The sequence below is a fragment of the Barbus barbus genome (genome assembly GCF_936440315.1).
Source record: "Barbus barbus genome assembly, chromosome: 26".
NCBI lineage: Eukaryota > Metazoa > Chordata > Actinopteri > Cypriniformes > Cyprinidae > Barbus > Barbus barbus.
The window spans coordinates 494064-566152 of NC_136754.1; the positions used below are offsets into that span (position 1 = coordinate 494064).

General features: G+C 40.4%; 1 protein-coding gene across 1 annotated transcript; it reads right to left on the reverse strand.

The window, feature by feature from the left end:
- Window positions 1-13763: 13763 nt before the first annotated feature.
- LOC306845756 (interferon-induced very large GTPase 1-like) lies at window positions 13764-28625 on the reverse strand (the record flags this gene model as incomplete). The annotated part of the gene is made up of 6 exons (XM_079378735.1): window positions 13764-15178; window positions 15266-18545; window positions 19945-20009; window positions 20846-21122; window positions 27269-28002; window positions 28121-28625. 6 exons carry the CDS (start codon window positions 28623-28625, stop codon window positions 13764-13766), a joined length of 6276 nt encoding a protein of 2091 aa, XP_079234861.1.
- Between the last annotated feature and the right edge of the window lie 43464 nt (window positions 28626-72089).

Below are 72089 nucleotides of genomic sequence, written 5' to 3' on the forward strand. Positions count from 1 at the left end.
CTTATTGGATTATTGTGATTTGCTGGAACATAATAGTTTCATTCTTTTCCTGGATTTTTCTAAAGCTTTTGATTCAGTTGAACATAAATTTATATTTAAATCAGTGGAAAAATTTGGTTTTGGTGAATATTTTTGCAAGGCGGTAAGAACTCTATATTACAAATGTAGTAGCACAATTAAATTAAAATATGGTACTTCTCCTAGATTTGACTTGTCACGTGGTATTAGGCAAGGGTGTCCATTGTCCCCTTATTTATTTTTACTGGTTTTCCCAGATATTTGCTTCTTATATTTCTAATAGTGGTCTTCATGGTATCTCTATTGCTGACAAACAGATACTCATCAGTCAGCTGCTGATGATAATAATAATAATAATAATAATTCATTACATTTATATAGCGCTTTTCTGCTTCTCTAAGCACTCAAAGCGCTCTACATTGTGAGGGGTGGTGTCTCCTCGTCCACCACCAGTGTGCAGCATCCACCTGGATGATGCGACGGCAGCCTGAGTGCGCCAGAACGCCCACCACACACCAGCTTACTGGTGGAGAGGAGACAGAGTGATGAAGCCAATCAGTGTAAGGGGATGATTAGGAGGCCATGATGGTCAGAGACCAATGGGGAAATTTGGCCAGGATGCCGAGGTCACACCTCTACTCTTTTCGAAAGACATCCTGGGATTTTTAATGACCACAGAGAGTCAGGACCTCGGTTTAACGTCTCATCCGAAAGACGGAACCGATTCCTTTAGCACTAAAGTATATCCAGCAGTTCTCCAAAGCATCAGGCCTGTTCTTGAACCTCTCAAAGTGTGAACTGATGTCCATCAAAGAATGCAATTTGTCAGAAATTTGTAATATTCAAATCAAAGATCAAGTATCTTATTTGGGTGTTATTATTACAAAAAATAAGTTTGTTCCCCCCCAGTTAAAAAATCCCATCTGCGCCCCTGGCTCTCAGTGCATATTTCCACTGTCCCAGCACTGGGATGTTTCAAGGGGTTTCAAGGCGATGCCATAGAGGAACCATTTTTGGTTCCCTGAAGAACCATTTTGTGAAAGGTTCTTTAAAGAACGTTTTTTTTATGGTGCCATAAAGAACCTTTTTTAAAGGACCACTTATGAATATGTTCTTTATGGCCCCATGTCTTCCAGATCAATACCCTCACATTTATCATATTATACATTTTCTTTAACAGTTTATTAAATAGTTTAGGGGGAAAAAAGAATATCCAAAAGTAACAAGACTTGACTTAAGATACGTATATGATTAAAATGTTTGTTGCATTTACTGTATTCATCAATGTAGTATACATCATACCTCAATGTGTGTTTAATAGGGAAGTGCACGAGTACTAGTGTACTCAGACTTGACAGAGATGATTGATCATTTTTTAAAGTCACTGCAATCATTGTTTTCATGATCAGTTGTCACTGACTGGCTGTCAAGTCCGAGTACTCGGTGATCACTGTGACTTTATATATTTCTCTTTTTCTGATTGGTTATGGCAGCATTTTGGGTGGTACCTGAGCTGAGCCTGGTTAGTGTAGTAACAGTAAGTAGTAATCAACAGTAGTTAGTAGTACAGCATGCCGTCCAGACCGTCACAATAAAGACCTATCAGTACTTGAAATGGACAAATTGACAAAAAATGCCCATCCCTAGTGTGTAATATAGTGAATACAGCAGGTTAATGTCAGTACACCCATCATCCACTACTATGCCCATGCCCTTTTTTAATCACATGGAAACTGCTACTGGTGGTTTAAAGAGTTCCCGCTGTCACAGTCCTTCTAATGAATGGTTGATGCTGGGTATATAGGATCCTGTAACAAAAAAGGTACTTTCATTAGTTTTTTAAATTATCATAGTTTTAGCACAGGTATAATGATGCAAAATGAATAAGGTATGTTTTTAAACTTAACAGCAGTAAGAAGAGAATCAAAATCAAAGCAAGTCATAGTGATATCTTGCAAGTTCATCCATCCATATATTCACTCTCCAAACCACGATCCTGCAATCCTCTGTATGATCGTGGGGGCTGAAGCATGTTGGGCCACAAATCCATCTAATTAATGGTATTTAAGCAATAGCACTAGGTAACAATGTTATACAGAACCTGTCAAAAGTTTGGAAACATTCCAATATTTAAAAAAAAAATAAAAAGCTCACTAAGTCTTCATTTATTTAATCAAGAATACAGAGAAAATCGTAATATTGCAAAACATTTTTACAAATTAAAAGAACTGTTATCTATTTTAATATATTGTAAATGTAATGTATTTCTGTGATCTGCAGCTGTATTTTCAGCATCATTACTCCAGTCTTCAGTGTCACATGATCTTCAGAAATCATTCTAATATACTGATTTGCTGCTCAAGTAACATTTCTGATTATTAAAAGAGTTTGTGGAAATGCCTTTCAGGATTCTTTGATGAATAGAAAGTTCAATGAACACCATTTATTAAATTTATTAAATAGAAATCTTTTCCAACATTATAAATGTCTTCGCTGTTACTTCTGATAAATTTAATGCACCCTTGATTAATAAAAGTATTAATTTCTCTCTTTTTTTTTTTATATTACCACAAATGGTGTTGTTTCCATAAAAACAGTTTTCAACATTGATAATAATCAGAAATGTTTGTTGAGCAGTAAATCAGTATATTAGAATGATTTCTGAAGATCATGTGACACTGAAGACTGGAGTAATGATGCTGAAAATACAGCTGCGCATCACAGAAATAAATATTTTTTTTTGGAACTTATTTTTATTTTGAACCACAGCATTGCATGAAATACAGTATTACAATTTGACATGTTAGTCTATCATATTCTAGCAACATTGACAATTATTCAGTCTTTATTAATTATATCAAAAATGTTATGCATAAAATGAAAACGTCCAAGGACACCTAATAAGACCAAAGATGAACAGAAAGGAAAATAAATAAAAAGGGTAAAATAAATAAGATTGATTGAGAAGATGGATGAGTGTGCGTATAACTATATAGCACATTATTGAAATATTAAAGGCATAACAGGGGCCCGCCTCTTTAGAAAAAATGCTTTTTGAAGTCGCAATGCATATGTGATATGTTCCATTCCGTACAACTCCCACACTGTTTGAATCCAGGCATTGTACGATGGAGGTCATGTTTTAACCATCTACATGTAATGCACTTACTGGCTGCGGCAAGTAGAATTTGTAATAAGTATACTTTAGATCTGCCCTCAAAGCGCTCTGGGCATAGACCCAGAAGAGCAACTAAGGGATCTTCAGGGGTTTCCTGATGGAAGATTTCTTTAAGAGCATCAAATACATCTTTCCAATAGGTTGGACATGACCACAGAATATGGGTGTGGTTACCAACATATTGTCCACAGTTTCTCCAACACTTGTCAGAGCAGGAAGATTTCCATTTAGCATTCATCTGTGGGATTCAAAAAAATCTAGTTATGATCTTCCATTTGAATTCCCTCCAGATATTAGAATTGGTCACGAGATGTATTTCACTGCAGACTTCCTCTCACATTTCTAGAGGAATTGTTCTATTAATTTCGACCTCCCATTTCTCCTTAATCTGTAAAGTGTTATTTGACTTCTTAAAGAGAAATAACAGGTATCCCTTAGAGATAATTTGTTTGATCAAATGACCAGTTTGTATTTGTTTAAAAAAGAGCTCTATTCGGGAGGGGTATTTGACCCTTTCAAATTCCTTATGTGTCGTAAGGAAATGTCTCAATTGCAAATATGAAAAAAATTCAGACCTTGGAAGCATAAATTAATTTCTTATTTGTTCAAATGATTGCTATGAAACATTTAATGCAGATAACAGAGTCCATACTGAGACCGCATTTTGAAACCTGCATCTGTATGAGATGGTGTAAAATCATCAAGATAACCAATCCTGGTTGTAGATTAAATTATCTTTGACATGCCAAATGATGTTTGTATAGTTCTCCAACTTTTTAACGTTACTTTAGTCCATGCTCCCATACTGGCATTTTTTAATGATACATTGGAAAAAGGTACTATCCTAAGGGACATCAAACAGAGGCTCTTTTCAATGTTAACCCACCGAGTATGTGTGAGGTCTCTGATCCATGAGATCAGGGGCCTTAGTTGAGCAGCCCAGAAGTCAAACCTGAAATTTGGAAGTCCCAGTCCACCTTTCGTCTTGGATGATTGTAATATTTTAAGCCTAATTCTTGGTCGTTTTCCCTGCCACATGAATTTAGAAATTATTTTATTAAGCAAATCAAATGTAGTTTTTGGAACTTCTATGAGTAACATCTGGAACAAATAGAACATTCATACGAATGGATTCAATGCGGCCAATCAGAGAGAGAGGACGCACTGACCGGCGATCTAGATCTTCACTAATATTTTTAATTACCTATAATTTGTACTATATAATTGGTCCAAGGAGGAAGGAATAAAGACACCCAAGTACATAAATCCATTCTTGGGCCATTTAAACCTGCTTCTAATTTGAGTTTGTTTTGAGATTTGGCCGTTTACATCTATGGCCAGAAATGAATTACATTTTAACATATATTCACATAGAAAACAACTATTTTAAATTGTGATAATATTTTACAATATTGCTGTTTTTACTGTATTTTTATTAAATTAAATGCAGTAGTGGTGAGCAAAAGAGACTTCTTTTAAAAATATAAAAAATCATACCAACCTCTTACTTTCAAAGAGTGGTGCATATTTGAGGTTTTACTTACTAGTCATATGGTTCATAGTGCCTTAGAGATGATGTCTGACAGGAGCTCCGCTCCAACTCTGCTGCTGTCATGGAACAAACAATGGTCTTCTCAATTTTGTCAGTAAAGCTCAAGAAACAGAGTTCCAGATGTCAAAATAAGACTTTATTGAACACAGCAACAAAGCCGAGATGACAACCATAGCATCTGTCCGGGCACCCATACTTATATCATCTTCTTATCAGTCTTTTTAACCAAAAAATGACAATTCGGCCTCTGATTGGTCTAACTACACTAGTTTTGCTACAATTAATTCTTACTGCTCCTGGTTTACTTTCCAATTGTAGACTCATGCTAGTTTGAACAATTTTCCTGATAACTTTTAGTCTCACACTCCCCCTGGATGCAGGTGTCCTCATGGGCCATTCATCATACTTGTTAGTGCCATCCTTGACATATTCTTGGAAGTCACTCATAGTTCACTAGTTCACTCTAGTTCTGTCACGTATCCTGTGGGTGTGCCCTGGTTGGCCACCAGATGTCACTGTCTTGTCTGAGCACATGGGTTTGTGTTGTGATTGTTCCATGTGTTCCCCCGGTTGATTGTTGACCCCGCCCTCCTTGTTATTCCCTAATTGTCTCAGCGTGTACACCTGGTGCCTCCTCGTTTGTCTCCTTTAAATGATCCTGGTGTTTGCAGTCCTGTTCGGCCACGTTGTCATATGTTCTTGGTGCAGTAAGTCATGTCTGTTTTCTAGTCCTCGTTTTTGCATTGCTCTGTCAGTCTGTTTTTCCCCTCGGGGTAATTTATGTTTCTGTTTTGTTTGTTTTTATAATTAAAACCACCATTTCCCTGCACTTGAGTTCTCGCTTCATTTGCACTGCACGTATCATGACAGAACGTGGCCGACATCAGAGAACTCAGCGGGGAATGGATTCTTCCCATCCTCCAGCCCCTAACGTGAGGAACCCCACTTTTTTACGGATCCTCCAGGTCAGGACGCTGCACTCTCTCCGTCAGAGGGGCACTGACGTCAGGATGTTTGCCTGGAAGTTTTGTGAGGCAGCAGAGGGTTTGGGATACAACGAGGTGGCTCTCATGGACTTCTTTAACCTTGCCCTTGATGAGCCCCTCGATGAGGAGTGGATGAGGGAGCTAGACCACTTGACTTTTGGGGAATTGGTGGAGTTTTTGACGCTTCTCCAAGCGGCGGTGCCCGCTCACAGCGCTCCCGAGGCGGCGGTGCCCGCTCACAGCGCTCCCGAGGCGGCGGTGCCCGCTCACAGCGCTCCCGAGGCGGCGGTGCCCGCTCACAGCGCTCCCGAGGCGGCGGTGCCCGCTCACAGCGCTCCCGAGGCGGCGGTGCCCGCTCACAGCGCTCCCGAGGCGGCGGTGCCCGCTCTCAATCCCCTAGTGGTGGCCGAGGATGCCGCAGCGGCGCCCCGCTCCCGGAGACGGAGGAAGAGGCGGAGGAAGGCCTTCTCCGTCCCACAAGGCCAGGAGGCTACCCAGGAGCTCACTGCTGGCCAGGAGGTCGTGCCAGAGCCACCCAAGCTCCTCGCCCTGCCGGCGCCACCCGTGCTCCTCGCCCTGTCGGCGCCACCCAAGCGCCTTGGCCTGCCGGCGCCACCCAAGCGCCTTGCCCTGCCGGCGCCACCCAGACTCCTTGCCCTGCCGGCGCCACCCGAGCGCCTTGCCCTGCCGGCGCCACCCGAGCTCCTCGCCTTGCCGGCTCTACCCGAACTTCTCGCCCTGCCGGCTCCACTCGAGCTCCTTACCCTGCCAGAGGCCGTTCCTGAACTCACTGTCTGCCCTGTTACGGCCACAGAGACCGTTCCTGAGCTCACTGCCTGCCCTGTCACGGCCACAGAGGCCGTTTCTGAACTGACTGTCTGCCCTGTCACGGCCACAGAGGCCGTTCGTAAACTCACTGCCTGGCTTGTCCCTCCGGCCCCACCCTGGCAGTGCGCTGGGGTTCCTGTTGGGCCGGAAACCCCCTGGTCCGTCCCTCCGGATCCGTCCTGGTCTCCTGCTCGGCCTTGGTCTACGGGCCCCCTGCCTCTGCACGGGCCTGGCCCACCATCCCTCCCCCTGATCTGTCTCTTGCCCACCTCCCTTCTTGACATTTTGTATTTTCATTTTTCATGTTTTTGTGTGTTCTTAGTGTTGCAGGTGGAGCATCTGGGAGCTGCTCCTTTGTTGGGGGGTAGTGTCACGTATCCTGTGGGTGTGCCCTGGTTGGCCACCAGATGTCACTGTCTTGTCTGAGCACATGGGTTTGTGTTGTGATTGTTCCATGTGTTCCCCCGGTTGATTGTTGACCCCGCCCTCCTTGTTATTCCCTAATTGTCTCAGCGTGTACACCTGGTGCCTCCTCGTTTGTCTCCTTTAAATGATCCTGGTGTTTGCAGTCCTGTTCGGCCACGTTGTCATATGTTCTTGGTGCAGTAAGTCATGTCTGTTTTCTAGTCCTCGTTTTTGCATTGCTCTGTCAGTCTGTTTTTCCCCTCGGGGTAATTTATGTTTCTGTTTTGTTTGTTTTTATAATTAAAACCACCATTTCCCTGCACTTGAGTTCTCGCTTCATTTGCACTGCACGTATCATGACAAGTTCATTGGTGCTGCCCAATGGAAAGTAGCATACTTGCTCACCAGAGAACGCCCAAGACTCACAGTCTATATTAAGACATTCAGTATTGAAGCAATAATTAAAACAATCACCATATTGATCAGTATATTGATTATGGTTATAACATACCTCATATTTTTGAATAAAATATCACAACACATTCCCCCTCTGAGACTTTATCATGTCTCTAAACCCCTTACCCAGAGTGCAACACCATGAGTCCACCTCTTCCTTTCGTCCATCTATGTGTAACGGGTCCCCGCTCGGCTGCTCCGTGGGAATGAGGTTTACTTGCACAGGACCTACTCGCTGGCCTCCGTTACATATGAACCAATAATGGTCCTTCAGTCCCTCTTAACAAATGGCTTCTTCATGATACCGCACTCTGGAGGAAGTCGGAGACAAACATCTCTCCCCACAGTTGACTAGAGAAGAGTAAAAGACTCCACTTCCCTACCTATACATTCTTGGGGGTCAAAACAATGAATCAAGAATAAATCATCAATGTGTATTAAAGCATGTGCGTGGAATGTCTTAGCCTTGCCCATGGTTGTCATGGTTATGTAGAGTACATGAATGATAAGTCAGATGATTAAACAGATTGTTAAAATCAATATCAATAAAACAAAGAAATGTAATAAATGATGTACTGGTTCATCCCACGGTGCCAGAGGAACTCCAGGCTTTCCCGTTTCCTGGTGATGTTGTCCATCGCTGCCAGAGGAGCTTTCAGGCAGATCGTATTGTCCTCCAGCTCTGTCTGGTGTTGGAGTATAAAGTGTGTTTTAAAACCCTCCAGTTGAGTCTACTCATGCTGCTAAGCACTGAGGTGCTCGTTGATCCTTTCTTCCAGTGTTGATTTTCCCAGTGTAAAAAGACACAAACTATATACTGACAATTAATGTTAAATAATGACTACTTGTCAAATAATAATATTCAATCTTTCTTTGTCTCTGTATTTTATGTTTGTATTATCTCGTAACACAGACAGTGACCTGCTTAAGACCTTCACCATCCCTTGTCATTCCACAAAACAATCACATTTTACATTTAAAAGATTTTCATAATTAAGTATTATAGGATAAATGATTTCAGGAATATATGACTTTAAAAAAAAGTACATGACTACAGGAATAAATGACTTCAGGAAGGGGCATATGCCAAAACAATAAACATAACCCCTTCTAGCTTCCTGCCTACTCTACCCAAATATTCTAATAACTCTACATTATATAAAAAAGAAAATACAATGAAAATACTAACTCCCTTTCTATCAAAATTAACAATACATGATAAAAGTAAAGAATGAAAAATAAAAGGCACCCCTTCCCTACCTCTCCAAAAGAGCTTTTACACAATTTCATCCAGCTCTTCCAGCCCAGGGCACTACTGTATACATGTTGTTACACCCAATGTCAATCCCAGATGGCTTTACTGATACATTAATCATCTGCTTAGTTGCAGCATTGTCCAGCATTGATCTGAGAAAAAGGGACAACACAACAAAACAAATGCAATGACAACAACACCTTCTGCTAAGGTATTTTCATTTTCAGGCTTTCATTAACCCTTCAATTGTCTTTTGGATTTCTTCTTCTGCTTCTGGTTTTAAAGGGTATTGTGGTTTTCTGGGCATTTTAGCTCCAGTCAGGGGCGCCGTAAGGGGGGGTTAGGTTAGGGCGATTCTAAGGATCACCCCCCCCCCACACACACACACACACACACACACCCACCCCTCCGGAACGCGATTTACTGAGGGGAATGCAGAACTCATCTGTACAGGGGGAACACACATAGGGTACTTGGTAATGGTTGCTAGGGCGTAGCTAGGAAGTGGTGATTCATGATTGGCTATTTGTGGCCCGAGTCAAACGAGCCCACCCCATATCTCTATGACACCGTGATCTAAATATATCCCTCTGAGCCTTTTATAATGGCAGTCTATGGGAACTGTTGCTAGGGTGCTGTAAATGGTTGCTAGGGCATGACTTGACAGCTTCACAGTGATACTGAGACTCTGATTGGTTGGCTGAGTAAAATAAGCCTTCCCCCATGTCTCTATGACATTGCAATCCAGAATTATGTTCAATGCAAAATTTCTATGTAAATTACCATAGTAGGAAAAACGTGTGTACAGATGCCGTTTCATGGGGGGTCCCTGACCATAGTATGTCTATGTAAAGTTGGCCGCAATGCAAAGTCTATGGGATTTTTTGCCTCATAGCACACCTCTCCTCAATAAACCAAGGTAATAATAGTGATGCTTTGCTTCCAGTGTTGGTCAGTAACTAGTTACTGGTAATTTAGTTACTGTAATAATTTTACTTTTTGAAGTAACTAGTAGTGTAACTAATAAGATTTCAGTAATAATATTACAGTTACCATCCATAAAACAGCTTAGTTACTTTTGATGCCTCAACCAATCTAATTAAAATCCAACAATCAAATAATTCCTAGATTTATTTTCATAATTTTCACGACTCACACATGCATGTGATGTCCCCAGTGCAGCAGGAAAGCTTGGAATATGGAAAAGCTTACATTCAGCAGATGGAAATATTGCATTATATTGATTTTGTCAAGAAAAAAGATGATCTGAGCACTGTTGTGTAAGTTGTGGCTCTTTACTCTGCCATTACATCCCACCCACATCCCTCTGAGCGAGTGGTACATTATATTACTATAATTAAAAATGAAAATTAAACCGTTTCTTACAAACTTATGTGATTTGATCAAATACATAATGAAATATAATCGTAACTGAGAAATTACAATAGCTTCAAGCTACACATGATAGTTAATGAGATTAATACAGCACTTCTGCTTGAATGTCACTATTAATCACTATTGAGTGTTTGTAATAACTTCCGACTGCGATCCAACGTGGATTTTGGTCAAATGATGAGAAAGAAATGTTATTAGTAACATTCTAGAATAATTTTATTTGGAAGATACACAGTTATACCTTCTGTGGGGTGTGAAGAAACAGTCATGTAACTAGTAGTGTAACTAATTACTGTTGCCAAAAAGTAATAAGTAAAGTAACAATATTACTTTTGAAAGGAGTAACTAGTAGGGATGTGACAAGATCCCGCAAGATCCGACTGGTCTCTCTTGACCAACTTGACCATATCCTCGCAAAACATTTTGCAGTGTTTACATTAGAGCTGCACCATTCATCTTTTAAAAATTGCGATCTTGCTTCAAACACCCACGCGATCTTATTCCTGAATGACAACGATTCAGCTATGTGTATTATGACTGTTTAACATTGCGAGTGTCAGTGGATCGTGAGAAGCATGTTTTGTCGCTTCCCATGTTAATGAATCAGAGGGCCGACCATCATCACGCTTCCGATGTGAATGCTGTTCTTCATTGATATGGTTGGCGACAAAACAGACGCTGCTCACACCTCCACTAACATCAGTTTTACATCATGTCTTAAAGACATCTGCAATCATGCTGCTGCTGGCTGATCCAGAAAGAGCAACACAAATAGTCTTTTCAACCACGCATCATTATTTCTGTTACAGACATTTAAATAACAGAAGTAGGCCTACTGGGATAAAAGTTTATAGTTTGGGTATAAACACGAAAATATCTTCACACTTGTATTTTAACACTTATCTTCCGCCAGGAGGTGGTGACAACCCGTTTAAAAAATGTATTTGATATTGAATCATTGTCAAACTCAATTCCTGGAGGGCAGCAGCCCTGCAGAGTTTTGTTCCAACCCTGCTCCAACACGCATACTATGCAGTTTTCAAAACGTTCACCAGAGTGACGTCGCACTGAACGCTCTTTGTTTGCATGTGTCATTGTTTTCTAATAGAATAAATGAAACGGGACAAAGTTAATCTTGACAAACTATATATCATTCTGAGGGTCTAAGCCTCAAGCATCGACGACAGATCACTGTTTTTCGATGGAAAGCTTATAAGGAATGTATTTGCTACATTTGTGTAAGCAGTACACATCAAAACACGCAGAGTAAAAAAGCCGTACGTACCTTTATCATTGTAATAACGAGCCACAAACGCGTCCACTGCTGAAATCCCAGTTTAGTTAGAGAGGTAAGGGTCCACAGAACAACATACCAGCGAGCACTTTTAGTCCAGCGAAACAATAACGTTGTAATAAGGATGAATATTCCTTTGTTTACGTTTCATTTCTTCCGGAGTTATTGTTCGCGTCTGTTATGGAATAAATTACGCTCAAAAACAGCGTCTTGGTAATAAAAAAAACAACACGGTGCTGTAGCATACAGTTTTACAAACAGAATGAGACCGTCTACGGAAAAAAGTCTCAGAAAAGCGGAATATAGATTATTTGAATTTGGCGCTCCCTCCTGCCAGCTCTGACGCGGGCTATGACACTGTCATCTGAGCGGGGCGTAACTTAGCGATCTGCTTTATCCATAAAAAAATGTTTTTTTTTCTTCTACATTTTTTATATGTGTGTGTGTGTATTGTGTGGGGAATGTGGCCGTATCTGCATGATTATAATATGTATGGACGCACATCAGCGTGTTTATTACCGACTCTATGACGGCTATCATTGTGATTCATTGATCAGCTATTATTGATTATATGGCCCATCTGTATGATCATCATCTGAATGGAAGCACATCAGCGTGTGTTTACTGACTCTATGACCATGTCTGGCAATATCACTTCAGGTCTGGCAATCAGAATACTTCAGTATACATACTATATACAAAGCATTCTTTTTCTATTTTTTTCCCTTTTTTTATTACTCAAATAATTATTTTTGTATTTTTTAGTGCTCAAATAAATCTGTCTATTATTTTATAATTGAAAAACTATGCAGGAACATGTATAATGACTAAAATAGCTTGTATAATTCTGAAATCCATTTGGTGGTTATTTTTCCTCAAACAGGGGGGTGGGGGCACTATAAATAGTTTCAGAAAAAATATTGCAGGAATCTAATTTTTCATGGTATCTTCTTCTATAAATAAATAGAAATATAAACTCATGAGACATGTGGCTTTCGATCCATTACTTTTCTGGATTGCTCCAGGACTTATTTCATGTATTTGTATATGAAATAAAAAAACATTCCGTGTGGAAAAATATTTTTCAAGGCACGTCAGTGTGTATAACTTTTTATCTTTTTGAGCATTATCAACCCTGGATGATGGATAGTAAAGCCGAGAGTGTCTTCTTTCCAAAGATACCTAATTTGTTTGTGTAAGCACACTTTGTCACAAACTGTTACCATTTTAATTCAGGTAGGTTATTTTCACCTATGAGGCCCACAATGGGGCGAAGGTTAACAGGTTAAGCCTGAAGGACTTGATTAGTTGGATCAGGTGGGTTTAATTAGGGTTGCATCTAAACTCTGCAGGGCTCCGGCCCTCCAGGAATTGAGTTTGACACCCGTGATTCAGGAGATTCCAATAGTGAAACAAGCCTTTATGAATACTGACTCCTTCACTGACTTTTTTTTTTTTCAAATGAATGTATATTTTTAAAAGACTTAAGCAATGAACGTTTTTTCAGAACCACTAGTAAATTTCGTTATTTTGTTTAGTTTTCAAAAAAATGAGTTTCAGGAGTTTAGTTTCACGATTGTGAGGGAATCGTGATCTGCCATTTAAAAAAAAATGTGATTCTCAATTTATCCAGAATCGTGCAGCTCTAGTTTACATGTTGTTTATTACTGCATATAATGAATTAAAATAGAAGTTTAATTTCATAAATTAATGCATCTACATTTTTTTCATTTTGTGTTTTTCAGTTGAATAAAATACTTTTTTTAGTCTAAAAATCTTGTCTCGTTCTCGTGAACCCAGTCTCATGTCTCGTCTCGTGGGATAAGTGTCTCGTCACACCCCTAGTAACTAGTAATGAGTAATATATTACATGCTTTGAGTAACTAGCCCAATACTGTTTGCTTCTCAAACACCACTAATAATAAGCTTAAGTAGAAGATCAGTAAGTTGGCTTTCTCAAGCTAATTTAAGGCACACACGTTAATATTTATTAATCCTCCTTCGTGTTAGCACAACAGTCAAAGTGACAAAATAATTATTAATTTACTGTTGTTTTAATTTACTGTTGTTTTACAAGTATTTTGTATACATTTAGAAACTAGTCATTATTGCTAATAACAATGAGATAAGAAAAAGATACTCTTGAAATGTCAAAGAAACAAGTAAAAAAAAAATTCTACTGTTATCAAAAGCAAAAATTCACATCACCAAATTATAAAGTGATTAGTTGCACCTAATAATTAGTAGTAAATACAGTTTATAGCTTTTATAACCTAACCCTAACAGGATTTTCTTCAAAGGTGTTCTTGAACTAAAATATTATTCATAAAGATTTAATTTCAAGAACAAAAAGAATAATTAATTTTCTTCACTCATTCATTATTCATTATGCTTGTTTAGAAGTTTAAACTCTCAATAGCATTCGGTTTGAAGTGGTTTTTCCATTCATCTGGGATCTCACCCCGATCCTGAAATTTTTTATTGTACTTATTTTCCAGCTGTTTCTGAAATCTGCAGACAAACCACTTCCAGTACGACAGCTCAGTGAGGTCAGGGGTGATGCTCCATTCAGCATAAACACCTCCTGCTGATTTGTAATCTTTATATGGAATGGATTCTTTAGATTCATGAGTTGGATAAAATCTCTTAGTACTTGTTACTAGAGTTGTGCAAAAGTCTGCACAAAGATATTGTGTTCCTCTATAATGCCACCCATTCAGTCCGTCGGGTCGATGGAAAGGAACATTGTGAGGTTGTGGTTTATGGTCTTCTGCTGTGTTGGTGCAGATGGCTTTACAGAACGGACACTGAACCCAACAGCATGTACAGAGGTGTTCATTTAGAATCTCATCAGGCTTGTCCTTATATTCCAGCTTCTGTAGAAAAGATTCTGTACTGAATTCCTTGCTCATGTCAGAAACTATAGAAGGAAGTTCTTTTCTTATTACCTCGGCTAGAAGTTTTACATCAACATCATCACGACTCACTCCTTTAAGGTCCTTTTCAGAGAAAATCAGCACATCTGATAAATTCTGCATGAAAATCTTCAACCACAGATCAGCATCTCCACTGTTTTCTTCAACCCCTTTAGATGCTCTCTGCACTGCTTCTATGATCTGATTCTCTTTCTGCCTTAAATCATCATCTAACTTTGGCAGAACACTGATGTTGAAGTTATCATTTATGTACTGATTGACTTCATCTCTGATGAAACTCTTGAAGTGTTCTTTGGGTTTATGAATGTAGGTGATGTACGCCTGAAAATCCTCCTTTTCTGCCAGCCTCTTCAGGATGTGTTTCTCCAGATTAGATCTGTTTCCATTCAGTGATTCACAGTTTGTCTTCATTTTATCTGCCAAATCACGGGCAGTTTTTTTGTAGACACTGTGCTGAATGGGTTCTTTCAGTTTGTTACAGATGATCTCTCCTATAATGGCAGCTGATGTTGCTCCCTGACAGTATTTCTGGAAAATTCTGTAATATTCTTCTCTTTTTTTTTTTAAATAGAGAACAGGGTCATTGGCTTCCTTAAACATTTTGTGTTGTTCAGTGAATGTCTTTTGTTCTTTCTTGCATATGGAAAGTACCAGATCATTGAAGAAGTGTTTCTTGAACATATATTTCTGTTGTCTTTGCTCATAGTCTATTAATTTTGCCTTGATGAGATCAATGAGTTCTTGAATGCAGCTTTTGTTGTAGCCCATCTTTGCAATGTTATGTGATATGATCATTTTGTTTGCTTGTTGAGCAATGTCTGCAAGCAAGTTTCTTATTTGGTTGTCATCCTCTTTAGAATATTCAGTCCTTGTACCTGTAAATACATTTGTAATTTGTTTTGTAATTTTGTTTTTTTTAACCTGTACATAGTCTGAATAGCTTGACAACTCCAAGACATCACATTGTGTGCTTTCTGTCCAGTGTTCTAGTACAGAGGAACTTTCATTGATGTCTCTGAGGAGATCCCTCAGATCTCTTAAAATGTCAATGTGTTCGACTTGAGGTATCTTTTTGATAATCTCTTTCACCCAGTTGTCCCAAAACTCACCAAACCTGTTTTGCAGGATTTTATCATCATTTCCTTTGTCTTCGTCTTTGAGTTTTAAGGCAACTTTAAGAGTTAAGGCAAGATTTTTGGCCTTCTCAAGGAGAGCGTTTTCATTTTGTGTCCTCTGATCATCAATCTTTTTCTTTAGGACTCGCTGCTGAAGCACCTCATTCAGTTTCCTCTGCGTTTCCCTAATAATGTTTTCCTGTATGTGTGAAACTTTTATTTCAAAAGATGTTTGCCACTGAATCAGTATATTGGCATTGGGGTCTTTCTCAAAGAATTCTGACATAGATTTATTAACTTCTGCACTTTTTACATTTAGTTTTCCTTGAAGATGTGTTTCATGAACCTCTTTGATTGCTCCATTTTCTATTTGGTTCTGTAGTTTGTTTTCAGTTTCCAGCATGGCCTTCCTAAGACTCCAGGTCCACTTACTGTATTCTGTCTCCAATCTCCTGTATGCGGCGATCTCCAGGGCATTTTTAAAGCTGAACACAAAGCTTTCATTCAGCAAAGCCTCCCAGAGATTTGTAATGTGACGTTTCATGTCTGTCAGCATTATGACATTTGATTTTGAGACATGAGAGAGAATAGTTTTCTTAAGGTCTTGAATGTTTTCACAATATGAAGGGTTTGGTGGTGCCATGGGTGGGGTGCCTTCCCAGAGCTGAGCAAAATACACCACATCCTTCTGTACATCAAATGCAATGACGTCACTGAAACATTCTGCATTACTGACTTCACCTTCAGCAGCGAGTTTTGTCATCTTATCTAGTGTCTCCTGCAGTCGTCTCCTTCCCTCCATGTTTTTCTCTCCAGCTGTGACGTCTGAAACGTTCTGATGCACAAACACACAGCTGGGATGCAGTCTGACCTCATTCATTCTCATGAAGGCCTGAACCACAATCTGAAGAATGTCCTGCATCTCAGACGGGTTTTCTCCAAAGATGTTGACTAATGTCAGATTTCCAAGACCAACAACAAATGTGGCCAATTCATTGTCATGATGTCTTGTTGAACTTCCAGCCAGTTCTAGAGCACGAAGACCTTCAGTATCAACAACAAGAATATAGTCAAAGTTCATCTGTGTTTTCACCGCATCTGAGACTCTGACCAGCTGCATGAAAGCTCCTCTGGTGCACCTGCCAGCGCTGACCGCAAACTGGAGTCCAAACATTGCATTCAGCATGGTGGATTTCCCAGAGCTCTGAAGCCCTAAAACCGACAGAACAAAGACTCTCTGGTCTCCCAGTTTCTGGATGAGTTTATCCAGAACAGCAGAGATCCAGATCACAGGAACATGAGCAGTATCTCCATCCATCAGCTCCAGTGGAAATCCAGAGATCATCATCTCTGCTGCAACACTCGGGAGAGAAGAGAAGTTAATCTTCAAGTCTTTCATGTTCTCCTTCACAGATGAACATGATTCATAGATCTGACCGATCTCCCTCATGATGTGCTCCAAACCAAATGTTGCATCTTGAAGTTTCTTAGATAATTTCACAAGTTCTGTTTGTTTTGGCAACAGTTCTGCAGATTTATTACTGCTCTTACTTAGTTTTGAGACTTCTGTCCATGTTCTATTATAATTGTGAAGTAGATCAGACAGATCAGCTGAGGTATGTTCATCCAGGAGGATTCTGAGCCATTTAAGAAAAAACATTGACTTATTTGCATCATGTGAGTTCATTTGTTTCATGAATAAATGTATAAACTCACTGATGGGAGCTTTATGCTGCTGTTCACGGATTTTCATCATCTCAATTTTTTTTTTACTAATTTCCATGTCTGGGTTATCTCCCTGAGGTCGATTTAGTTCTTTATTCATCTTACACCACTGATGCCACAGTTCGCCCTGACAGGGCAGAAATAAGTATTTGACTTTTGTCAGCTCTTTTTTCTTTAGTAAACCTATCATTTGCTGTGCTGCCTCCTTTCCTCTCCTGCAGTCATCATCATCTTCCTCATCTACTCTGATTTCTGAGTGTTTGGACACGTCTTCAAGTCTGAAAGTGGAAGATGATTCTGAGAGACAATTTCTAATGGCTTCTCTGAGATCTTCAGATATATTTGCCTGACCTCTGTCTTTCAAACCAATTTTATATTTTCCATTCCTCTGCTCAGTGAGAGCTAAATCATTTTCAGGAAGAAGGCAAATCAGTGGCTTTGGGTCCTTGTAAAGGCTTTGGATTTTTGTCATTCCTTCGTCATTCCTGCTGAGCTGTGGTAAGACGACAACATTGACTGAGGCCTCTTTAGTCATTATATCCAGCTGTTTCTCATGTTCTCCTGCATCACCGTGTAGATTACAGAAGGCAACGCGGTTGGTGAATTTATCATCATGTGTCCCAGAAGGGCAGAACCAGGCGATCTCCACCACTCCGTCCATCAGGACTCTGGTTCTGCTGCTGCCTGGACAGTGTCTGTGGAAGAACGTGTGGTGTCTCTCATTGATCAGACTGTTCATCAGCTGAGACTTGGATGAGGACACAGAGCCAAACCTGAAGAAGAACACCATTGGAGTTGCTGCCTTCCAGACCGGCTCAGTTTTGCTTATGATTTCATTGTTGTTGTTTTTTATCTTCCAGCTCTGGTTAATTTCTCTAAATGTCCAGAGAGGAAACTCAATCTGTTGTGTGAATGGATCAGGAACAAGCAGAGGCAGAGCGTATCGGCACTGAGACAGTTTAGTGACCATCAGCTGCTTCAGGAAGCCATCAGCACAATGAAACACAGCCATCTGAACATCCATCGGGTGAATAGGGTCTGTGTTGCTCTTTCTTTCATCAGACAAAGATGGTTCTTCAAAAAGTTCACTAAACACATCAACAGTGTCTTCAGATGATTGTTTGGCTTTTTGTTGTTTTTCATTGTGATGCTTAGTAGTTTCTGTAACAGTGATACTTCTGGCTTTATAGTTCATCATTAGTAGTCTCTGTAAGAACATGTGAACCAGTTCTTCCTCAGTACAAGACCCATGGGACTGCAATGAATGTGCAGTTATCTGAAGAACATCTGAAGCTGTCAGTTTATAGTTGAACTTGGCTTCAAGTTGAAGTCTGTGAAAAGGTCCCTCTACTTCTTTTTTCAGTTCTTTTCCTCTTGTTCCAAGGTCTTTGGCTGTTTTGGCCTGTAAAATAAACTAACAGTCATTTGTCTAACAGGATATTTTCTGCAAACAGATTTCCAGACACCATATAGCTTTATCCTTCAGTCAGACGTGATCAAGAGCTTACACTTGGATACTTTTATAAAACAATTTAAATTTAGAGGTATAGATGTGCAGCAGTATTGCCTGTACATTTATTTAATTTATTTAATTTAGTCATTTAGCAGACGCTTTTATCCAAAGAGACTTACAAATGAAGAAAACAGAAGCAATCAATTGTAATATTAAAACAACTAAAACAGATCCAACACTAAAAGCTAAAACTTTAAAAATACTATATATGCACATTTAAAAATAAAGAAATTAAATAAAAATGCATACAACTAAATTTCTCAAAACTTAACATTAAATGAAAACAAAAAATAAAGCTAAAAACAATTCAAAATATTAAAGGAACAAAAAGGTATGAGTATAATTATGATTCTAATTATTATTGGAAATATTATTACTAATTATAATTGAAGTACTAAAATAACTCAAATTAAATAAACCTAAAACTTAATTAAAAAAAACCTATACAGACATAAATAAAAAAAAACTAATAAAATGACAAACATTACAACAACTTTAACTAAAATTAAAATAGATAACAAATACAAATCAAACTACATTAGTTTATCAGTAATCCTAAAAAAATAACACTGAGCCAAACACACATGCTAAAAATACAACAACTTACTTACACATAGTAGTAGTAAAGAGGAGAAATAAATATACTATACGATACTTATATCCCTTGCCGGTGTCCCTGTATAGTGGAGTCGCACGGTAGAGTCGATGGTCTTTACACTCTTCGGTCTTCACACGAGTGCTGCCGCGATGGCTGCTGTGGTAAACTAAGCTTTTTTTATACTCGTATAGCAAAATACTAATTGAATTAAACTGAACCAACTTTCCTGTTTATCACAACAAACGGCCAAGCAAGCCACGACACTGACAAGGGACGCGATACAGTACAAGACCAAACGCCATATCAGCACGTCTCCACACAGTAAACAAAACAAGCCTTTCCTAGCAACAACAACTGCTCTAAACGCTAATGAGAAGTAAATACACTTACAAAAACACTGTACATTTTTCTTCCCCTGGGCAATGAATTTGTTCCACTTAGTTTCTCTCATAACTGATTTATATAGTGAGAATAAACTATTTTTGTATGATTCAACAGACTTTTGTATGACCACTATTTTCAACATCTGCACCCTTCATCTCTTTGGCATTATGGGGTATGTACTGTAGATTGATGTGAAGCAAAAGTTTAGCATTAGCTTGCAACTTGCAACAATTAAAAAAAAACATATATATATCCCATATAGCCAAGTGTTTTCAGTGGTTAGTTTACACTTCACACAGAACTTACCCTGTCTCTCTCTTTTTCTTTTGTGGTTGTGTTGTCCATGTTGTCTTCAACAGTTCTGGTTTGATCTTGTAAGAAAAAAGAAAGTAAATGTTAATTCTACATAATTATTGCAGAGTGGGTAGACTTTGTGTTGGTTAGTTTGTAACCACCTAAGTTTTTATCTGCCATTTACTGAGCAATTCATATGGCATAAGGAATATTAAATGATTCCTTTAATGGACAGAATTAATTGACTACTATATCACGAATAACAGCATTAACATAAACACCTGAGTTTCCTCATCTGATATGTGTTACAAAGTGTTGCTGAAGGACAGATAGAATACACAAACGAGAATCCAATAAAGAGTCTTTAAAAATAAAGCACGAGTAACCAGGGGTCCATTCTTCGTACCTTGCTTAATACATCTGAAATGATTTGAAAGATGCCAGATCTTCTAATTGTGATAAATGATCTCTGGTTAATTTGGTTCTTCAAACAAATTTGCAGATTTGATTAAAATGTCTGGATTAAGTTGTCTAAGATTACTGCGTGTTCTCGTGGTCCCCAAAAAGGGCAGATGTATCAATACTCGAAACCACGATCAGCAATGCAGCGATTGGCTGGCTGCAAGACAGCAACGTAATGACATCATATAATTAACACAGACACAAAAAAGTCAATAAATTTCTGGACCTTTATAAGGAAACTGGAGACCGGGAAAGAGGAGACAATGGAATCTTTCATCAAACAACATTTATCAATCCAATCGCTAGAACATAGGAGTCGCAGGAGACACAGAACACAAGGAATGACATATAACAGAACCCTACTACCCCCCCCCCCCCCCCCCCCCCCCCAAAAAAATTAATTGGGGAAAGTAGAGGCTTGATCTGGCTGGCGTTCTGGAAGAGCGGGCACTTGGGAAGCGTAGACTCTTGGGGGCGCTCTGGAAGCGAGGACACTGGAGGAACGGGCTCTGGAGAGGCGGGCACAGGAGGGCGCTGTTGAGGAGCGGGCTATGTAGGGTGCTGTCCGGGCGCTGGCACTGGCCTGGAGGGAGCCGTGAATGACAGGCTTGCTTCATGAACTTGCAGGCTTGCTTGGGAGAGCCGTGGACAACGGCGTTGCTTTCCCCGCGAACGGTGGGCTTGAGAGAGCCGCGGACGGCGGCGTTAATTTCCCTGCAGATGGCGGGCTTGGGAGAGCCGCGGACAGCGGCATTAATTTCCCCGCAGACGGCAGGCTTGGGAGAGCCGCGGATGGCGGCGTTAATTTCCCCGCGGACGGCGGGCTTGAGAGAGCCGCGGATGGCGGCGTTAATTTCCCCGCGGACGGCGGGCTTGAGAGAGCCGCGGACGGCGGCGTTAATTTCCCTGCAGATGGCGGGCTTGGGAGAGCCGCAGATGGCGGCGTTAATTTCCCCACAGATGGCGGTCTTGGGAGAGCCGCGGACAGCGGCATTAATTTCCCCGCAGACGGCGGGCTTGGGAGAGCCGCGGACAACGGCTGGTTCTGGCTCGGGGCAGGACACTCTCCAGACACCGGAGGATCCCTTCCCTCCATCTTAGTCCTGTGGTGTCTGGGAGGTCCACGGGATGATGGGAATTGGCCCCGTGCCAGAACAGCGAGAGAATGGTGGCATCATCAAGTGCCGTCGCCGCGGCGAGCCTGCAGAATTCCCAGGAATATAGGTCGAATGGGAGAGATCTAGGCGGGCAAGGGCGATGAAACGAGCGGTGACTTCCATCGCCGCGGGAAAAAACAGGAACAACCAAAAAACTTTTTAAAAAACAGGGAAAAAATAAACGGGGGAAACCGGCGCAGAGGTAACGGTCACTGGTCAGCTGTTCTGTCACGTTCGCTGGAGACCGGGAACGAGGAGACAAGAGAATCTTTCATCTATCAACATTTATTAATCCAGTCGCTAGAACATAGGAGTTGCAGGAGACACAGAACACAAGGAATGACGTATAACAGCTGACACCAGACTCAGGGAACACAGGGCTTATAAACAGGAAAAGGGAAAGGGAAGTGGTGTGTGGCCAAGTATGGTGACCCATACTCTGAGTTTGTGCTCTGCATTTAACCCATCCAAGTGTACACACAGTAGTGAACACACACCCAGAGCAGTGGGCAGACAATGCTTGGGGGAGCAGTTGGGGGTTCAGTGCCTTGCTCAAGGGTCTCACCTCAGTCGTGGTATTGAGGGTGGAGAGAGTGTTGGTTATTCACTCCCCCACCTACAAGAGGAGTAAACTAGATAATTAAAACCCTCATCCGTCCTTCCCGAACCTATAACAAAAGTGTCCCTCGTGGGTCAAAATTACCCGAAAGCCTTCAACACTACAGTTTTTTTTTTCAGTCTTGAATTTTTTTTTTTTGTTATTTTTTTTTCTTTCTAATTATTTATGTAGGTTTTGTTATTACTTTTGGTGATTTTTTTCTTTTATTTTTCTTAAATTCTGGAATTTTTTCACACAAAAAAAACAAACAAAGACACAATTTCTACTTTAAAAATCATGATCCATCAGGAACTAGGTCACTAAGTGTCTCTGAGGCCATCTGGCTGGAAAAAAATAACAAAAAAATGCATTTATATTTTCTGCCACTAGATGGGCCTATTAAACGCTATGGAGATTCTGAACTGAGCTCAAAATGTGAAATCTTTAAAACTACACCAACCGGAGGCTCCATTTAGCTTTCAGATATATATCAAGGCTTTCAGTTATATAATATCATTTTAAAAACTATATTTTGTAAAAAAAATAAAAATTAATTATACTGGATTTTACGACGGCGTTTTAGTGCCTCGTTAAAAATGAAAAAAAAAAATTTAAATTACGAGACTAAAGTCGTAATATTTTGAGAATAAAGTCGAAAATATTATAAAAATATAAAAGGTCTATAGCAATATGAGTAGAACATGAACTGCCCATCCCTGTACACAGCCTGCTCTGCATCGGTCCGGAAAAATCCCGGGGTCCTGCTGACTGATTTGGCCACTGCTCCATTACTTTCATTCATTTTATTTACTTATTTATTAGCCTATTACTTTATATCTTTGCCTGCCTGATGGATACATCTTATTTCTGAGTTTGGCTTTCAATTGTAACCAGTGGATTTGAAATATAAACCTGATAGTTTCATAAAAATTCAATCGATAGGTTAATAAATCATAGATTTGCTTGTCTGCAACATTATTTACCTCATCTCCGGTGAAGGGCTTCTGCACACAAAAAAGAAAAGCTTTGCATTGACACACAGTGTAAAGAAGTGAGTGGATTTTCCTGATAGATCTCATATCTATAAGATGGGGAAGTCGTGGCCTAATGGTTAGAGAGTTGGACTCGTGATCCAAAGGTTGTGGGTTCGAGTCTCGGGCCGGCAGGGATTGTAGGTGGGGGGAGTGAATGTCCAGCGCTCTCTCCACCCTCAATACCACGACTGAGGTGCCCTTGAGCAAGGCACCGAAACCCCAACTGCTCCCCGGGCGCTGCAGCATAAATGGCTGCCCACTGCTCCGGGTGTGTGTGTGTGTTCACTGCTGTGTGTGTGTGCGCACGTTGGATGGGTTAAATGCAGAGCACGAATTCCGAGTATGGGTCACCATACTTGGCTGAATGTCACTTCACTTCAAGATGGATTTCTGAGGTTACAAACATATGTTTCCTTTTTTTACGTGCGTTTCTCAAAAATGAACGCATGAACGCACAAGGCTACGCATCCGGGAAAGTTTAAAAGAATTCGGGTCTAATCGGGTCCATTTGAGAAAAGCACGTTTATTTTAACGGAGTGTCTATTTACACTAAGTGCAAATAGCCCATCTTGTTGGCAAAGGCGATTTACACTAACTCCGCCCACTAACGTGTGATTGGGTTAGTCAACATTAAAAAAAGAAGCTAGTTCAACATCAGTTTCAGTGGCGTAGATGGTAAGGCGCATGCCTTTTGACGCGAGCGACCCGAATTCGAGCCCACCTTTTGCCAAACATTTTTTTCTCCCTTTTCAAATCTCATATCGCATCAGAAACAGGGCCGGATATAGGCATGGGCAAGGAGGGGCAATGCCCCCCCAAATGCCGTGACTGCCCCCCCAAACGTGATGGCATGCAAAGATCCCAAATTTAAAAAATATTTCAAGAAAAATGGTCAGAGTGAGCGCTCTCTGCTCTCTATCCCTCATTCAAAGTAGCTACTGATTGGTAGATGCATAGGGAGGGCGTGGCCAGTCGCTTCACCGGCTTGTGGTGAACCTGCTGAGCTTCACGTCTCAGTCAGTCACTGCAGAGCGGAGCACGCAGACACACTGTCGTCAGCTGAGCTCAGCCCCTGTTTTGAGTTTCCTTCGCCGTCAGTCACTGAAATTATTTGGTTACTCTTTCTGTAAGCGTGTTCTCATTCCCTCCATATCTCTCTATCGCTTTTCTCTTGTAATTTGCACCGAGTGACGAGTCGAGTATGCGCCGATTTCTGGTTGCTAAAGCTAGCACTGGCAGCAGCAACGAGGCTGCTAGGGCATTAGCTGCAGCAGAGACCGAATCACCCGGCTCGTCGGGTGATACTGCTCCTCGTCTCGCTACAATTTCTAACCCCCGTGCCCAGTCCAGTACCAGTACACCTAGTTCTAGTTGCACAAGCACCGCAGCCCCCGTCGTTCCCAGCCCATCCACACATATTACAAACTAAACAAAAAGTGAAGGTTTTCAAGTTTCAAAAGATAGTATTGTCAATATGAAATGAATTAGCTAGGAACCAACAACAAATTATCAGAATAATTGTTTTTTTAAAACAAAAAATCAAACAGAATATAGATACATTTTTGTTTAAATCCTTGGTGCAAATTAGAGCAGCTTTCAAAGACAACATAAACTAAATGAAATGCTAAGCTATTAGCAGTGTCAAGCCAGATGTTAATTATTTTGTTTAGAATCAGACCAGAATCAGGTGTGTGTGTGGGGGGGGATTTTTGACTGCTAGGTTATATTCTGTGTGTGAAGGCTTATTTTATTTTAATGTTTAAATCTCTTTGTTTTTTTTCCCTCGTATGGTAACGCTGGAGTTCTCTGTAAATTTTTCATCAGGCGGAACATTAATGTTCTCCGCTGCCCGGTCGGCTCCTGCAGCCCAGACATCCACATGTGTACCGCTTGCTAATTCACAAGTGCTGTAGGTAACACAGTGGGAACATGGCTCTGTTCCCATAGTATAGTTAGTATAGATTTCTATGCATTTTAGGGGTTTGGGGGGATTTGACACCCCAAAAATGACTTGCCCCCCCTGATATTCTACCTGCACCCCCTAGTGGCTGAATCCGGCCCTGATCAGAAAGGCATTTATTTTCAATAAAAATTAAGGAAATAATCAAAAAGTTAAATAAAGTATCGGGTAGGGTTAGGGTAGGTGTAGGGAGGGCTTTATTGTCCCAATAAGGTGGCATCCATTTAATAGCCTAATTTGAATTAAAATTATAATTTACACTCGGTAAGTTATTATTGAGTACTGTTTTATAATGTACTACAATACTGAGGTGCAGATAATTGCCACTATTTGCAATAAGTAGTATAAATAGCAGAAAACCTTGCTATTTTAACATAGTGTAAATAGAATCCATTGCTATTTGCACTTGGTGTAAATAGCATCTGTCACTAAAAAAATATGCTATTTGCACTTGGTGTAAATAGCATCTGTCACTAAAAAAATATGCTATTTGCACTTGGTGTAAATAGCCGCTGCCTTATTTTAATTACCCGAGACCCGAGGCTGCTAATATCGAACCCGACCCGTGTCCGAGGCACTCGTAGAAGTATTGGACCTCGGGTTTTCGGCTCCAGGACCCGTGAAGACCTCTTCATTGAATGGGTATGACGCCTCTGTCTCCCTCTGTGGTTTCAAGTTGCTCTGCTTACGCCTGTTTCACATGTGCACCGTATGCAATGCGTATTTTTTCCGCAGCCATGTATGGCTGCGGTCCAGCAGCGGTTTATCTGCAGCAGTGCAGATCGTTTCCGAACAGATTCTGTTTTTGATGTGCTGCACGTGCTGAATTAATGTGACAGTGAATTGTTCGAGGTAAAAATGAACATGAATTGCCACAGAAATGTAGTAATTTCACCATAAATAGATATAATTAAAGTCTACTGTGCTTCAAACCCATGGCTTTTAGCTAGGTTTAAAAAAAGGAAAAGTGCACTTTTAGATAAACAAGGCAACATAATAGATGTAGGCTGTAAGGGAAAATACTATAAGTGATATTCAATTTACTGGCTAATCCCCACATATGTGAATAAAACGTGAACTGGAAATTCCTTTCGATGATTTGCCTGTAGAATCATTGCAGCGGAGACACAAGAAAATCTTCAAAAAAGACAAAAGATGGAGCGGAAAGTCCGAAGACCGGAAGAAGGAGGAATTCATCCGCAGCGGCTATTTGCATTACAAATTAGCAATGGATTCTATTTAAACTAAGTGAAAATAGCAAGATGTTCTGCTATTTATACTACTTATTGCAAATAGTGACAATTATCTGCACCTCAGTATTGTAGTACATTATAAAACAGTACGCAATAATTACGTATTGAGTGTAAATTATAGTTTTAATTCAAATTAGGCTATTAAATGGATGCCACCTTACTGGGTCAATAAAGCCCTCCCTACACCTACCCTAACCCGACCCGATACTTTATTTAACTTTTTGATTATTTCCTTCATTTTTATTGACAATAAATGCCTTTCCGATGCGATGAGATTTGAAAAGGGAGGAAAAAAAGTTTGTCAACATGTGGATTCGAACTTGGGTCGATCGCGTCAAAACACTTAGTGTGTTTTTTCTCCCTGTTCCAACCATTTATATCTTGATCTGATAAATGCACCCTCTGCTTTTTCTTTGTAAATGCTATCCAGTTGTTCTTGTAATGATGATAAATCTATTAATTCCTGCATATTCAGATCACCTTTACTAGACAATCGCATTATTTCTTCAATAACCTTATATTCTTTTTGTCTTTTAATTAAAGCTATGGATTTCCCCATTGAAATAGCTAAGTTCCTAATTTCATATTTCATTATCTCCCAATGTTGTCCATAAGCATTCATTCTGCTGCAGCTGATGGTGGGCTGCGTCCCAGACTCTCACGCTCTCTCAGAACCAGTAATCGACCGCAGGGACATCTGATGGTTCCCCCTACCAAGGGAATAGAGGAGGCTGGAAACCGAGCACGCACTGGAAGGGAGTGAGTCCAGTGGAGGCCTGTCATAGAGAATTCTGGGCGTACTCGGCCCAGCCTAGGAACTGGTTCCAAGAGTCCTGGTGGCCGTGGCAGAAGGTTCTCAGGAAGCACCCTACCTCCTGGATTTTGCGTTCGGCTTGCCCATTTGACTGCGGGTGATAGCAGGATAGGCTTACGGTCACACCTAAGAGCGAAAAGAAGGCCTTCCAAACCCTTGAAATAAACTGTGGTCCTCTGTCTGACACAATGTCTTCTGGGATGCCATAATATCGGAAGACTCTGTTAAAAAGAAGTTCTGCTGTCTGGAGTGCTGTGGGAAGGCCTGTGAGGGGAACAAGACGGCAAAACTTTGAGAAGCGGTCAATGATGACGAGGATGCAAGTGTTACCATCAGAGGCCGGTAGATCTGTGATGAAGTCTACTCCTAGGTGTGACCATGGGCGGTTGGGTGTGGGTAATGGAAGGAGTTTACCGGCTGGAAGATGACGGTGACTCTTGGAGATGGCGCAGTCAGGGCAACCCTGCACAAACCTTCTCACATCCCTGGCCATGTTGGGCCACCAGAAGCAGTCTCGTAGCAACGAGAGAGTGTTGTTGACCCCTGGGGGGCCAGTGCCCAGTGATGTGTGAGTGGAGTAAATGAGGGGCGTGCGTTGAGTCCTGGGTACATATTGGTGATCAGGTGGACAGCCTGGCGGAGAAGCAGGTGGATCTGCGGAGGCGACTGGTGGAGAAGTCCATTGTATAGGGCAGGTGATGAGTTCTGCGGGGATGATCTCATCTGCCTCCTCCTGTACTTCCTCAGGTGCGTAGATACGGGACAGAGCATCGGCTTTTACATTTCTTGGGCCTGGGCGATAGGAAATTTTGAAATGGAACCGGTTGAAGAACAAAGCCCATCATGCCTGATGTGGATTGAGCCACTTTGCATCACAGAGATATTGTAAGTTCTTATGGTCAGTAAGGACCAGAAAGGGATGTGCAGCTCCCTCCAACCAGTGCCTCCATTCCTCTAGAGCTAGTTTGATAGCTAGAAGTTCTCGGTTGCTGATGTTGTAACTTCTTTCCGCCGGGCAGCGCATGGATGGAGTTTTGGCAGTCCCCTACTGCTGTGAAAGCACCGCTCCTACTCCCGTGGTCGAAGCAACGACCTCTACGATGAAAGGGACCTCTGGATTGGGATGCGCTGATGAATGCCTTCTTGAGGATGTGGAAAGCTTCTGTGGCTGCGTGCTTCCAGGACAGAGATTTGGCCTTTCCTTTGAGGAGATCGGTGAGCGGACTGGTGATGGTACTGTAATTTAGAATGAACCGGCGGTAGAAATTAGAGAATCCGAGGAACCGTTGTAACTCTTTGATGGTGGTGGGAATGGGCCAGGATGAGATGGCCTCCACCTTCCCCTCGTCCATGCGAATGCCACCACTGTCGATGACGTATCCAAGGATTGAACGGTGGGTTGGTGAAATATACATTTCTCTGCTTTGAGATACAGGTAAACTTCCGTAACTGTTTAGGGACCTCTGCAACGTGGTGGCGATGTTCAGCCAGGCTCCGGGAGTAAATGAGGATGTCGTCTATGTACTATATACTTTAGTTCATGGCGCGCCTTTTTCAACCCATTATAGCCTAATACAGAAAACGCAATCCCCCATTAGTATATTATTTTACTATAATTTACTAATTACTAATTATTTTACAGTATTACTATATATTAAATTAATAGGCAATCATATGATTTTAATGAGAAAAACAATCACCTGACAATTCAGCATTTTTATATCTGAAGTAACCAGGGTCTATGTCTATGCAGGGTCAGAAACCTCTCAGATTTCATCAAAAATATCTTAATTTGTGTTCCAAAAGATGAATGAAGTTCTTATGGATTTGGAAAAACCAGAGGTGGGTAGAGTACCCAAAAACTGTACTCAAGTAAAAGTAAAAGTACTTGAAGAAATATTTACTCAAATAAAAGTAATAGTCTGAATAGTTACTTGAGTAAGAGAAAAAAATATCGGATAAAAAAAAAAACTAAAGTAGTTAGTTACTAGTTACTTTGGATCATATTACTGAAAATAGTCTATTTTTATTTGGATATATAGATATTTAGATAAAATGTATATATACATACAGTACATATATAAATATATATATAGACACACACACACTGCCGTTCAAAATACTTTTATTTCAGTGCTGTAAATCAAAATAAATTTCAGCCTGATTTATTATCAATGCTGTTCTTTTTTAGCTTTCTATTCATAAAAGAATCCTGAACAAAATGTCACAGGTTCCAAAAAATATTAAGCAACACAAAAATATTAAGCAACAAAACTGTTCCCTGTTGAAAACAAAACAGCATATGCTAGTAATGTATGTTTTGAAGCATGGGATGCTGGTTTTAGCTGATTTAAGCTGGTCATTTGCTGGTTTAAGATGGTCATGTTCTGGTCCGACCATCTTAAGACCAGCACATTACCAGCTAAAGACCAGCTTAAACCAGCAAAGGACCATCTTAAATCAACTCAAACCAGCATCCCATGCTTCAAAACATACATAACCAGCATATGCAGTTTTTTCAACGACACTGGTTTGTGAAACAATGATTTCTGAAAGATCGTATGACTCTGAAAACTGGAGTAACAGCTGATAAAAATTCTGGTTTGCATCACTGAATTAAATTATATTTTAAAGTATATTATGTATTATACTTGTATATATGTATATAACCTCTGACACGGAAAAGCTAAAGAATATCTGAATATAACGAAACAAAAGCACATTGACGGATCTTCTTCCGTCTGTTCTGCAAAATGTAAACAAATGTAGCCTTTATTTCTGCAAGCGTAAATATTGTGAAAATGGGCAAAGGCATTCCTCCTGGAACTAACACGGGTTTGGCGGGTGTTCGTTTCATACTCTGTTGTTACGATGAACTAGTTCTGCTTGAGGAGTTTAAGGCGTGTTTATCTGACAGAGTAGTTGTCTATTTAAACGAACAGAAGGTTGGTTCGTTAGCGCAGGCGGCTGTGTTAGCAGATGAATTCATGCTCACTCATAAGGGGGTATTTTTCGTGACTCGCACTGAGAAGAGTGTGACTAGTCCATCTCAAACTCAAGGTTTTCGAGAGAAAGCTGGAATGCCGAAATCGAAAGAGTTAGGGAATTGTTTTTACTGCCATAAACCAGGACATTTGATTGCTGACTGTCCGGTGCTTATACGTAAACAGCAGTCTAAGACCCCGAAGAGTGTGGCATTAGTGAAGACTGTACTACCGTCTGAAGTATCATGTTGTACTGATGTTTGTGACACAAATTATTTTTGTAAAAAAATTTTTTTGGCCTGGGTTGAAGCGTGATGTTGCAAAGTTTTGTCGTACATGTCATACGTGTCAAATTGCAGGAAAGCCGAATCAGGTCATCTCGCCCGCTCCATTGTCACCAATTCCGGTTATAGGAGAAGCTTTTGAGGAGGTACTGATTGACTGTGTCGGACCGTTACCGAAAACAAAGGCAGGTAATCAATATCTCTGTACTATTATGTGTAGAGCGACCAGATTTCCCGAAGCTATTCCGTTACGGAAGATTACGGCTCCTGTTGTTTTGAAGGCGTTGATCAAGTTCTTTTCTACCTTTGGACTTCCTAAAGTTGTCCAAACAGACCAAGGTACCAATTTTTTGTCACGGGTTTTTACCCAAACATTAAGGTCTTTGTCCATCGAACATCGAGTTTCTAGTGCCTATCACCCTGAGAGCCAAGGGGTAATTGAAAGGTTTCATCAGACTTTAAAAACCATGCTTCGAAAATTTTGTATGGACACAAATAAAGATTGGGATGAGGGAATTCCTTTAATATTGTTTGCAGTACGTGAGAGTGTGCAGGAATCACTCGGTTTTAGTCCGGCCGAGATGGTTTTTGGACATACTCTTCGGGGACCGTTAAAGGTTTTGAAAGATCAGATGATGGAGAGTAAGACAGAGAAGCAAACACATGTCCTTGAGTATGTTAGTCGATTCCGAGAAAAATTGCATAGTGCATGCGATCTGGCGCATAAGTTTTTGACAAACGCGCAATCGGAGATGAAGGATCGATTTGATAGACATGCTGTTGCACGGTCTTTTCTGCCTGATGATAAAGTGGTGGTATTACTACCGATACCAGGGTCTGCTCTATCTGCTAAATTTTCGGGTCCGTATAATATTGTTAGGAAACTTGTAAGACTATGTAATTGGCACTCCTGACAGACGGCGCAAGACGCGCGTTTGCCACATTAACATGATTAAAGCATATCATGAACGTGACGTATGTGAACCTGTGAAGCAGGACACTGACAATACAGTGAGGATGGATTGATGGTGAGAAATACTCCGCACCAGTGTAGTAAGTTGGAAAACTCTGCTATACGGTCTAATTTGTCTTCTCACTTGTCTTCTCTAACTAATGAGAAAAGAGGTGATGTGATAGCGCTTATCAGCTCATTTCCAGCTCTCTTTGCTGATGTTCCATCTCAGACTAGCGTACTAGAACATGACATCGAAGTTAAAGATGCTAAACCGATAAAGCAACATCCCTATCGTGTTAACGAAGTTAAGAGATCTGCAATGAAGAACGAAACAGACTATTTGTTACAAAATGATTTAGCTCGTCATAGTTATAGTCCGTGGAGTTCCCCATGTCTTTTGGTAAAGAAACCGGATGGTACTTTTCGTTTCTGTACGGATTACCGAAAGGTTAATGCTGTCACCGTACCTGATTGTTATCCATTACCGAGAATGGAGGATTGCGTTGATAGTGTAGGGTCCGCTAGATTCGTTAGTAAACTTGACCTACTGAAAGGGTATTGGCAAGTACCGCTAACACCACGTGCATCTGATATATCTGCCTTCGTTACACCAGATTCTTTCCTACAGTATCAGGTTATGGCATTCGGGTTACGAAACGCACCTGCGACGTTCCAGCGGTTGATACAAACTGTTCTCGCTGGCGTCCCGATTTGTAGAGCATATTTAGACGACTTGGTGATCTTTTCCAACGATTGGAATGAACATTTGTCTTTGTTACGCACAGTGTTTGAACGTGTAGAACGTGCGTCGTTAACCATTAACCTCGCGAAATGCGTGTTTGGTCAGGCAACTGTGACTTATTTAGGAAAACATGGCGTTTTTTGGGTATGATTGGGTATTACCGAAGTTTTTGTAAGAATTTCGCTTACGTGGTAACCCCTCTTACGGATCTCCTCAGCCCTAAGAAAACATTTGTGTGGTCAGAAGAATGTCAAGTAGCCTTTGAAAATGCGAAATCATTAATGTGTACTAGTCCCGTTTTGACCGCTCCTAAATTTGAGCGGGCATTCAAGTTAGAGGTTGATGCGAGCGCAGTAGGCGCTGGTGCAGTTCTAATTCAGGAAACTCAGGATGGAGTGGACCATCCGGTATGTTTCTTTTCGCGTAAGTTCACCAAGTATCAAGCAAACTATTCTACCATCGAGAAGGAAACCTTAGCATTGTTACTGGCGTTACAATTTTTTGAAGTCTATCTGGGTTCTTCTAATTTGCCTATTGTTGTGTTTACGGATCACCAACCCCTCGTATTTTTGTCTCGCATGTACAATGCAAACCAACGACTAATGCGTTGGGCTTTATTCATACAGAACTTTCAGCTTGAGATTCACCATAAGAAAGGATCTGAGAATATCCTCGCAGATACTCTTTCTAGAGTTTGAATTCAAAAATGTGGGTATGAGGACGTTTTGATGTTATAGTTTTATTTAAACGTTGAGTTTAAAATCTTAAATGTGGGGGTGTTACGTCCGTAAGGACGTTTATAGTATTGGTGTGTGTGTGTGGTGTATGTTTTCTTTTCCGTCCTGTCTGTTTCTCTTACTCTCGTTTTCTTAGGTTGTTGCTGGTTGGCTATATGGCTTGTCAGTCAAGACTAACGAGATGAATGGCCACGCCTTGGGAGGCGGGATCTGCATCAGCATGATGAGTGACACCTGGTGAAGCGGATATTTAAAGACCATGCTGCTGCCAGTGTAGAAAGAGCACTTTGTATTGAGAGAACCTTTGTAACGAGAACTTTTGTGAGAGAGACGTTTTGGTTGGAGAAACTGTTGGTGTGTTTTATTTTCGTTACGTTGTTCACATGTATGCTCATTGTGCTTTGTTTTGGCTGTGTCCAAAAACTTTCTCATTCATGATTGTTGCCGTCGACAAAGGAGAAGGGGATAGGTAAGATTGTCACGTGACATACATTGTACACACGTAGTTAACCTTGTCTGTATAAAAACACTAGTTAGGGATTTGTGCCACCCATTGTATTTATGTTTATTAGTTAGTGTATTTTAGTTAAGACGTCCTAGACGTTGAAGATTGTTTTCTTTGATCTTTTCTTTTTAGCTTAGTGTTAGAAGTTAAATGCGTTAGATAACCTTTTTGCTTATATTATTTTCTTTTGTTTGGCACAATCCATTTTTCCCCTTTTTCCTTTGTGGTTGGGTTTTTGTTATGGTATATTTATTAATAATACATTTATTAAACTTATTCACTTTATTCAGTGGTCTCTCGTTTTTCTCATCTCACTCAGTGTTGTCTGTGGATGTGTGTCTGGGATGGTTACATGTGTTCCCCTCTTAAAAAGCCCTAGACGGGCACGAGCCATAGGAGGGTCGTAACCAGCATATGCTGTTTTTTCAACGACACTGGTTTGTGAAACAATGATTTCTGAAAGATCGTATGACTCTGAAAACTGGAGTAACAGCTGATAAAAATTCTGGTTTGCATCACTGAATTAAATTATATTTTAAAGTATATTATGTATTATACTTGTATATATGTATATAACCTCTGACACGGAGAAGAGGGAAAAGCTAAAGAATATCTGAATATAACGAAACAAAAGCACATTGACGGATCTTCTTCCGTCTGTTCTGCAAAATGTAAACAAATGTAGCCTTTATTTCTGCAAGCGTAAATATTGTGAAAATGGGCAAAGGCATTCCTCCTGGAACTAACACGGGTTTGGCGGGTGTTCGTTTCATACTCTGTGACAGCTTATTTAATGAATAAATTATATTTACATTGTATTTAATGTGTAAGGTACATGTACAACAAGCTGGTAATACACATGCGGTGTTCATCTAATAAAGATCTTCATAGCTAGCAAACCATGCATAGCCTTTGCAGATTTGCTTTTAACTGACTGTAGATCCAAAGCCACAAAGAAACTCTCTTGATGTTACAACTGAGTGTGAACCGCTTCAGACAACTTCAAACTGATTCGCGAACCGACTTACTGGTTTGAATTAAATTCTTTTTTGTACATTTTAAAGTTAAATTATTCTATCTAATGCACTTTGAAAGTTCAAAATTAAGAGCTCCAACCCATGTTCTTAACTAAGAAAAGTTAAGTCAGAAAAAAGTCTGAATAGGCTTGTACCTGAACTTTAAAGGGGACTCAACCTTATTTTTATTTGTGGTATACTGTCTCAGTCTAAATTACATTCACGCTGGTGTTTTAGGAAGCCAAACAAATTAAAATATAATAATAATAACAACAACACTGACTGTAATAGACATATATTGTAAAGAAATTGCTCTGTAAAATAAATGAAAATGAATATTTCATAGGTATATTATTTTTGCTTTATATTACAATAGGGAAATTACAACAGGCTGCTACTTTACTAATTTCTACACTTGAAAGAGATATTTAGAATTTGGATAACATTTAAACCGCTAACTGTCAGCAATTCATGCTGCAATTTTAAGCTTTTATTTTGATGGAAAACTCGATCTCAGAGGTGTCAAACTCAAGATTTTAACTCACAGGCCCACAGCACATGCAATAAACTTCATTCACTGCATTCATTCAGTGTAAACAGATGGCCCAAAACACAACTTTAAAGACCTTATGTTAGAATAAGAAGATAATGGTTAGAGAGTCGGACTCGTAATCCAAAGGTTGTGGGTTCGAGTCTCGGGCCGGCAGGTATTGTAGGTGGGGGGAGTGAATGTCCAGCGCTCTCTCCACCCTCAATACCACGACTGAGGTGCCCTTGAGCAAGACACTGAACCCCCAACTGCTCCCCGGGCGCCGCAGCATAAATGCTGCCCACTGCTCCGGGTGTGTGTTCACGGTGTGTGTGTGTGTGTTCACTGCTGTGTGTGTGTGCACTTTGGATGGGTTAATTGCAGAGCACAAATTCCGAGTATGGGTCACTATACTTAGCCATATGTCACGTCACTTTCACTCTAAATATATTTCAAAAACTACACTTTTTACCCATGGTCTTGTGACCACGCTAAAATCGAGACAGTTTTGCTATCGCGATATCATGATATCGATAATACCGTTACATCCCATAGTAGCCTAATTAATCACAGAATTTTCATTTTTGGGTTAAAAATATCCCTTTAAATGTATAAGAAACTTAAATTTTATAAACCTTGCCAGACAGACCTAGCTCAGTTCAGGTTGCTAAACAATGTTTGCAGTATAGTGTTAGTGTTGTTTAAAAGCGGAACTACATGAACTGTAACTTAACTGGTGTCTGTTGATACAAGTTGTTAAAAGCTACCTTGCCAGTAAGTTGTAAAATAATTTATTTTAGTGTTCATTTTTAACCCCCCCATCACCACCTCAATTTTTTTAAAAACATTTCAATGTAAAACGGCAAATAAAATGTAGGAAGAAAATAGAAATACATAATGTTTTTTTTTTTTTTTTACATGCTCAAGAACCTGCTCATTCAGACAATATCATCAATATTCATGAAAAAAATAATTAAATTATTGTTATTTTAAATATATATATATATATATATATATATATATGGCTTTTTGTCTTTTAAATCTTTTATACTTGTACCATGCATTTAAAACAGTCATAAAAATAATCAGTTTCTATTTGGAAAATATAGTTAAGAAGTAATTGTCAAACCTGAATAGAAAAGCCTCCTTTCTGTTTAATGTCTTTAACTTAAAATGACACTTTTCCGCTCAGTGTGCAGCTATTTATACGGATCATGGGCGTGACTTGTGTGTGTGGAGGGAGGGCAGGCGGGGGGTCTATTTTTTTAATTAGTGATGTTTTCAACTCAAAAGTAAATATGCACCTAATGTATTGATTTTATTACATTTTAAATTGTCATTTGTAAATAAATTAATAAATAAAATCAAAATTGTAGCTTCCCCAATCATAATTGCGTAAGAAGCTGTAGCGTATCGATTATGCATTTTGCCGGATAATAGTCTATAGTATATATTACTGTGTGCATGTTGCATGGCGTGAATCGATATCCACTGTTTTTACAAAGTGTAACAACTGTGGAAAAATCTGGACCTAACCAAAATAAAGTCAGATGAAGATCCTGATGCTTGATGACTCTGGACACGGACAATCTCATAAAGGGGATGATTCGCAGGCCGCTTCGTTGCAGTGGCTCAGTGTTTTACATTTATATCAGGAAGAGAACCATTTACATCCAAATGTTATTTAATTTTCACAGAACAGAGGATTTCAGAATACAAACTGCTTAATCTGCCATTTTCTGTACGATTTACTAGTGATTGTGTACCTGCTTTTGTGCGTTTAACTTAAGCCATGGTTAACAGATATCTGTTTTAAGGCAGATATTTAACCCCCGGTATTTATTCAATACAGTCACTAAATTAACGAAAAATAAATCATCAACAGGTGTTGGCATTTCCCAAAAGCACAGCAGTAATGACTTTATGAACTACTTTACTTCCAAGATCGATTCTATCAGAGATAAAATTGTAACCATGCAGCCGTCAGCTACAGTATCGCATCAGACGCACTATAGATCCCCTGAGGAACAATTCCACGCATTCTCTACTATAGAGAGGAAGAATTGTATAAATTTGTTAAATCATCTAAACCAACAACATGTATGTTAGACCCTATTCCATCTAAACTACTAAAAGAGCTGCTTCCAGAAGTCATAGATCCTCTTTTGGCTATTATTAATTTATCACTGTCATTAGGATATGTCCCCAAAACCTTCAAATTGGCTGTTATTAAGCCTCGCATTAAAAAACACAACTTGTCCCCTAAGATCTAGTTAATTACAGACTGATATCAAATATACCTCAAGGCTCAGTACTAGGGCCGTTACTTTTCACACTTTACATGTTACCCTTGGGAGATATTATCAGGAGACATGGTGTTAGCTTTCACTCTTATGCTGATGATACTCAGCTGTATATTTCTTTGCGGCCCAGTGAAATAGTCGATATAAAAAACTGGATGACGAGTAACTTCTTACTGCTAAATTCCGAAAAAGCAGAGGTGTTAATTATCAGACCTAAAAACCCCACATGTAATAACCTAGAACACTATCTAACACTTGACGGTGGCTCTGTCAATTCTTCTTCATCAGTTAGGAACCTAGGTGTGCTGTTTGATAGCAATCTTTCATTTGAAAGCCATGTTTCTAGCATCTGTAAAACTGTGTTTTTCCATCTCAAAACATATCTAAATTGCAACCTATGCTCTCAAGTCAAATGCAGAAATACTAATTCATGCATTTATGACCTCAAGGTTAGACTATTGTAATGCTTTATTGGTTGGTTGTTCTGCACGCTTAATAAACAAACTAAAGTTGGTCCAAAATGCAGCAGCTAGAGTCCTTACTAGAACCAGAAAGTACGACCATATTAGCCTGATTCTGTCAACACTGCACTGGCTCGCCATCAAACATTGTATAGATTTTAAAATCTTGTTAATTACTTATAAAGTCCTGAATGACTTAGCTTCTCAGTACTTGAGCGAGCTCTTATCACATTATAGTCCTCCACGTCTGCTGCGTTCTCAAAACTCTGGCCGTTTGATAATACCTAGAACATCAAAATCAACTGCGGGCGGCAGATCCTTTTCCTATTTAGCACCCAAACTCTGGAACAATCTACCTAATACTGTTCGGGAGGCAGACACACTCTGTCAGTTTAAATCTAGATTAAAGACACATTTCTTTAACCTGGCTTACACATAACACACTAATACACTTCTATTATTCAAATCCATTAAAGGATTGTTAGGCTGCATTAATTAGATCAACCGGAACCGGGAACACTCCCAATAACACACAATGTACTCGTTACATCGTAAGAAGAATGGCATCTACGCTAATATTTGTCTGTTTCTATTCTGTTTCTCAGTCCGTGTCCGGATCAGATGGTGGATCGGCGCCGGGAGATGATGTATGTGGCCCTGATCGTCGGTGGAGGCCGGACACCTGGATGAGCCCCAGGGACATATCCCCAGTCACCGTAACCACTCAATCCGGTCTGTATCCAGCCAGATGGTCAATGCAGTCACCAGATCCAGTCCGGTTGATCTATTCAATTTTATTATATTCAATGTGTTTATTTCTAGTGCAGCAAAATAGTCAACGTAGCCTTCACAAGTTTGCAATGTATCTGGTTGCCATTAACCTCACACACTTGCTGCTGTTCTGTGTAATCATAGTAAAAACACAAGAGTGTGAATTTCTAAGTTTACAATAGAAAAGCAAAAATGTATTTAAAAGTTTGACTGACCAAATCGACTGGCTTCATGAAGTCTTCATTGAACTTCCTTTCTCACACATAAGTGTGTTTTTTGGTCTTTATCTTATTTGTCCTTTATCCATGATACAAAGAAAGAAAGAAGAAAAATATAGGCTAAATGTAGGAAGGCCTATATAAACTCAGTTTATATACATGTGTACATTTATCTGAAAGATTATATGATTATGATTTATTAAAAGAATCAAATTTCAACACAACAACCCTTCACAAAGGGTTCAGATTAGATTAGATTCAACTTTAATGTCATTGTGCAGAGTACAAGTACAGAGCCGTTTGTGTGTGTGTGCATACAATAAACATTTATGAGGGACAGGTGCAAAGACCAGCTCACTAAGGTTGCCTTTGAAATACAGTACAAGGTGCAATCTAAATCTACATTTATTATAGTGCGATGTTGATACAGAACTAGGGGTCAATATCTTGGAAAGCAGGGTGGCCGATATAATTTTAATTCATATTTAAGAAATTTGAAATAATTTGAAAATTCATAAAAAATGAATGTGTAAAATAAACATACTTTAGAAGACAAAGTATTTTTCACAAATAAATAAATATTTAATAAAAATATAATTAAAAAGGTAGTAAACTAAAAAAAATCTGTAATTTTACAGAACTGTTCTGTATTTTTACATTTCTTCCCTGTTTTTTTGACATTTTAAAATTACAGAAATAGACTTTAAATGTACATGTTCTATGTAGAATAACATGGCAAACCTGTAACTGTGAATAACCATAAAAGTTCAGTTTTTTTAAATAATATTTTTGTTTTTGCTTTTTTTCACATAAAAACAATTGCGAATTTATCAAAACTTATAAATATGCATTTTTATTTAATATTTTATAGTAATTGTATAATTTTTAAATAGTGTTTTTACAGGAATAAAACCTGTTAACGGTGATATCTGGTCCCAAATGAGTTACATCCTTCCTTACGAATTACTTATTTTATCATATCATCATACATTCTTTTTAAATGGACATTTATGATAACTATGAACAGAGGCGTCATGCGCATTCAAAATGAGGGGGCACGTGCCCCCTTAGATTTTTGAGCCAAGTAGATTTTGAATGCAGCTTCCAAGAGACAAAAAATAACAGAAAATGTTCTACATTTGATACAATCACACCAGCATGATTAAATCGTTCATATCATCAGCTGCAAAATTCAAATCTGCGTTCGCCCAGCGGAAGGATACCTCTCCTCTGTTAATTCTCAGCACATAGAGACTCCTTCACCCAGATATCACACTATAGAGACTGTGTCTGTTCCCCGAACTAGAAAATCCCGAAAACGTCCAAACCAAATTAACAGTAACAATTTAATTGATGTTCAACAAATAAAATTTTTTTACAATACAGAGAAACGATTGATAAAGCTTGGCTCACTGAATATCAGGTCCCTTTCTACAAAAGCACTTTTTGTAAATGATTTGATCAATGATCATAATCTAGATTTGCTCTGTTTGACAGAAACATGCTAAAACCAGATGAATACATTACTTTAAATGAGTCTACCCCCCAAGATTACTGCTATATAAATGAGCCACGTCCGAAAGGTAAAGGGGAGGTGTTGCTACAATTTATAGCAATATTCTCAGTATTTCTCAGAAGGCAGGCTTTAAGTATAACTCATTTGAAGTTATGGTGCTGCGTAAAACATTATCTAGAGAAACATGTGTTAGTAATAAATCCCCTGTGATGTTTGTACTGGTTACTGTATACAGGCCACCAGGGCACCATGCAGACTTTATTAAAGAATTTACTGATTTTCTATCTGAGTTACTACTGGCTGCAGATAAAGTCTTAATTGTTGGCGATTTTAATATCCATGTCGATAATGAAAAAGATGCATTAGGATCAGCATTCATAGACATTCTGAACTATATTGGGGTTAGACAACACGTTTCCGGACCTACTCATTGTCTAAATCATACTCTTGATTTAATACTGTCACATGGAATTGATGTTAGTGGTGCTGAAATTCTGCAGCAAAGCGATGATATCTCAGATCATTATCTAGTCTTGTGTAAACTCCATATAGCTAAAACTGTAAATTCTACTCCTTGTTACAAGTAAGAACCATCACCTCTACCACAAAAGACTGCTTTGTAAGTAATCTTCCTGATTTATCTCAGTTCCTCAGCATATCCAACAGTGCAGAAAAACTTGATGATGTAACAGAAACTATGGACTGTCTCTTTTCTAGCACTTTAGATACAGTTGCTCCTTTACGCTTAAGGAAGATCAAAGAAAACAGTCCGACCCCATTGTATAATGAGCACACTCGCACCCTAAAGAGAGCAGCCCGGAAAATGGAGCGCAAATGGAGGAAAACAAAACTAGAGGTATCCCGTACAGCCTGGCGAGAAAAACCCTACCCTACAGAAAAGCATTAAAAACTGCTAGATCTGATTACTTAATCTCTTTTAGAAGAAAACAAACATAACCCCCGGTATTTATTCAATACAGTCACTAAATTAACGAAAAATAAATCATCAACGGGTGTTGGCATTTCCCAAAAGCACAGCAGTAATGACTTTATGAACTACTTTACTTCCAAGATCGATTCTATCAGAGATAAAATTGTAACCATGCAGCCGTCAGCTACAGTATCGCATCAGACGCACTATAGATCCCCTGAGGAACAATTCCACGCATTCTCTACTATAGAGAGGAAGAATTGTATAAATTTGTTAAATCATCTAAACCAACAACATGTATGTTAGACCCTATTCCATCTAAACTACTAAAAGAGCTGCTTCCAGAAGTCATAGATCCTCTTTTGGCTATTATTAATTCATCACTGTCATTAGGATATGTCCCCAAAACCTTCTAATTGGCTGTTATTAAGCCTCGCATTAAAAAAACACAACTTGTCCCCTAAGATCTAGTTAATTACAGACTGATATCAAATCTCCCTTTTCTGTCAAAGATACTAGAAAAGGTAATTCTTGCAATTATATTCCTTCTTAGAGAAAAATTGTATTTGTGAGGAATTCCAGTCATGATTAAACTGTATCATAGTACTGAGACTGCTCTCATTAGAGTTACAGATGACCTGCTTCTATCATCTGATCGTGGTTGTATCTCCAGTATTAGTTCTACTGGATCTTAGCGCTGCGTTCGACACTATCGACCACAACATTCTTTTAAATAGACTAGAATGCTTTGTTGGCATTAGTGGAAGTGCATTAGCATGGTTCAAATTGTACTTATCTGAACGGCATCAGTTCGTAGCAGTGAATGAAGAGGTATCATATCGATCACAAGTGCAGTACGGAGTACCTCAAGGCTCAGTACTAGGGCCGTTACTTTTCACACTTTACATGTTACCCTTGGGAGATATTATCAGGAGACATGGTGTTAGCTTTCACTGTTATGCTGATGATACTCAGCTGTATATTTCTTTGCGGCCCAGTGAAACACACCAAATAGAGAAACTAACGGAATGCATAGTCGATATAAAAAACTGGATGACGAGTAACTTCTTACTGCTAAATTCTGAAAAAACAGAGGTGTTAATTATCAGACCTAAAAACCCCACATGTAATAACCTAGAACACTATCTAACACTTGACCATGGCTCTGTCAATTCTTATTCATCAGTTAGGAACCTAGGTGTGCTGTTTGATAGCAATCTTTCATTTGAAAGCCAGGTTTCTAGCATTTGTAAAACTGCGTTTTTCCATCTCAAAAACATATCTAAATTGCAACCTATGCTCTCAACGTCAAATGCAGAAATATTAATTCATGTGTTTATGACCTCAAGGTTCGACTATTGTAATGCTTTATTGGTTGGTTGTTCTGCACGCTTAATAAACAAACTAAAGTTGGTCCAAAATGCAGCAGCTAGAGTCCTTACTAGAACCAGAAAGTACGACCATATTAGCCTGATTCTGGCAACACTGCACTGGCTCCCTATCAAACATTATATAGATTTTAAAATCTTGTTAATTACTTATAAGTCCTGAATGACTTAGCTCCTCAGTACTTGAGCGAGCTCTTATCACATTATAGTCCTCCACGTCTGCTGCGTTCTCAAAACTCTGTCCGTTTGATAATACCTAGAATATCAAAATCAACTGCGGGCGGCAGATCCTTTTCCTATTTAGCACCCAAACTCTGGAACAATCTACCTAATACTGTTTGGGAGGCAGACACACTCTGTCAGTTTAAATCTAGATTAAAGACACATTTCTCTAACCTGGCTTACACATAACACACTAATACACTTCTATTATTCAAATCCATTAAAGGATTGTTAGGCTGCATTAATTAGATCAACCGGAACCGGGAACACTCCCCCATAACACGCAATGTACTCGTTATTTCGTAAGAAGAATGACATCTACGCTAATATTTGTCTGTTTCTTATTCTGTTTCTCAGTCCGGATCAGATGGTGGATCGGCGCCGGGAGATGATGTATGTGGCCCTGATCGTCGGCAGAGGCCGGACACCTGGATGAGCCCCGGGGACATATCCCCAGTCACCGTAACCACCCAATCCGGTCTGTATCCAGCCAGATGGTCAATACAGTCACCAGATCCAGTCCGGTTGATCTATTCAATTTTATTATATTCAATGTGTTTATTTCTAGTGCAGCAAAATAGGCAACGTAGCCTTCACAAGTAATTCCTTTGCAATGTATCTGGTTGCCATTAACCTCACACACTTGCTGCTGTTCTGTGTAATCATAGTAAAAACACAAGAGTGTGAATTTCTAAGTTTACAATAGAAAAGCAAAAATGTATTTAAAAGTTTGACTGACCAAATCGACTGGCTTCATGAAGTCTTCATTGAACTTCCTTTCTCACACATAAGTGTGTTTTTTGGTCTTTATCTTATTTGTCCTTTATCCATGATACAAAGAAAGAAAGAAGAAAAATATAGGCTAAATGTAGGAAGGCCTATATAAACTCAGTTTATATACATGTGTACATTTATCTGAAAGATTATATGATTATGATTTATTAAAAGAATCAAATTTCAACACAACAACCCTTCACAAAGGGTTCAGATTAGATTACATTCAACTTTATTGTCATTGTGCAGAGTACAAGTACAGAGCCGTTTGTGTGTGTGTGCATACAATAAACATTTATGAGGGACAGGTGCAAAGACCAGCTCACTAAGGTTGCCTTTGAAATACAGTACAAGGTGCAATCTAAATCTACATTTATTATAGTGCGATGTTGATACAGAACTAGGGGTCAATATCTTGGAAAGCAGGGTGGCCGATATAATTTTAATTCATATTTAAGAAATTTGAAATAATTTGAAAATTCATAAAAAATGAATGTGTAAAATAAACATACTTTTTGAAGTATTTTTCACAAATAAATAAATATTTAATAAAAATATAATTAAAAGGTAGTAAACTAAAAAAAACTGTAATTTTACAGAATTGTTCTGTATTTTTACATTTCTTCCCTGTTTTTTTTACATTTTCCGGACCTACTCATTGTCTAAATCATACTCTTGATTTAATACTGTCACATGGAATTGATGTTAGTGGTGTTGAAATTCTGCAGCAAAGCGATGATATCTCAGATCATTATCTAGTCTTGTGTAAACTCCATATAGCTAAAACTGTAAATTCTACTCCTTGTTACAAGTATGGTAGAACCATCACCTCTACCACAAAAGACTGCTTTGTAAGTAATCTTCCTGATTTATCTCAATTCCTCAGCATATCCAACAGTGCAGAAAAACTTGATGATGTAACAGAAACTATGGACTGTCTCTTTTCTACCACTTTAGATACAGTTGCTCCTTTACGTCCTTTATATGTCCCCAAAACCTTCAAATTGGCTGTTATTAAGCCTCGCATTAAAAAACCACAACATGTCCCCTAAGATCTAGTTAATTACAGACTGATCTCAAATCTCCCTTTTCTGTCAAAGATACTAGAAAAGGTAGTGTCCTCGCAATTATATTCCTTCTTAGAGAAAAATAGTATTTGTGAGGAATTCCAGTCATGATTTAGACTGTATCATAGTACTGAGACTGCTCTCATTAGAGTTACAGATGACATGCTTCTATCATCTGATCGTGGTTGTTCTGGACGCTCTTTCATTGTTGTTCCAAGGTCACCGGAGCCACCCAGATTCAAACCGTATCCAAACCAGATAGTGGATCAGAAACTAGAGATGACCTTTACAGCCCTGAAAGTCAGCAGAGACCAGGACAACTAGATGAGCCCCAGAGACTGATCCCCAGTTAAGGCCATGTCACTTAGACGGCCATCGGGACAAGACCACAGGAACCACTAAGTCATGGTTACCACAGGTTTACTGAAGTATTACTACAATATTACTATAGCAGAATGTTCAATTCAATTCAAGTTTATTTGTATAGCGCTTTTTACGATACAATTCGTTGCAAAGCCGCTCTACAGGAATTTAAGGTTCCACAATATATTTATATATTGCAGAACCTTAATATGTTATCTTATGGCAAAATTTGACAATTCTGTATGTTGTCTGAGCATTGGCATCCTCTGAGGTCCTCTGAGGGGTTGGCATTGTAAGGTCCACACATTTGGCCCAAACAAGGTGTCCAATGGTGGATGAAGGTTTCCTGCCTGTTCGGACTTTTCAATGTGCAAAATTCTTCAATTTAAATTAAACTCTAATCTGACTCCATTTTATTATTTAATCTGACTCAATTTTATTATGACCTCGTATTTAGCTTGAAATACAAATTGATTGCTTGTCTATTTCTAATTAGTATTCTTCTGATATTTGATTATTCTAGTTAACTCTTGACTTTATATTTACTCGTTCATTCGGTTGCTCATGTCTCTAACAAGGATGCAACGTAATCTACTAGAGTCAATAATTACAGAGTAAAACAGAATAAGGTCAAATGCAACAATTTATTATCAGTCAGGTAAATACTGTATGTATATGTCAATTACACAGGAATTCAAAGAGATCAAATCATATCAATACAAAACATAGAATTCTCAAAGATAAATCTACGAGTAAAGGATGCATACCTGACTTCATAGAAATACATAGTGTGAGCATTGAGACACCACACTACGAGCTTCTGGTTACAGAAACGCCCCGACCCTTTTGCAACATTTCCTTAAGTACTTCAGACCAATACCCCCGAGATGGAGACAGGAGCTAACAATTGTAATTTGCGAGTTAACGCCTTTTGTGACAAAAGGAAATTTGCATGAAAACCACTGGGAACTGACCCACCCTCTACAGTGTGGAAAATATCTCTGAACTCTTAGGATCTGTATTACCTTTTAGTTTACTTCTTATAAGAATGAGACCATTGTAGCAGTCGCCCTGAGACAATTCAAATGATACCAAACATGACTGTAAATAACACTTGCATTAATGTAGAACATTACATTCTACTATCGACCATTCTGAGTGAGCTGAGTTAAGGGAAGGATGGGTGAGGGGAAGAGGGGATGAAAAGGAACTGATGCATATTTATAGAAAGGCGTTTTCCCGCATTTTCTCTCAATGGGATGTGGAGACAGATGTCTGTATGTTAATGCACTGTGTGTGTGTTGTCCATCTCAGAAGTTCAAAGTGTCTGAGGTTCTGTAATTCTTACAGCATCATCTTTTCTCAGGTGTTCGGTCGTCTCAGATCATTTAAGGGTTGGATCCAGACTGAAGCTTCTGTAATTCCTGGTTACCACGGGATGTTAATCAACAGAGAAACAAATAGAGACATAATTAGCATAGCTGCTGTTCCATTTAAGCAAAAATGATTTGTTCAACCCAAGCTAAAGAATAATAATAATGTACATTTGATCAGATATAACTGCAGTACAAGATTATAAGATGCATTATGTGAATGATTGGCTAAAGAGATGTGTCTTTAATCTAGATTTAAACAGAGAGAGTGTGTCTGAACCCCGAACGTTATCAGGAAGGCTATTCCAGAGTTTGGGAGCCAAATGTGAAAAAGCTCTACCTCCTTTAGTGGACTTTGCTATCCTAGGTACTACCAAAAGTCCAGAGTTTTGCGTCCTTAGGGAGCGGGTTGGATTATAGCGTGGTAGAAGACAAGTTAGGTATGCAGGAGCTAAACCATTTAGGGCCTTATAGGCAAGGAATAATATTTTGTAAATGATACAGAACTGAATAGGTAGCCAGTGCAGAGACTGTAAAATTGGGGTAATATGATCATATTTTCTTGACCTGGTAAGAACTCTAGCCGCTGCATTTTGGACTATCTGTAGCTTGTTTATTGAAGATGCAGGACAACCAGCTAGCAGTGCATTACAATAGTCCAGTCTAGAGGTCATGAATGCATGAACTAGCTTTTCTGCATCAGAAACAGGTAGCATGTTTCGAAGCTTGGCAATGTTTCTAAGATGGAAGAATGCAGTTTTTGTAACATGGGAAATATCATTTTCAAAGGACAAGTTGCTGTCTAATATAACACCCAGATGTTTGACTTTAGAGGACGTAACAGTGCATCCGTCTAGTTGCAAATTGTAATCCAAGAGATTCTGTGTACTGTTTTTTGGTCCAATAAGTAATATCTCTGTCTTATCTGAATTTAATAGGAGGAAATTATTGGTCATCCAATCTTTTACATTTTTTACACAATCTATTAGCTTAGATAGTTGAGAAGTTTCATCTGGTCTTGTTGAGATATATAATTGAGTATCATCAGCATAGCAATGAAAACTAATCCCGTATTTTCTAATAATATTACCAAGAGGCAACATGTATATTGAAAATAGCAGAGGACCTAGGACAGATCCTTGTGGTACTCCATACTTTACTGGTGATAATTGAGATGACTCCCCATTTAAATTTACAAAGTGGTAGCGATCGGACAGGTAGGATCTAAACCATCTTAAAGCCTGCCCTTGAATACCAGTATAGTTTTGTAATCGATCTATGAGTCTATAGTGGTCTATAGTGTCGAACGCAGCAATCGAATGTGGCATCAAAACCATGGTTTGGAAAAAAACGTCTTAGGTTACTTGTGTAACCCTAGTTCCTCGAGGGAACGAGACGCTGCGTCAACGACGCTTTGGGGAACGCCAATAGCGTAACCGGCTCTGAATACCAATCAAATCTGTCCAGAAATGGGAAGGGATGTCACGGGCGAGGTGACGTAATGACCAGCTGGTACAAAAGCACGTGCGGTGAAACCGGCATCAGCTTATAGAATGAAGCAAGCGCTGGCAGGGATGCCGGAAGTGTGGTTCCGTGACGCAGCGTCTCGTTCCCTCGAGGAACTAGGGTTACACAAGTAACCTAAGACGTTCCTCTTCAGGAACTCGAGCTGCGTCAACGACGCTTTGGGGAACGAGATACCAACGGCTCCAGACTTCCGCACCCCTGCCCTGTGTGTCCAAGAGAGGCGCACAGCTAGGGCAAGAGAACGGAAGAGACTGGAGTGGCTCACATGTCCAGGCCAAGGATCTGACTAAGGTCAGAGGCGTGGACCAACCCGCAGCGTTGCAGATGTCCTGAATAGGGACAACTGCGAGAAAGGCCTTGGAGGCCGCCACACTCCTAGTGGAATGAGCCCTGACTCCCATCGGCGAGGGGAGGTCAGAAGACCACATGGCAGCTCTGTGGACGTGCTCGCACCTGGTCAGGCTCCCGAAAGGGAGGAGGACTAAGCCTCAGTGCACCACGGAGGAAACATGTAACTAGGGGTTGTGCGCCCACTGTCAATCCACCAAGAGGGGTGTGGTAAGCAGAAATTGCCGCCACGTAGACCTTCAAGGTGGAGTGGGCTAACCCTGCGGAGAGTCGAGCCTGCAGGAACTCCAGCACTGTACCTACTGGGCAGTTAACTGGGTCGAGCTGGCGATCTCCGCACCATGAAGTGAAGAGTCTCCACTTCAGGGCATACGGTTTCCTCGTAGAGGGAGCTCTGGACTGGAGAATGGTCTCAACAACCTCGGTTGAGAGACCAGAGGCTATCAGCTGTGCCCCCTCAGGGGCCACACCCACAGCTTCTATAACTCCAGGCAGGGGTGCACAAGGGTGCCTCCTGCCTGTGAGAGGAGATCCCTCCTGACTGGAATCTCCCATGGAGAGCCGTCGAGGAGGAAAATCAGGTCCGAGAACCATACTCGGCCCGGCCAGAACGGGGCTACCAATAGCAGCCGGTGTCCGTCCCGGCGCACTCTCTCCAGAACTCCGGGGAGCAGAGCAATCGGGGGAAAGGCATAAAGACGAAGCCTCGGCCACGTCTGTACCACGGCATCCAGCCCCTCGGAGCTGGATGACGTAGAGAGTACCAGAGGGGACATTGCGCTGCCCGAGTAGCGAAGAGGTCCACCTGAGCCTGGCCAAACACTCTCTAGATCTGCTTCCCCACCTCGGTGTGAAGCATTCCCGGATAACAGCCCCTGCCTCGACAGGGTGTCTGCTCCCCATGAGGTACTAACTCAGATGCTCAGAAGGGAGCGGCATGCTCAAGGTGACCCTCTAAGTTGAGGGGAGCAATGCTAGCTCTACCAAGGCAGATCTCTGGAGAGCGGAGCACTTAACTCTCTGCATGAGAGGGAACTCAAGACACTCAGAAGGGAGCGGCATGCTCAAAGGTGACCCTCAAAGTTGAGGGGAGCAATGCCAGCTCGACCAACCAGGAGAGCTAGGCCTCATAGCCCACACAAGGATCTGGTGTGCCAGCCTGTACAGGGGGCGCGAACCGCAGACCTCCTTGGTGGTTGCTATAAAAGACCACCGATGTGTTTTCGGCTTGCGAACTAACACATGGCGACCTCTTAGGTCTAGGAGAAGTACTGAAATACGGCCAGCATCTCGAGCCTGTTGATGTGCCAGGCGAGATGATGACCCCTCCACCGACCGTGGGCAGGGTGGCCACTCATGGCCGCTCCCCAACCGGTGAGGGATGCGTCCGTCGCTAGCGTACGCGGCGACAAGGAGCTCCCAACACCAGGCCCTGGGACAAGAACCAAGGTTGTCTCCACATGTCCAAGGCACGTAGGCACCGCCGCGTGACCTTGATCATGCAAAGCGGGTTTCCCCTCGGGGAGAACCCCTTGGTCTTGAGCCACCACTGTAGGGGTCTCATGTACAGCAGGCCAAAAGGTATCCCGTTGGACGCAGCTGCCACCAGACCCAGCAGTATCTAAACTGCTTGACAGTGAGTGACTGGCCTTCTTTCACCCTCCTGACTTTCGTGAGGATTGACTCGATCCGAGCAGGAGACATACGTGCCTGCACCGTGGTCAAATCCCCACCAGCCCCAGATAAGTGGTTCTCTGTAATGGAGAAAGCACACTTTCCTTGGGGTTCAGCCTTACCCCCAACACTTTTAAGTGAGCGAGAACAACACCTCAATGTTGAGCCGCCCTCCGCTCTGATAGAGCGAGAATCAACCAAAGGTCGATGTAATTGAGTATGCGGGCGCCCCGTAGCTAACGCGGCGCCCACACACTCGTAAAAGTGTGGGGTGAGAGTGCTAGGCCGAAGGGAAGTACCCGATATTGGTAAGCTTTTGCCCCCAAAAGCAAACCTCAGGAACTTCCTGTGAGTGGGAAGGACGGAGGCATGGAAGTATGCGTCTTTTAGATCTACGTGTCAAACCAGTCCTCGGACTTGATCTGAGATACTTACCTGCTATCAGACCAGTCCTCGGACTTGATCTGAGTACTTACCTGAGCATCTTGAACTTCAGTCTTGCAGACTGAGCGGTTCAATTGATGCAGATCTAAAAAAGGGACGCAAACCTCCATCCTCCTTGGAACTATGAAGTACCGGCTGTAGTACCCGGGCTCTCTTCGGAAGGAAGACCCACCTCGATGGTATCTTTCCTTAAGAGAGTATCTACCTCTTGTTCCATTACCAGAGCCTGCTCGGGGCCCACAACGTGGAATTCACCCCATTGAATTGAGGCGGACGAGAATCAAACTGGATTCTGTAGCCTCTCTCTACAGTGCGCAGAACCCATCGAGACACATTTGGCAGTAGTATCCACGCTGCAAAATAGTCTACTAAGGGAACCAGTCTCTCGAGACTGGCCTCTGGTGTAACCCGGAGCGGCTAGTGAAGCGGAACCCCGGCAGGGAACGGCCGAACTAGCTGCTCCAGAGACCCCCGAAGGGGTGGCGAGCATCTCAGCTCCGCTACGATACCGGGCGGAAGAGACTGAGATATGCGCTCGCTGGAGACCGCTGCGCCCTGAAGCACCATTGGTGGCAGGGTTGGCAGAACGATCTCCTGAGGGCGCTGGGGGGGGGGCGATCGCCGTGCGATCGTCGCTCTACCGCAGCGGGGGCTACCCTCATAAGCCCTGATCCCACTCACATCAGGGCTTCTTGGCCAAAGACGTCTTCGCCTGCTTGGCTGGGAGGTCTTTGACCGCGCACCCTTCTTACCGCCCCAACCCGCTCCCGCGGGGGCACGCTTGCCTATACGAGGAGCCAGCACGCGGCAGGGGCTGCTCTCGCCCAGCAGCCCCATGAGCTAGAGAGCGGCGAGGGAGAAACCGCTGGAACGCCGCCACCTGCCTCCTGAACCAAAAAAGGCCAGGCGGCAAAGTGGGGCGTCCAGAAGGAAGGCCCTGTCAAGGCTTACCATAAATCCGACAGGGTCCACCAAAGATGCCTCTCCGCCGCCACCAGGACTGCCATAGATCGCCTTGACGGTCTCCCTGGCGGCGCGGAGAGACAAATCAACGGTTTTGCGGAGCACACAGATGTGCTCCGCATTAATCCCCCGCCCTCATCCAACTCCTTGAGCAGGTCAGCCTGGCATGCCACCATGATGTGCAGACATAAGCCAGCCCGACCTGCTGACGCGTACCCTTTGCCTTCAGAGACGACGCAGCGTCAGGGGACAGATAGCTCGCAAGCGTCTGTTCCACCCGCGGCATCGCTCTGTAACCGCGCTCACTCGTCCCCATGACACTACCGAAGTAACAGAATGAGGGGACGAAGAGGCGGGCCGAAATATTTTCCCTACAACCTCGACACCTCAGTGTGGAGGTCGGGGAAAAAAAAGGGCAGGCTCAGATGTGGAGGTGAGTCTGAAACCGCAGAGAACGCAGTATAACCCTCTCTGCGGCTCGACAAAACACTCCACAGGCTCCTCATATGGGACCACAGAGTGGGTTGCAGACTGATGTCAACCCATGTCAACCTCCTCGGAGGAAGACGCGAGAAGCGCCGATGCCGCTGCCCGAGGGGAAGAAACCGCCACGCGTGCTTCCGTACTCGGGGAGCGGTCGCGGGATCCGGCAGGTGCGGATGGAGAAAGAGACTCGCTCGTCTCCGATCCCTCTGCCAGATCCCGTTGCGAACCCCACGAACGCCGTCTCCGCTCCGCCTTAGCGGAAGCGGGTCAGTGCCGCGGGGAACGCTAGTGAAAGAGCCCTCTCCGGAGAAAAGAGCCTTTCGGGAGCGAAGCACACGCAGAGGAAAACCCTCGCAGTGCGGACAATCAGCCCCCAAGGAGGGCTGCCTCCGCATGCCTCGCTCCCAAGCAAAGTAATGGTATACATGGTAATATATGTAAAAGAACAATGTTTATTCTTTCTCCAAGATACCGTTTATTTGCAGCAAAACTGATGAAAAACAGCATTTTTTCATTTAGATGCTATAAAAAGTGTTTTGTGTCATTTTGTCAACTCCTGCAGAGTGCTGCTTACAAATAAGAGGACATATAGGTACACATAACTCAGAGAAAGAGTAAATATTGTTCATTTACAGATATTACAGACATTGCAATAATACAAAGTGGGTTGAAAATCGTCAAACTTACCCTTATAGGCAATATAAGGATAATATTTGTTTTGTGTGTCCAATGTTTTGTGTGTCCATGTACAGTTGCCGTCATCTGAAGTCTCCACAAGTGAGTTTGGATTCAGTCTGGAGCTGGTGTAATCTCTAGTAACTTTGGGATGGGCATCCTGAGGTAGAAACAGGAAATCAAAAGAAGAAAGTTTAGCATAGCTGCTGTTCATATTATTTCAGACAAAAGATGACTTATTTCATCACATATAACTGGAGTGCATGGTTATCAGATGTGTTGTGTGAATACTTGGCTAAAATATGTATTTTAATCTAATTTAAAGTAAAAGAGTGTGTCCGAGCCCCAAATATTAGGAAGGCAAATATACCAAAAAGCTCTACTTCCTTCAGTGGACTTTGATAAATCCTTGGTATTAGAATGTTGTGACCTCACTACAGACCAAGCACCATAGCTGCTGCTGCCCCCATTTTTGCTTATTTTGCTATATGTCTGATTTAATCACAAGAAGGTGTAATATGTGCACATCCAAAAACTTTATATCCGTTTACATGAAACTTTACTTTACATGATACACTTCATCTATCAATAAACAAAAATTGGCACACTGTCACTAATGCTCTCAAAAATCTATTTATTGTTAAAGTGTTTCATGTGATCTCTTAGTAAATGTATTATTTTGTCCTCATTATTTGGGGAACAGGCAGTCTCTTTAGAATGGACTACACATGTCACAGTATCATTTAAGTGGGTGGAACATCATATTTGTAATTTACACTACCGTTAAATGTTTGGGGTCAGTAAGATTTTTAAACGTCTTGGAAAGAAGTCTCTTCTGCTCACCAAGGCTGCATTTATTTGATCAAAATGAAGTAAAAACAGTAATATGTGAAATATTATTATAATTTAACACAACAGTTTTCTATGTGAATATATTGTGAAATTCCATTCATTCCATTCATGCATTTAGCAGACACGTTTATCCAAAGCGACTTACATTGCATTCAAGTTACAGTTTTGTCATTTTTTATTAGTTCTTGCTTTCCCTGGGAATCGAACCCATGATCTTGCCGTTGCTAGCACCATGCTCTACTATTTGAGCTACAGGAAAGCTATGTAGTTTAAAAAAAGAAACTACAGGAAAGTTTCCTTATTTTTTTCCTCATTTTTTTACAGGAAAGAAATGTAGTTTATTTGTGTGATCTAAGCTAATTTTTATTATTCCAGTCTTCAGTGTCACATGATCCTTCAGAAATCAAACTGATATGCTGATTTGCTGCTAAAGAAACATTTCTGATTATCAATGTCTTATCAATTATCAAATGTTAGAGCAAACATTTCTGTTTCAAATAAACACTGTACTGTTTTAAAACTTTATTCATTAAAGAATCCTGAAAAAATTAAGCAGCACAGCTGTTTTTAACATTGATAATAATCAGAAATGTTTCTTGAGCAGTAAATCAGTATATTAGAATGATTTCTGAAGATCATGTGACACTGAAGACTGGAGTAATGCTGAAAATACAGATTTACCATCACTGGAATGAATTATTTCTCTATATTAAAATAGAAAACAGTTATTTTAAATTGTAGTAAGGTGTATTCATTTCATACATTAAACTGTGGTTGCCATAAAAGACTTAAAAAAAAAAAAATCATACCAACCCAAACTTATTACAGTTGTGTATGTTCGAGATTTTACATACTAGTCCTGCGGTTTATAGCATCTTGGTGATGTTGTCTGACTGCAGTGGTGGGCCGTCAGGGGCAGCAGGGCCTTCTCTGCTGCATCTATAAAAAATAAAATTGTGTGAATAATGTTTATTGATTATTTAGGTTTCATTTTCATTTGTGTTATCTCCACAAATTGCCTATGATTAGTTTAGTTGAGGATGAAGATCTTGATGAAGAGGTTTATTGCAGCATAGCAGTGACAAAGTACATGTAGTACCTTGGGTTCAATGGAGTCGGAATGAACCCCCTACATCCTAAGTTACAACGGTATCTTGGAGAAACATTTTATACATTTCCAGTTTACTACCCTACATGTAAATGAAGTTGCTCCTTTTGTAACAGCTGTAGTCTGTATGTTAATTAAGTTCTGACACCACTTTGTCCGAGGTGGTTCTCCGTGTCCCACACCTGCTCCCATTTTACAATTGGTCACCTTTTGCTCCTTTTGATCATCCCAAATGGTCTACAAACAACTGTTGACTTTCTTATTCTCTATAATAATTAAGCCATTTTGGGAAATGAGCATGATCAAATATATTGTGGAGTGGAAGTTAGGTCGAGGCAAACTATAGATTCTTACAAACTGAAATATCCTACATAAAAAGTCAGATAGTGCTACCCTTTTGTTGAAAGGTGTCACATCTGATTTGTTACAAGCATTAATGACAGAATCATCAGCCAATCAAATTTTGACGTTCAATGACAGCCCGCCCTCTGGGTCTAGCGACGTGCCCAGTGCCACCACCCCCCCCCCCCCCCCCCTTTTCAAGGCACTCTTTTGCAGAGAAAAGAGAATAACTGAGAAAGGAAGACCTACACCCAAACTGAAATTGCTAACAAAGGCCAGCAAAGTTTTTATGCGCCATTTCAAAGATTGCAACTATGACAGCTTGCACTGAGCACAAGTTATTTTGTTGGCATGTTTGTGGTCCCTTGTCAAAAAATCCTATTGGAATTTCAGTTTATCCTTTAGGATCTTATTGGATTCTTAGAATCCTATAGGACATTCCGATTGATTTTAATGAAATTTGACTTTGTCCTGTATGATTTTATTTGATTCTTAGAATCCTAGACTTTGTTGTTTTATTTAGTGGGATTATTTTTTTTCCTGTAGAATCTTTTATTGATTGTATCAAATTGGACATTGTGATTTTTAAATGGAAATTTATTTTGTCCTGTAAGATCTTATTTGATTACTTTTTAAGAGTAACAAATTTTGTACTTATAACCCTCATTAAAAATGCAGCCTATATAAACATACACAAATATAACTGAAATTCATAATATTACTGTAAGACAAAGATAATAAATATGACATTTAATAATGTTCGAATAAGTTAAAATGTATTACATGTGAGGGAATTCCTGGAAACACAAACCATAATACGTATTATGGTATGGAGACACGAAGCGGCCAAAAAGCTGACGAAGACCTATATTTCAGCGATTATGAATTAAATGTGCCCCAAAACAAATAAGATAAAAAATGCAGTTATATTATGTTCAAATATATTATACTGTGGAGTTTTCCATAAAAATGAAGTCTGCTAAAATACATTATAGCACTGATTATTTCCTACTATTTTCTACATGCATTATTCAAATTCCTTCAGAGTTAACATGAAAATGTCAATAAATTATTTTTCAGAACGACCAAGTCTCTATCTGTGTCAACTTTCCCTGGGTTTTACTGTCGAATTTGGGAGAAAATGAATGTCTGAAGTCTGTCACAATGCATTATAGCCCTCCTTGACATTTATACATGCATTATTCAAATTCCTTTTGAGTTAACATGGAAATGTCAATTCATTCACCTTCAGGACACCCAACACTCTGTCTGTGTCAACTTTCACTGGGTTTTACTTTACAGTTTTTGGAGAAAATTAAAGACAAAATCTGCCACAATATTATATTACTGGTGTGCGTTTCCCGATAATGTTGCCTATTAGTGCACTACGAAGACTGTTGAAATTGTTGATCAGCCGTCATTGTTGTTGAGAGCCTGTGTGCGGCATAATATGTGCATTATGCATATGGCTGTGTTAGTTGTAACAGAGATGTGTGCTTGTAGTTTACAGTTGCTTACTGAAGGCCCTGACTGAAACCCCACGGTACGCCACTCTCTGACAGTCGGTTCACTCCAACTCTGCTGGGTTCAGCAGGCCATCATCACTGAAGAATCAACAAAACAAGCAATCTGTCACAGAGCCAACAATATTTAGTTTGCAGTTCCACGTTTATTATAATGAAACAAGCTAGAGCAGAGGTAAAATTCAATTGAAAGAAAGAATAATATATAACAATTATAATAACGTATATTCAACAAATTCTACTACTTATACTACTAATAATAATATATTCTTAATATAACAGAATCTATGTTTTTAGTTTTAGGTTGAGTGTCATTTATGTTTTGATGTCAAGGCCTTCTTAAAATTGGTTAAATATGTTCTGAAAAATACATATTAATATATTTCATGAGCTTTTTCAGTTCACCTGTATTTCTAAGTCAGTAGCTCCCTTCAGAAAAGTTGAAATCTTGGAGCTTCCCTTCTGTTCTGTAGAGTTTCTTTCTGTCCTCCTGAAATCACAGATCAATTTTTATTCATATTTGTTTACCATGAAAGATCAAAACGTGCTTGAACTTGTTTTCAGTCGATTACACGCTCCATGTAAGTGACGTCTTCCATGTAAATTAGCCTCTTTCCAATAAACCATTAACAAATCACCAGCAAAACCTTTACAGAGCTATCAAAATCTTTCTTATGGGTAGTTGAGGCATCAATGTGTCCTATGGTGTGACAGCAAAAAAAAAAAAAAAACTCTAACATTGTAGATAAACCTCTCTCATATGCTATCTGTAACTAAGAATGAAGATACATTTTTAAGTTATTTATAAATTAAGTTATTTGTATCTTAAGTTTTTTTTCTTCTACATTTTTGCTATGTCACACCATAGGACACAATCCAATTTTTATTTGTCAACTACCCATATACACACACATGAAGATTTGATTAAAAGGCCAAAGTTTCATAAACAAGAGCTCAATCTAAGATGCTAACTTTTTCATGATAATAGTCATATAAAAATCAAACATTTTAGAAGAGAACAAAACATCACGGTTATTAAATTATAAGTAGCCTTAAGTACATTTTCGTACGACCTATTTTTCGTGCAATTTGTGCGGTCATGTGACTCAAACTTTGATAACGTGTGATAGCCACTTTGAAGCCCCCCCCCCCCCCCCCCCCGGAGAGAGACGTCGTGACTGCGTGATTTGTGCCCCCCTAGAAATTGAAATGCCCCCCCGACGGAGCTGACCTGGCGCCGGCTCTGTGCTGAACTTTATTCTTGAACAGATTGCGCTGTATGAAGCAGTATATAAAGTTATGAGTTTCTGCAGTTCATCTCGAACAAGCCTAGTTTCTTTCATGATCAAAAATTTCCGGTGCCATTGTAAATTAATGTATGGGATCACAAAAGAGAGCACATGTATATCTTTGAGTAACAAATGATTGAGTCACTGGCATAGACATACTCTAAAACTGACAAACCACAGTGTCACTATAAGGTAGTAAGGTACTAAAAGAATTTGTTCTGTGTTCAACAAGTATTTTTAAATAACTGTACATTTTTCATTCACGTTTTATATTCAATAAACAAGCTACAGATAGTCCAAAATGCAGCGGCTAGAGTTCTTACCAGGTCAAGAAAATATGATCATATTACCTCAATTTTACAGTCTCTGCACTGCTACCTATTCAGTTCCGTATCATTTACAAAATATTATTCCTTGCCTATAAGGCCCTAAATGGTTTAGCTCCTGCGTACCTAACTTGTCTTCTACTACGCTATAATCCAACCCGCTCCCTAAGGACGCAAAACTCTGGACTTTTGGTAGTACCTAGGATAGCAAAGTCCACTAAAGGAGGTAGAGCTTTTTCACATTTGGCTCCCAAACTCTGGAATAGCCTTCCTGATAACGTTCGGGGTTCAGACACACTCTCTCTGTTTAAATCTAGATTAAAGACACATCTCTTTAGCCAAGCATTCACATAATGCATCTTATAATCTTGTACTGCAGTTATATCTGATCAAATGTACATTATTATTATTCTTTAGCTTGGGTTGAACAAATCATTTTTGCTTAGATGGAACAGCAGCTACGCTAATTATGTCTCTATTTGTTTCTCTGTTGATTAACATCCCGTGGTAACTAGGAATGACAAGCTTCAGTCTGGATCCAACCCTTAAATGATCTGAGATGACCGAACACCTGAGAAAAGATGATGCCAACCCCTCAGAGGACCTCAGAGGATGCCAACGCTCAGACAACATACAGAATTACCAAATTTTGCCATAAGTTAAATATATTAAGGTTCTGCAGTATATAAATATATTGTGGAAACTTAAATTCCTGTAGAGCTGCTTTGCAACGATTTGTATCATAAAAAGCGCTATACAAATAAACTTGAATTGAATTGAATTGAATTGAATTCATTCATTAGAATTCAGTTAATGAATTACATTTTCTGTTGGCCAAAACGATGCTTTGATGTTTTTGATAGTTGTTTTACTGCTGAAATTCAGCTGACAGGCCATTAAACAGCCTTTAATAATTATTTTATATTTTTTGTTTTGTTTTGTTTTATGCAGATATGTCATGGAATGACTACAATAATTATAATGGAAGTTACTTTTCTTCATAATAAATGCTCTGTGATGTAAAGTTCATCAGTAACTCATCTGTCCTGCAGGTGATGCTGGAGGCTTTACGGGTGACAGAGCTTCGTCTTCTGCTCTCCAAGATGGGCAAGAGTAAAAGCGGCCTGAAGAAGGATCTCATGAAGAGAGTCGTGGATCTGCTGCACAATGAATGCAGTCCTGAGCTGCTGTCTGCTGTCCGAGAGCTTCATAAACTCCGACAGGTTTCTAAAGACACCCGCAGGAGCTCAAAGCCCAGTTCTGTAGAAATCATCTCTATGCCAGCCAGTGTGACCGGATGCTCTCCTCCCATGGTTATTAAGATTAATTATTAAATTCATTACAGCTTGCCGCCGACAAATTTCCTTCTGTCGCATCACTTCCGATCTGACTATAAATAGTGTATTCCCATACCTGTCGAGACATACGTCATCACCGATTGATCCGGGGGTTCCCACTTGCTTCCAACATGCGGGTGATTTGACTGCGGCTGTACACTGGTTTTCGCGTGCTCCTGAAATGGCGATTTCGTTCGGTAAGCTGTTACTGCAGTAACGTTAAGTTGTGGGAACTGTGTTTGGGTATTAATCTGACGAGTGGGTATGACTTCAGTGTATTTCAGGCATATGTAAATGAGCTTATGCAATGCTGCAGGATCAAAACGAGACCAAGTGATCTAAAAGTGATACGGTTGGGAGTGTTTGATTCTATCGTCGGGTAAGTCTTTATCATAGGAAGTTACGGGTACTGTGTGCTGAGGCATTGATTGGAAAAGAGGGTATGATTTGTTTAGCTCGTTTCAGGTATACGCAAACCAGTTAATGTGTTGCTGTAGGATCAAAACGAGACCAAGCGATCTAAAACGGTTTGTTCCGAGTGACTCAATTTTATCGTCGGGTAAGTCTGTTCCTGATTGGGTTGAGAACATTGGGCATTCTTGTGGGTGTTTAAACATTGTGTTTCCCTTTCAAGGTGTTCGAGGTCTTTCCCCTCTGCCTTTTGTTAGTATTTAATGCGAGGAATCGCCGTTGTCCTACAGCCTATTTTATTGTGTTTGTTTGATTTAGTCTGATTTGTAAGTGTGGTTTGTTATAGACCATTTCACGGACGTAAACAATAACAAAGGCGTTGGAGCGCTACTGCGCATGTCTGGTCCTGAAGCATTTCCGGTAGCGCCATTTTAAAATCTCAGATCTATAAAAACCTATAACTAGCGCAAGCGCATCCCTTTTAAGCCTAGCGAAAACGCAAGTTAGGTATTTAAAAAAATAATAATAATAATTACCCTTTAAACATGACAGAGAACATTAAAAGTAGTGTTCCGGACGGCTCTGATTGATGCTGTGTGCGTGTACACGAGAGATGGCGTTAAACGCGTATCGCAGTCTGGATGCTTACAATTAACTCCTCAGAAGTTGGGATCATTTGTTTGTACGATGGATGACATCAGTCTTATGTTCGGTTAAACTGAAGCAAGACAAACAGTGTTACTTATGATCTTATCATGGTGTGTGCTAAGATGTCCGGGGAGGTTTTTGGTGGACATTTCACTTGCATTGCTGGGTCAGTCTGTATGTCTACGCGTTCATTTTTATTTGTACAGCGCTTTTCACAATACATATCGTTTCACTGCAGCTTTACTGAACATGCATGTTTATTACAATGCTAAATGAATGCTAATAAACTAAGCACTACATCCCATTATTACGGATTTCAATCGTTTTATAATGTGTGCTTAGTGTGGTCAAGTTTGTTGCTGTGGAACAGTGCGAGAATGCTCTATCTGAGCCATCATGTGGTCATAAACAAGATGAATGCAGTTCAGTGCTGACTACCGTGTTTTGCATAAACCTTTATTAGTTTTTTTGTTTTTTTTAGATAAAGTATAGCCTACTAGCAGATTAATAAATGCACACACATTATATGTGGGTATGTATGTTTTTATGCACATTTACTGTAAACACACATACAGGTAAAAAGTGTGGCCACTATTAATGCTTTTGAAATAAGTCTCCAATGCTCATCAAGCCTGCATTTAATTGATCAAAAATATAGACAAAAGCAGTAATATTTTGAAATATTACAAATTAAAATAATGGTTTTCTATTTTAATATGCTTTAAAGTGTAATTTATTTCTGTGATCAAATCTGTATTTTCAGCATCATTACTCCAGTCTTCAGTGTCACATGATCTTCAGAAATCATTCTAATATGCTGATTTATTATCAGTGTTGGAAAAAGTTGTGCTGCTTAACATGTTTATAAACTGAGATAATTTTAGTATTCTTTGAATAAAAGAACTGCATTTATTTGTAATATAAATGTTTTGTAACAACATGCACTACTGTTCAAAAGTTTGGGGTCAGTATTTATTTTATTTTTTAAGAATATGAATACATTTATTCAGAATTTTTTTTTATTGATTTGAAAAAGTGATAGTAAAGACACTGTTAAAAAAGATTTCTATAATTTAGAAAATTCCTGTCTGGATTTAATTAATCAATCCTGTATAAAGCATCACAGGTTCCAGAAAAAAATATTAAGCAGCACAATTGTTTCCAAAACGGACACGAACCAAATATCAAATCAGCACATTAGAATGATTTCTGAAGGATCATGTGACACTTAAGACTGGAGTAATGGCTGATCAAAATCCAGCTTTGCATCACAGAAATATAACGAATATTAAAACAGAAAACCGTTTGACAATATTACTGATTTTGTCTGTATTAAAAACATAAAAAAATAGTAATGTGTCCAGACATTTGACCAGTACTGCATATAAACAAAAGACTGCATATAAACAAAAGACAGAGACTGTTTCCAGCAAATTTATTAACGTGATCAATATCAAAAGCAGCAGGCTGACCATATGCAGCTTTGAGTACTACATTACATTGCATTTCATCCTCAAGTTCTCAAACACATCTGGGTGTTCATATGGTCACATGTGGTTTGGCACTGTCCTGTCTCCCTGTAGCACTCACTGTCTTAGCTGTCTTACATTACAGATGATGGCTTTCCTAAAGACAAAAGTAGAAAAACAATTATTTTACTTAATAAAAACATTTACAAATAATACTATTATTGTTTAATACATCAGTACATGTTGGAATTAACATTAGACAAGCATAAGTGATGACAAATGTTTACCGTTAGCTTTTGTAAACTACTGCAGTTAACTGTTTCACTATTCAACATTCAAGTTTAGAGAATACATTTCTATGACGTGTTACTCACTGCATTTATCTGCTTACAAGATAGCTAGACAACTAATGAGAACTCATATTTATTTTGTATAGCCTACATAACGCTTGCAATAAAACAGAAATAAAAGCTTGGCCTTTTTCACTTAAAAAGAATCAAAACGCTAGGCGCATATGTAAACGATGACGAAAACAAAATGCTGCATCATACTTGAAGAGTTACCGTAAATAAATACAAAGAATTAGATGGAAAAAAACAAGAGCTTGTCCTTACCTCAATGGAAATGTGCGCTGTATATCCTAGAGTTGCTAGTGTCTATTCTGCTTCTTCACTGCTGCAATCCAGGCGCGTTTCTCGGGCATCTAACCCTTTAATTTCCGATTATTTATAAATTAATGTTAGTTCGAGCCCAGCGGGAGCACCCAACCACCGAACTACAAGGATCTAATTTTAATTTCTACATTTTAAACAGCAGGATTAAATAAATTAATCGCAATCCCACTGTGTATCAAGCGCCTGCCGCCATTGTTTTGAACACTAACCGGAAACGTCCGTGGACCAAAGACGTCACTTCCTTATACCGCCGAATATCCGTTGAAATGGTCTATATGTGCGTTGAATGACTCCGTTAGTAGTTTTTGTTTTTCTTTGTTTGGAGGTTATGTGTTCGTGGGAGTAATAGTTTTCAGTCAAGTTTCCTTTTGTTTATTATTATTATTTGTTTATATTGACTTGCTTTAGCCTTGATTCATTCTAATTGTGATTTTTCTTGATTTGGTGTGTGTGAGCAATTGTAAACTTTCTGCTAGATGCTGGGGGCTTCAGCCAGGAATCCTCCCGTGTTTCCTTCGCGTGCTGGTGGTGGGTTGAACACTGGGTGCTGTGTGCCGGGAGACGCACGGATTTTGTGTGTGAGTGATAAGTTTACTCTGAAGTGTGTGGTTGGGCTCCTTGTTCGTTAGCCCTCAGCTGATAAGCCTTTCAATGTAATGTGTTAGTGTATGTTCATTTTGTGGTGACTGACTTTTTAAATGTCTGTATTTCTCCTCTGATATCATAACGTGTATTTTATGGTTAGATGCTGTGGCGAGTTTTGCCTTGTACGCTCAGTTCGTACCCGTGTGATTTTTAGTAATAAAGAACTATTGTTGTATGATCTTCATGTCTCTGTTCCTTACTGGTGCAACTGACGTGCGTGCCTTAAGATAAAGTGTATTAATAATTCTCTGCGTGGTGTCAGAGTGGCGTAGTCGGTTTTCTTAAAACTGCAGTTATTCTATTCTAAATAGTTAGTGTTCAATTATGCTTGCGCAGTAGCGCTCCAACGCCTTTGTTATTGTTTACGTCCGTGAAATGGTCTATTAGTAGAAGCCTGTTATCTTTACAGAAAACGTACTCGGTTTAAAAATAATTCATCTGATTGCACTGTTCATAATAAATTAGTGTTTATGAATTACACAGACCAGGGGCTCGTTCTTCGTACGTCGCTAACTCAGTTAGCTGGATTTGATTGTTGACGATTTGACATGATCTTGGATCGTTTGGTTCTTCGACGCTCATCCTGGACTTGCTGTCATAGCAACAGGTGCGCAAGCTTAAACCTGCTCGGGAGCAGGCTTATTTCATGTAAACAGGATTAGATCGCGGCTTTATAAGCGGAGGAGATAGGGAAGTCTGTCGCAGCCATGTCTTGCCCGTTTTTACGAGAGCAACCTGTTGCGGAAGGTGCGAGGATAATTCGCAGAGCTTTTAGAATTAATCGCGTTTTGCGACACAGACAGGATCCATTAGCACAGCGCGATAGTGTACTTTTTGAAAGATATCGTTTTTCACGTGAGGGTGTCATTTACATAATAAACTTGTTAGAACCTCATATTAAAAGTTCTACTCGTCGGAGTCGGGCTTTAACCGCAGCACAAACTGTGTGCATCGCGTTGAGATTCTTTGCGAGTGGCACTTTCCTGTACACTATTGGGGATGCGGAGAACTTGGCCAAAAGTGCTGTCTGTCGTGCCATTCGTAAAGTTTACCTGGCGCTAAAGCAGTTTTTAGGTGTTTTTGTAGTCTTTCCAAGCCACTTAAGACCCCAAGTTGTAAAACAGAGCTATTTCGCAATTGCAGGTACATTCTACTTGTTAATGAAGATGGTATGAATATGACCACACTAGTAAATATAAATCGATTGTCCCCCAGGCTTGCCTAATGTGATTGGTGCCATAGACTGCACACACATTCATATCAAGGCCCCACCAGGCCCCAAATGAAGGGGATTTTGTGAACCAAAAGGGGGTTCACAGTATAAATGTGCAGGTGAGATAAGTATCACTATTCTTAATATTTTATATTGGTAATATATACAATGTATTCCATAAGTATGCAGTTGATTGACTACAATGTCTTAGACTCTATGTGTCATATCACAAATGTGGAAGCCAAATGGCCAGGATCTGTGCATGACTAAAGAATTTTCAGAGAGTCACAGTTATGCACATTATTTGAACGTGGTAAGGATATTAATGTCATGCTCACTGTATTACACACACTTATTGTGGGCCTAACAGAACTGCATTTTACCATTGTACAGGTGATTACGATGGGATCCTGGTTGGAGACAGGGGCTATGCCTGTAGGCAGTATTTTATGACTCCATTCCCTGACCCCAACCCTGGACCACAAACCAGTTACAATGCAGCTCTAGCCAGGACAAGGGCACGCATTGAAATGACCTTTGGGCAACTAAAGGGAAGATTTCAGTGTCTGAAAAGTCTGAGGGTCGCACCTGACAGGGCATGCCACATTGTCGCATGTGCTGTATTACACAACATTGTCACCATTAGAAAGGAGAGGACCCCTGTGGTGGAAGTGCAGCCTGATGATGACCTCCAGCCAGTGCACTTGGATAGTGGCAGAGCTGCACGGGACAGGATTGTGGAACACCATTTTTGAGAATAATTTAATAAAAATTAAGACAAAAAAAAAAAAAAAAAAAAAGACAAGGCAAATATGGATTCAATGATTTTTTATTAGTTGTTCTTGGAGACAAAAAAAAAAAAACTGAAAGTAAAAAAACAATGCAACACTGTCCACCTCTGTATCAGTTCTCTGTGCAGACTCCCTCTCTGCAGGCCTCTGTGCAGACTCCTGCAACTCATATTGCGGTCAAAAATATAAAGGACATTAGTTGATAAGTTTATAGGGTATATTATATAGTGCATTTTTATGTGTAGTTATGCACTTACAGGTACTTCCTCCAAAGGACACTCATCCGAGAGGGTCTCTTCACTGTCCTGTGCAATGAAAATAAATGGTATGACAAAGTGATACGGTGTCTCCACTATTGATATTGATTTCACTATTGAGAAAAACAAAAAAAAGGACAAGTCCACTTACTGCACATGCTTCAGCCACCACTTGCATGGGAACAGGTAAAAGTGTGGGTGTGTTATGTAAAACTGCACAGAAATAGAGAAAGAAATAAAAATTAATTACAATGAGGTACACAGGAAAAGAAACAGAAACTTTTTAGTCCCCCCCCCCCCCCCATTTACTCAAAGTAGGTTTAACTGCCTTCCTTTCATGTCAATGCAATTCAGCACTACTCAAGATTTACCAGTTGAAGAGTGTAGCTGACATTTGGATTACACCAAATGCAAGGTAGCTACCAATTATTTTACAGTAGCCTATACAAAGTGAATTAAAAACCTCTTTACCAGTAATGAAGGTGCTGCTGCTACTGCTTCCTGGCTGTGGGTCTAAGGAAGAGCTGCTCCCAGGGATGTCCTGAACATTGGGTCGGTTCACATTTAACTCAGGGTGCAGGACCACCGCCTGTTTTTTTTTTTTTGCTCTGCCTTTTTCCTAGTTGCTGATATAAACAAGCACATCATTTCACAGTCGTTTAAAACAAAAACAAAAAAAGACTAAGAACAACATATGTAGTTAATTATTACCATTTTGTAGAATATTCTTGTATTTCACGTTTACTTGTTCCCAATTTCTAGTGGGTCCTGTGGAGGCTCTAATATGAAAGATTAAAGTATGAAAATGTTTAATGTACATATACTGTAATAACTGATTGAAAACCTCTAACACAATCACTACTTACGCATTTAATTTGTCTGCAACTTTTTGCCAGCCCTCTCTCCTGGCTTTTGCAGCCTTTGAGGTGTTCCCTGTCGTTTTTATTAAATTTTGGAACTCCCCATAGCCCTCCATCAAGAGTTTTTGTTCTGCCGCAGAGGAAAAGTGGGCGCGCTCTTTGGCCATTGTGGGCAACCAATAACAGCGTTGCTGATCAGTGTTTCTACTATCGATACATATCCCCTTTTAAACCAGCGCATGAACGCGCAGTTATCTCAGATAACTCAATCCAGCGATACTAATCATCAACAACAGGTGTGTTCGAAGAACCCAATTAGCCGGATCATGATTAGCGCGATGAAATCATCTCGGATGTCTCATTTGATCTCGGATGTTTTAAGCAACGTACGAAGAACGAGCCCCAGGAGCACGGTGTAATAAAAATAACGACATAGCTGGTCTCATGGTGCCTTCGCATCCTATCACAAACTTTATAAGTCCCACTTCTGAGTATGAGCTCAGCAAATTCAAGCGGTCGACTTCACATTGCTTTCATATGCAACTTTAACTACCACATTCTGGTCTCATGAAGGCTGCATCAGGGAGTCTGTGCTAAGTACTGTGTTTTAATTTACTCAAATATCTAGTGAAACAAATGTTAAAACTCAGGGGTCTTAAAAATGTGAAATTAAATTAACAATACCACTGCACAGATTCATTTGTTAGGTGGTCTGAGGCAAAAGTTCTTGTACTTATTAAAGGACACCTATTATGCAAAATTCACTTTTACATGGTGTTTGGACATAAATGTGTGTTGGCAGTGTGTGAACACAACCACCCAACAATGATAAAAATCCACCCACTACTCATTTTTTAATCCCCTTTAAGTCAGTTTCACTAGGCCTGCCGTTTCGATTCTCACCGCAGTGTGACGTCACATTTCGGAGGGCTGGGCCACGGGGGTTGATTGACAGCCCTGCACTGCTATAGTTTCCACCCTCAGCGGTTCTACGCTGTCCTTAATAGTTTGTCATAAGTTTTTCCTTTTCTCTTCTTTTAGGACAGTTCTGGAGAAAATGGGGCTGCTGGGAAACTTAAAAATGAAATGAAGTTGTTCTGTACATTACTTTTCAAGTCAAGTCGAGTCTGCTTTATTGTCAATTCTTCCACATGTACAGCACATACATACAGAGAATTGAAATTGCGTTACCCTCAGACCCTTGGTGTAAACAGTTAACATTAAACACGTTCAAATACAGATAATACGGTTTAAACATATGTACATACAACTCTATAGCTATACAAGTAAGGACATTCTAGAAAAAAAATTTAAGAAATAGATAAAGTGGCATAAGGCGCATGGCAGATAGTGCAAACCAGTTAAATAAAAACAAAACTGTGCAGATATATTTGTAGTGCAAAAAGAGCTTATCAATCTGAGAACATTGTAGAAAAATGAAAAAGATAGATAAAGTGACATAAGGCACATGGCAGAATAGATGGGGTGCAAACCAGTTAAATAAACCAAAACTGTGCAGATATATGTGTAGTGCAAAAAGAGCTTGTCGGTCTGAGGACATTGTAGAAAAATAAAAAAGATAGATAAAGTGACATAAGGCACATGGCAGAATAGATAGAGTGCAAACCAGTTAAAGGTGCCATAGAATGAAAAACTGTCTTTACCCTGGCATATTTAAATAATAACAGTTCTGTACATGGAAATGACATACAGTGAGCCTCAAACACCATAGTTTCCTCCTTCATATGTAAATCTCGTGATTAAAAAAGACCACTGAAAAACAGGCGAATTAGAACATAACACCGACTGTGACGCATCAGTCAGGATCACTACGCCCCCAACATTTGCATAAACCCGTCCTTGTTCTAAGCCGGCCGAACCATCAGAAGCTCTGCAGGTATTGTAAATAAACAAGCGCGGACAACAGCGAAAATAACAAAATAAATGTTATGTTCCAGGCCGTGCAGGGGGTGTGAAGTGCAGGGATGGGTTGATGTCTGTATTCAGAAAGGCACAGAAAGCAAATAACGCGAGCCACTAAAGGGACATGGTTAGCTCCTTGCTAGCGGTAGCCTGTTACAGTACATAAGATTTCACTCTCAGTAAGGAGAGATGAGGATGATGGCGAATGACTTACAGATCCTGAGCACCACTGACAAGCATCTGATCTTGTGACATGTGTGGTAAGTACTGTTGCTCCATAATGTAAACATAGTTTGTGTGATCGCGTCTCTTGAAAGTGAACTATAACGCGATCGATGGATCGTTCAAAAGCAGTTTCAATGCCTCGCATATTAATAACGGCTCCCTGATGCCCGCGTTTTATATACAGTATAATTACCCGACGATATAACTGCGAGAGAAAGTATTTAAATATATATTTTCCTCCCTGTGCTTCCTTCTTGCTGATGAGCCGTACTGTGAAACAGCCAATCAGAGCAGAGCTCATTATTATTCATGACCCTGCCAAATAAGCCAATAACAGACCGTTTCATTCTAGGGAGAAATCCTAGGGTTGTAAATGGACATGTAAATTCGTTTCTGGAGATTTTTTGCCCTTACCTAAGCCACATACCTTCTGTGTAGATATCAGAGAACAATTTAAAAATACTGTATCAATGCATTCTATGGCACCTTTAAATAAAACAAAAACTGTGCAGATATGTGTGTAGTGCAAAAAGAGCTTGTCAGTCTGTTAAATTGACAGGAGAACAGTCTTTTTATGAGACTATCCGAGGAGGTAGTTTGCAGTCAATGCTGGATGAGGTAGTGATCAGTCCAATGCTGCACAAGTGAGAGGTGCTGGTCACAGTTTGTAAGTAGGTGGCGGTGGCTGGTCCTGGGGGTGTGGGGAGCCGGAGGGGGGGGGGGGGGGTCTCATAGTGTCAGAGTTCAGTGTTGTATGGGGTAAAAAGAGGGGAGGGGGGGTCAGGGACGGGAGGGAGTTCAGCTTCCTGACAGCCTGATGTATGAAGCTGTCCTTCAGTCTGCTGGTCCTCGCCTGGAGACTCCGCAGTCTCCTCCCTGATGGCAGCAGACTGAAGAAGCTGTGTGTCGGGTGGGTGGGATCACCTGCAATGCGGAGGGCTTTGCGGGTGAGACGGGTGCTGTAAATGTCCTGGAGGGAGGGGAGAGAGACACCAATGATCTTCTCAGCTGCTCTCACTATTCGCTGAAGTGTCTTGCGGCAGGATGCGTTGCAAGCGCCATACCACACAGTGATGCAGCTGGTTAGGATGCTCTCGATGGTGCCTCTGTAGAAGGTGCACATGATGGGGGTCGGGGCTCTGGCTCTTCTGAGTTTGCGGAGGAAGTACAGACGCTGCTGTGCTTTCTTGGCCAGTGCTACAGTGTAGAAAATTAATCCTACAAATATTTATTTTATTATTTAGCTTTTAGGGAATCACTCTTAAGAGTTGATCTTCATATGATTAATTGTTATTAATCAGAATGTCCAATCTTTTGCTTTCGGTTCAACTCAGTCTTTCCTTCAGTTCAAAGAGTCCTTTCTTCAGGTGATTTCCGTCCTTCGCTTTGAGATGGAACGCGTATGGATTGGCTGCTCGGTAGGTCGTGTGACGCGGTTACTCTTCAGTTGTTGCAGGATCTCGTTCTGACGTGATGAAGCTTTCAGGAAGTCGATTCAGGTCTTAGCTTCCAATGTTAAAGTTCTTTCAAAGTTTAACTGAGTCTTGGTGTTAGTTGCTGGGCTTCGCCGTGATGTTCGAGGCCAGAAGCGCTTTGCAGCAGAACGAGAGACTCGCAGGCGTGTGTGTGGCCTCCTGTTGTTTTCAACTCCCACACTTCATGGTTGTGCATCCATTTTAACGGGCCGATTTGGGCGCGTGGTCCAAACGCAAGTGTAGCTGTGGGCGGAGCCCCGCCCCTGCACAGTTTCGTGTTGCATACATTATCTGCGCAAGTATTTTATCACATAAAAACTTATAACAGCAGACTTCTATTCGTCTTGTAAATAGGCGTTAATGAAAAAACAGATAAGATTTAATTCATACCACAATATTATTATTCATTAAATCAGCTTTCATCCGAAACCAAACAGTAGCCGTTTAACATGCACCAAAATACAAATATCCTTTATATTCGATTTCGTAGTTAAGGCATTGATTAAACGATCCTAAATAATCACAGAGCATGTGATAATGAACAACTAGTAATCAGGAAGATTATACATTCTGGAAACAAATTTCTATAAATCCAAAATACACAACAAGCTTAGAAATGTCACAAACAAAAACATCCTTTAATATATGTATAAACTATATTGTCTATAGTGTTTTTGTATTCGAGTATATTGTTTAAGTAGCAGAAACGGTATAACTTTTGTTCCCTTTTAAAACTCGTTTCTAATTCAAAGGTGTGGTTCTCTTTGTTAGATAGCACCACAGAAAAGGCGCGTTTCCCTGGAATGTGCTGCTATGCAGGGTCGTAAAAGTCTTTGGTTTGAAAAGTCTGGAAATTGTCTTTAGTTCGAGGCGATCGTAAAAACGTCATCCTCGATATCGTCCTTTGAATTTACTGCGACTTAATGGAGCTGTTAGGGAGGGTTTTTCTGTGGGGTTCCTCCAAATGACAAGGGCTCTCAAAAACCCAAAATATATGTTTTTCTGGTCTCAGGAGATTTAAGGGAGGGCCTTTGAGGAGGCGTCAAGCGGTCTGGAAATTGTGTGTGTGTGTCCAAGCAGAATTCTTCCTACAACAGTGTTGTTAGTCCAGGAGAGGTCCTCTGTGATGTGCACACCCAGGAACTTGGTGCTGCTCACTCTCTCCACAGTCGCACCGTTGATGGTCAGAGGGGCATGCTGAGTGTGTACTCTCCTTAAGCCAACAACAATCTCCTTCGTCTTCTCCACATTCAGAGAGAGATTATTGTCACTGCACCACCCGGCCAGGCGGCTCACCTCGCTCCTGTAGTTTGTCTCATCTCTGTTGCTAATGAGACCCACCACAGTTGTGTGATCCGCAAACTTAATGATCAGGTTAGAGTTGTGTGACGGTGTGCAGTCGTGGGTCAGCAGAGTGAAGAGGAGGGGGCTCAGCACACATCCTTGGGGGGCCCCAGTGTTCAGTGTGATGGTGCTGGATGTGTTACTGCCAACCCATACTGCTTGAGGTCTCCCGGTCAGGAAGTCCAACAGCCAGTTGCACAGAGAGGTGTTGAGCCCCAGCTGCACCAGTTTGTGTGTGAGCTGTTGAGGGATGATTGTGTTGAATGCTGAACTGAAGTCTATGAACAGCATCCTGACATATGAGTCTTTTTTGTCCAGATGTGTGAGGGCTGGGATGAGGGCAGTGGTGATGGCATCATTGGTCGAGCGGTTGGACCTATATGCAAACTGGAAGGGGTCAAGTGAGGGGGGGAGGACAGACTTGATGTGGTGCATGACTAGCCGTTCAAAGCACTTCATGAGAATAGGAGTGAGTGCTATTGGACGGTAGTCATTGAAACAGGATGGAGATGACTTCTTCGGGACTGGAATGATGGTGGTAGCTTTGAAGCATGTGGGGACAACGGCCTGATTTAGCGAGATGTTGAAGATGTCTGTGAAGACATCAGTGAGTTCCACTGCACAGTCTCTCAGTACACGCCCAGGAATGTTGTCAGGACCCGGAGCTTTGCGTGCATTGATCCTGCTGAGGGACCTCCTCACGCTGTCCGGGGACAGCGTCATCACCTGGTCGCCGGGAGGAGGTGGAGTCTTCTGTGCAGTGGTGCTGTTTTGTGCCTCAACGCGAGCAAAGAAGGCATTCAGCTCGTTCAGCAGGGGGATGGTGCTGTCACAGGTCTGTGGTGGGGGCTTGTAGTCCGTAATGGTCTGTATCCCCTGCCACAAGCTCCGAGAGTCTCTGCTGTCGCTGA